Source organism: Gouania willdenowi, chromosome 24, assembly GCF_900634775.1.
Source record: "Gouania willdenowi chromosome 24, fGouWil2.1, whole genome shotgun sequence".
NCBI classification, from domain to species: domain Eukaryota; kingdom Metazoa; phylum Chordata; class Actinopteri; order Blenniiformes; family Gobiesocidae; genus Gouania; species Gouania willdenowi.
In genome coordinates this window covers 12,860,903-12,932,991 of record NC_041066.1, presented here as the reverse complement: position 1 = coordinate 12,932,991, position 72,089 = coordinate 12,860,903, and the positions used below count along the sequence as shown (strand labels likewise).

Here is a 72,089-nt window from a genome sequence, read left to right as displayed (position 1 = left end):
TTTGCAGTAGTTTTTAGGGTCTAATGATGATCCTAACTCATTTTTTTTTTTTTTGGGAATTTTTGAAAAAAAAGCCTTGTTATAGCCTTACTTTTGATTTTGGGTGATTTTAGTTTTTTGTCATTTTTTGTGCAATGCAGCTTTCTTAGCCCTGTTTAAGTATGTGCATTATATTTGCAGTAGTTTTTAGTATCTAATGATGGTCCAAACTCAATTTTTTTTTTTTTGACATTTTTGAAAAAAATATGCCTTGCTATAGCCTTACTTTTGATTTTGGGTGATTTTAGTTTTTTGTCATTTTTTGTGACCTACTGCTTTCTTAGCCCTGTTTAAGTATGTGCATTATATTTGCAGTAGTTTTTAGGGTCTAAATGATGGTCCAAACTCAATTTTTTTTTTTTTGAAATTTTTGAAAAATAATGCCTTGCTATAGCCTTACTTTTGATTTTGGGTGATTTTAGTTTTTTGTCATTTTTTGTGCCTTACTGTTTTCTTAGCCCTGTTTAAGTATATGCATTATATTTGCAGTAGTTTTTAGTATCTAATGATGGTCCAAACTCAATTAGTTTTTTGCGATTTTTTGTGACTTACTGCTTTTTTAGCCCTGTTTAAGTATGTGCATTATATTTGCAGTAGTTTTTAGGGACTAATGATGGTCCAAACTCAATTTTTATTTTTTTGAAATTTTTGAAAAATATGCCTTACTCACTTTCGATTTTAGGTGATTTTTTATTCCGTCATTTTTAGTGACTTACTGCTTTCTTAGCCTTTTTTTAGCATGTGTATTAACTATGCGGTAGATTTTAGGGTCTAATGACGGTCTTAATTCATTATAGCATTGTCTCAGAGTTTAGCTCACCCTGTGAGAACTGCATTTCTCATTCACAAGTTGTGGGTTCAAGACTCACTTTGTGAAGAGCAAACTTTTATCTACAATTCACAATTGTGAATGTCAAAGACCCCATGAGTCACTTAAAGGAACAAGACCACATAGTCTGGGGGATAAGCAGTTGATTCAATATTCGTTCATCAGTACGTATAAGGGTTCAATCCCTAATGGTGTTGTAAGCATGAAACTGATAAGAATTTTTTTTTTTTAAGGTTCATGCTCTAAGTTTAAAGTCAGATATGCTATGAGAAATGTCAACAACTGGAGGATCATCAGTGTAGTGTGTCAAGCCAGGACTTTGGCGCAGCAGGTCAGTGGTTCAAATATCAATTGGAACGTTTGTCATTTTTTGTGCCTTACTGCTTTCTTAGCCCATTTTAAAGTATGTGCATTATATTTGCAGTAGTTTTTAGGGTCTAATGAGGGTCCTAACTCAATTTTTATTTTTTTGAAGTTTTTGAAAAATATGCCTAACTAAAGCCTTACCTCCGATTTTTGGCGAAATTTTATTTTTGTCATTTTTTCTGCCTAACTGCTTTCTTAGCCCATTTTAAGTATGTGCATTATATTTCCAGTATTTTTTAGGGTCTAATCAGGGTCCTAACTGAAATTTAATTTTTTTTTTAATTTTTGAAATTTTTGAAAAAATATGCCTTGCTATAGCCTTACTTTTGATTTTGGGTGATTGTAGTTTTTTGTCATTTTTTGTGCCTTACTGCTGTCTTAGCCCTGTTTAAGTATGTGCATTATATTTGCAGTAGTTTTTAGGGTCTAATGATGGTCGTAGCTCAATTTTTTTTTTTTCGAAATATTTGAACAAAAAATGCCTTACTTTTGATTTTGGGTGATTTATGTTTTTTGTCATTTTTTGTCCCTTACTGCTGTCTTAGCCCTGTTTAAGTATGTGCATTATATTTGCAGTAGTTTTTAGGGTCTAATGATGGTCCTAACTCAATTTTTTTTTTTCGAAATATTTGAACAAAAAATGCCTTGTTATAGCCTTACTTTTGATTTTGGGTGATTGTAGTTTTTTGTCATTTTTTGTGCAATACAGCTTTCTTACCCCTGTTTAAGTATGTGCATTATATTTGCAGTAGATTTTAGGGTCTAATGATGGTCCTAACTCAAATTTTTTTTTTTTCGGAATATTTGAACAAAAAATGCCTTGTTATAGCCTTACTTTTGATTTTGGGTGATTTTAGTTTTTTGTCATTTTTTGTGCCTTACTGCTTTCTTAGCCCTGTTTAAGTATGTGCATTATATTTGCAGTAGTTTTTAGGGTCGAATGATGGTCCTAACTCAATTTTTTTTTTTTTCAAAATTTTTGAAAAAAAAATGCCTTGTTATAGCCTTACTTTTGATTTTGGGTGATTGTAGTTTTTTGTCATTTTTTGTGCCTTACTGCTGTCTTAGCCCTGTTTAAGTATGTGCATTATATTTGCAGTAGTTTTTAGGGTCTAATGATGGTCCTAACTCAATTTTTTTTTTTTTCAAAATTTTTGAAAAAAAATGCCTTGTTATAGCCTTACTTTTGATTTTGGGTGATTGTAGTTTTTTGTTATTTTTTGTGCCTTACTGCTTTCTTAGCCCTGTTTAAGTATGTGCATTATATTTGCAGTAGTTTTTAGGGTCTAATGATGGTCCTAACTCATTTTTTTTTTTTCGAAATATTTGAACAAAAAATGCCTTACTTTTGATTTTGGGTGATTTTAGTTTTTTGTCATTTTTTGTCCCTTACTGCTGTCTTAGCCCTGTTTAAGTATGTGCATTATATTTGCAGTAGTTTTTAGGGTCTAATGATGGTCCTAACTCAATTTTTTTTTTTCGAAATATTTGAACAAAAAATGCCTTGTTATAGCCTTACTTTTGATTTTGGGTGATTTTAGTTTTTTGTCATTTTTTGTGCCTTACTGCTGTCTTAGCCCTGTTTAAGTATGTGCATTATATTTGCAGTAGTTTTTAGGGTCTAATGATGGTCCTTACTCAATTTTTTTTTTTCGGAATATTTGAACAAAAAATGCCTTGTTATAGCCTTCCTTTTGATTTTGGGTGATTTTTGTTTTTTGTCATTTTTTGTGCCTTACTGCTGTCTTAGCCCTGTTTAAGTTTGTGCATTATATTTGCAGTAGTTTTTAGGGTCTAATGATGGTCCTAACTCAATTTTTTTTTTTTTCGGAATTTTTGAAAAAAAGCCTTATTATAGCCTTACTTTTGATTTTGGGTGATTTTAGTTTTTTGTCATTTTTTGTGCCTTACTGCTGTCTTAGCCCTGTTTAAGTATGTGCATTATATTTGCAGTAGTTTTTAGGGTCTAATGATGGTCCTTACTCAATTTTTTTTTTTCGGAATATTTGAACAAAAAATGCCTTGTTATAGCCTTCCTTTTGATTTTGGGTGATTTTTGTTTTTTGTCATTTTTTGTGCCTTACTGCTGTCTTAGCCCTGTTTAAGTATGTGCATTATATTTGCAGTAGTTTTTAGGGTCTAATGATGGTCCTAACTCAATTTTTTTTTTTTTTCGGAATTTTTGAAAAAAAAGCCTTGTTATAGCCTTACTTTTGATTTTGGGTGATTTTAGTTTTTTGTCTTTATTTGCCTTACTGCTGTCTTAGCCCTGTTTAAGTATGTGCATTATATTTGCAGTAGTTTTTAGGGTCGTATGATGGTCCTAACTCAATTTTTTTTTTTTTCAAAATTTTTGAAAAAAAAATGCCTTGTTATAGCCTTACTTTTGATTTTGGGTGATTTTAGTTTTTTGTCATTTCTTGTGCCTTACTGCTTTCTTAGCCCTGTTTAAGTATGTGCATTATATTTGCAGTAGTTTTTAGGGTCTAATGATGGTCCTAACTCAAATTTTTTTTTTCGGAATATTTGAACAAAAAATGCCTTGTTATAGCCTTACTTTTGATTTTGGGTGATTTTAGTTTTTTGTCATTTTTTGTGCCTTACTGCTGTCTTAGCCCTGTTTAAGTATGTGCATTATATTTGCAGTAGTTTTTAGGGTCGAATGATGGTCCTAACTCAATTTTTTTTTTTTTCAAAATTTTTGAAAAAAAAATGCCTTGTTATAGCCTTACTTTTGATTTTGGGTGATTTTAGTTTTTTGTCATTTCTTGTGCCTTACTGCTTTCTTAGCCCTGTTTAAGTATGTGCATTATATTTGCAGTAGTTTTTAGGGTCTAATGATGGTCCTAACTCAATTTTTTTTTTTTTCAAAATATTTGAAAAAAAAAATGCCTTGTGATAGCCTTACTTTTAATTTTGGGTGATTGTAGTTTTTTGTCATTTTTTGTGCCTTACTGCTGTCTTAACCCTGTTTAAGTATGTGCATTATATTTGCAGTAGTTTTTAAGGTCTAATGATGGTCCTAACTCAATTTTTTTTTTTTTTTTGAAATTTTTGAAAAATATGCTTCACTTTCGATTTTAGGTGATTTTTTATTCCGTTATTTTTAGTGACTTACTGCTTTCTTAGCCTTTTTTTAGCATGTGTATTAAATATGCGGTAGATTTTAGGGTCTAATGACGGTCTTAATTTATCATAAAATTATCTCTGAGTTTAGCTCACCCTGTGAGAACTGCATTTCTCATTATAAAGTTGTGGGTTCAAGACTCACTTTGTGAACAGCAAACTTTTATCTACAATTGTGAATGTGAAAGACCCCATGAGTCACTTAAAGGTAACAAGACCACATAGTCTGGGGGATAAGCAGTTGATTCAGTATTCGTTCATCAGTAGGTATAAGGGTTCAATCCCTCATGGTTTTGTCAGCATGAAACTGATAAGAAATTTCTTTTTTAAGATTCATGCTCTAAGTTTAAAGTCAGATAAGCTATGAGAAATGTCAACAACTGGAGGATCATCAGTGTAGTGTGTCAAGCCAGGACTTTGGCGCAGCAGGTCAGTGGTTCAAATATCAATTGGAACGTTTGTAATTTTTTGTGCCTTCCTGCTTTCTTAGCCCTGTTTAAGCATGTGCATCATATTTGCAGTAAATTTTAGTGTCTAATGAGGGTCCTAACTCAATTTTTGTTTTTTTGAAATTTTTGAAAAATATGCCTTACTAAAGCCTTACCTCCGGTTTTTGGTGAAATTTTATTTTTGTCATTTTTTGTGGCTAACTGCTTTCTTAGCCCTTTTAAAGTATGTGCATTATATTTGCAGTAGTTTTTAGGGTCTAATCAGGGTCCTAACTGAAATTTAATTTTTTTTTAATTTTTGAAATTTTTGAAAAAATATGCCTTGCTATAGCCTCACTTTTGATTTTGGGTGATTTTAGTTTTTTGTCATTTTTTGTGCCTTACTGTTTTCTTAGCCCTATTTAAGTATGTGCATTATATTTGCAGTAGTTTTTAGGGTCTAATGATGGTCCAAACAAAATTTTTTTTTTTTGAAATTTTTGAAAAAATATGCCTTGCTATAGCCTTACTTTTGATTTTGGGTGATTTTTGTTTTTTGCCATTTTTTGTGACTTACTGCTTTCTTAGCCCTGTTTAAGTATGTGCATTATATTTGCAGTAGTTTTTAGGGTCTAATGATGGTCCAAACTCAATTTTTTTTGTTTTTTTTTAATTTTTAAAAAAAATATGCCTTGCTATAACATTACTTTTGATTTTGGGTTATTTTAGTTTTTTGTCATTTTTTGTGACTTACTGCTTTTTTAGCCCTGTTTAAGTACGTGCATTATATTTGCAGTAGTTTTTAGGGTCTAATGATGGTCCAAACCAAATTTTTTTTTTTTGAAATTTTTGAAAAAATATGCCTTGCTATAGCCTTACTTTTGATTTTGGGTGATTTTTGTTTTTTGCCATTTTTTGTGACTTACTGCTTTCTTAGCCCTGTTTAAGTATGTGCATTATATTTGCAGTAGTTTTTAGGGTCTAATGATGGTCCAAACTCAATTTTTTTTTTTTGAAATTTTTGAAAAAATATGCCTTGCTATAGCCTTACTTTTGATTTTGGGTGATTTTAGTTTTTTGCCATTTTTTGTGACTTACTGCATTCTTAGCCCTGTTTAAGTATATGCATTATATTTGCAGTAGTATTTAGGGTCTAATGATGGTCCAAACTCAATTTTTTTTTTTTTGAAATTTTTGAAAAAATATGCCTTGCTTATATAGCCTTACTTTTGATTTTAGGTGATTTTAGTTTTTTGCCATTTTTTGTGACTTACTGCTTTCTTAGCCCTGTTTAAGTATATGCATTATATTTGCAGTAGTTTTTAGGGTCTAATGATGGTCCAAACTCAATTTTTTTTTTTTGAAATTTTTGAAAAAATATGCCTTGCTATATAGCTATACTTTCAATTTTGGGTGATTTTAGTTTTTTGTCATTTTTGGTGCCTTACTGCTTTCTTTGCCCTGTTTATGTATGTGCATTATATTTGCAGTAGTTTTTAGGGTCTAATGATGGTCCAAACTCAATTTTTTTTTTTTGAAATTTTTGAAAAAATATGCCTTGCTATAGCCTTACTTTTGATTTTGGGTGATTTTTGTTTTTTGCCATTTTTTGTGACTTACTGCTTTCTTAGCCCTGTTTAAGTATGTGCATTATATTTGCAGTAGTTTTTAGGGTCTAATGATGGTCCAAACTCAATTTTTTTTTTTTTGAAATTTTGGGTGATTTTAGTTTTTTGCCATTTTTTGTGACTTACTGCATTCTTAGCCCTGTTTAAGTATATGCATTATATTTGCAGTAGTATTTAGGGTCTAATGATGGTCCAAACTCAATTTTTTTTTTTTTGAAATTTTTGAAAAAATATGCCTTGCTTATATAGCCTTACTTTTGATTTTAGGTGATTTTAGTTTTTTGCCATTTTTTGTGACTTACTGCTTTCTTAGCCCTGTTTAAGTATATGCATTATATTTGCAGTAGTTTTTAGGGTCTAATGATGGTCCAAACTCAATTTTTTTTTTTTGAAATTTTTGAAAAAATATGCCTTGCTATATAGCTATACTTTCAATTTTGGGTGATTTTAGTTTTTTGTCATTTTTGGTGCCTTACTGCTTTCTTTGCCCTGTTTATGTATGTGCATTATATTTGCAGTAGTTTTTAGGGTCTAATGATGGTCCAAACTCAATTTTTTTTTTTTTTGAAATTTTTGAAAAAATTATATATTTGCAGTAGTTTTTAGGGTCTAATGATGGTCCTAACTAAATTTAAATTTTTTTTGAAATTTTTGAAAATATATGCCTTACTAAAGCCTTATCTCCGATTTTAGGTGATTATTTATTTTTTTGGTCATTTTTTGTGCCTAACTGCATTCTTAGCCCTATTTAGGTATGTGCATTATATTTGCAATAGTTTTTAGGGTCTAATGAGGGTCCTAACTCAATTTTTATTTTTTTGAAATTTTTGAAAAATAAACCTTACTAAAGCCTTACCTCCGGTTTCTGGTGAAATTTTGTTCTTGTCGTTTTTTGTGCCTTACTGCATTTTTAGCCAATTTTAAGCATGTGCAGTACATTTACAGTAGTTTTCAGGGTCAAATGAGGGTCCTAACTGAATTTAAATTTTTTTGAAATTTTTACCTCCGATTTTTGGAGATTTTTTATTTTTGTCTTTTTTTGTGCCTTACAGCATTCTTAGCCCATTTTAAGTATGTGCATTATATTTGCAGTAGTTTTAAGGGTCTAATGAGGGTCCAAACTGAATTTTTTAGGGTCTAATGAGATTCCCAACTCAATTTTTTATTTTTTTGAAAATTTTGAAACATATGCCTTACCTCCGATTTTTGGTGATTTATTCATTTATTTATTTTTGTTATTTTTTGTGCCTTACTGCATTTTTAGCCAATTTGAATCATGTGCAGTATATTTGCAGTAGTTTTTAGGGTTTAATGAGGGTCCTAACTCAATTTTTCCTTTTTTGAAATTTTTGAAAAATATGCCTTTCTAAAGCCTTACCTCTGATTTTTGGAGATTTTTTATTTTTGTCATTTTTTGTGCCTTACAGCATTCTCAGCCCATTTTAAGTATGTGCATTATATTTCCAGTAGTTTTTAGGGTCTAATGAGGGTCCTAGCTGAATTTTTATTTTTTCATTTTTTTGAAAAATGTGCCTTACCTCTGATTTTTGGAGATTTTTTATTTTTGTCATATTTTGTGCCTTACTGCATTCTTAGCCCTATTAAAGTATATGCATTATATTTGCAGTAGTTTTTAGGGTTTAATGAGGGTCCAAACTCAATTTTTATTTTTTTGAAATTTTTGAAAAATATGCTTTACTAAAGCCTTACGTCCGACTTTTGGTGATTCTTTATTTTTGTCATTTTTTGTGCCTTACAGCATTCTTAGCCCATTTTACGTATGTGCATTATATTTCCAGTAGTTTTTAGGGTCTATTGAGGGTCCTAACTGAATTTTAATTTTTTTGAAATTTTTGAAAAATATGCCTTACTAAAGCCTTACCTCCAATTTTTGGAGATTTTTTTTTTTTGTTATTTTTTGTGCCTAACTGCATTTTTAGCCAATTTTAAGCATGTAGAGTATATTTGCAGTAGTTTTCACGATTTAATGATGGTCTTAACTCAATTCTTTTTTCCTTTTTTTTTAATTTTTGAAAAATATGCCTTACTAAAGCCTTACCTTAAATTTTAAGTCATTTTTACATTTTGTCATATTTTTGTCATACTTACTGCTTTTTTAGCCAATTTTCGGAATGTGTATTATATTTTTGGAATATTTTTGAAAAATATGCCTTACTGAAGTCTTACCTCAGTTTTGAGGTGTTAGAAAAATTTTCACCGGTTTTTATGCCTTTCTAAAGCTATACCTCTGTTTTGAGGCGTTTGAATTTTTTACCAGTTTTCATACCTGTTTTTATGCCTTACTATAACCTTGCCTCAGTTTTGAAGTGGTTAAAATTTTTGCCCTTTTTTATGACTTACTATAGCCTTACTTCCATTTTGAGGCGTTTGAAATTTTTTTGCCTGTTTTTATTTTTTTCTGAAGCCTTACCTCCGTTTTTAGGCGTTTGAAAAAATTCTATTTGTTTTTATGCCTTACTATAACCTTACCTTCGTTTTGAGGCATTTCACATTTTTTCACCGTACCTCAGTTTTGAGGCGATTGACATTTTTTCACTTTTTTATGCCTTACCTTTATTTTTTGAGGTTTCAAAACTTTTCACTATTTTTTATTGTGTACTATAGCTTTGTCTTTTATTGTGTCTTACTGCATCTTTACAACAGTTTAAGTGTACTTATCAGATTTGCATCAGTTTTTAGGGTTTTGTGATAGCTTGCAAAGTTTTTTTTAATTTTGATGTCTTCCTATTGCCATACCTCGGATTTTGGGTGTTTGTTGTTTTCCCTTTGTGGTATTTTGTCTGGTAGGAGAGTCAAACCCCTGCCCACTTGTGGACAGTGACCCTGTGCCACATGGTACCACAGACTTTTTCACTACACCATTTGTTCTTCACTTTGACTTTTAAGGTTGAGTTGAAAAATGTTACCAAAACCAAGCAGTGACAATTACTGCCTTTAACGGAGGAATGGGACTTGAACCCATGTTTTGCTGTGCCAGAGACACAGCTTCATGCACTACACTAAAGGTCCTCTTCTTGCTTGCACTTCTTGTGGCTTATTTTACTTTAACTTTCAGGGAATTGAAGTTGAAAAATGTTAGCGATACAAAGTGTTCAATTAATTTGTTTATAACGGAGGAACGGGATTTGATTCCCTACTCTGCTGTGCCAGAGTCACAGCTTGACACACTACACTAAAGCTCCGCTTATTGCTGATATTTCTCGTAGCGTATTTGACTTTCAATTTTGAGCATGAAACTTGAAAACTCTGTCTAAAGGTTAGGCATCAGGGATTGAACCCTCACCCTTCCCGACAAATGAATGAATATTGTAGCCTCTGCTTATCCGCCACGCTGCTTGTTCGAACTCACTCTATTTTCAGAAGACTCATGGGGTATTTGACTTTCATATTTTTTGATATTAGCTAAAATGTCAGCGAAACCATGCTTTAGCAGTTAAAGGAACAATTGAGTGGCAAGCTGACTCAGTGTTCAGACATTTATTTAGAAAATAGAATTTTCTTTTTTTGCCTTACTGCAGTGTTACCTCTGATTATAGGTGTTTGTCTGATTTTCATAATTTTATAACCCTTAAGTAATACTCAAAATATTCTGTCCTGAAGGAACTGACTTAACTCTTTAAAAAGAAAGGTTTATCTGATTTTGATCAAAATTCACCTTCCGTTTGTGTGCCTTCTCTTGCCCTGGCTTTTTTTTTTGGCCAAATAGCTTTGAAAGAACAAGATTTCGCACTTTTTGATAAAAGCTTTGAATAAGTTTATAAAAGAATAGAAAAAGTGCTCTATTTCTTTTTTCGAGTTAAAGTTGCTTTTACCACATGAGCACAAAAAGTTCAAAAACTGTAAATGTTTCCCAAGACACTACATTAGCCTTTGTGAGAGAGTTTAAATTTCAGAAAGTAACTGAGACAATACAACTGTAAAATTGACTTCTGTGTTCTGTTGTTGAGTGGATTTGGATTTATTGAGTCACATCCTGTACTTGTGCACATGCTGGGACCAACATATTTGAGGTGTTTACTTAAAAAAAACACTTTCAAGACTTCCAAGAGTTAAAAGTGAGGTTGTTGTTCATTGCTGTAGAAGATAATTCCTTAAATAACATTCTTATACCAGTTTTCTAAAACAGACTTTTGCACATTAAATTTGCAGGAGAGAAAAAAAAAATCCACCAGGTAGCTATAGTCTTTAAATTTTTTTGCATCCATTTGCTCAATGTATTAGCATTGGCATCTAAGCTATATGGTTAAAGTAGTCACATGTCGTCAAACGTCTTAAGATACGCTCTTTCCATGCTGATTTAAACATTTATGGCATTTATTTATTCATAGAAAAATACCAAAAACAAAACCGCATTTAATTATGGGGATGATCTTCTAAAGAAAAGTCAACAGTTTATTTTAAACAGTCAGGTGATTACTGCTTATGCTCACATTACATTCCAAAAAGATCTCGTCCTTTCAATTTTACAATAGTAATTTATTTAATTAACTTCCAAAGTAATTACTTTAAGTCTGAATCACATAATTAGTGTTTCAAGGTGTGTGCAGTAAATAACCATTTTAAATTACTATGTCTATTTTGGAACTGATGATCATCGGATGTGCTTTTATAGCACTTAGGCCAAATTGTTCATCTAATTCAAGAGATACGAAAGGGACTATTGAGATAAAATAACAAAAAATTATTAAGAGCAATTTGACTTTTAGAGCAATTACGACAGAAATGAATAAATGAATGAAGGTTGAAGAAGGCGACTATGATGAGATCTATCTCTGATATCCATCCACCTTATGTGTTATTTCTGTTTTAGACTCACTGGTACCAGTGTTTAAAGTGTTCAGGTAAAAACACCTTAACTAGTATTATAGCTTTACATCATATAAACATACAGGAACTCATTCACATCAATGTGGTTTCTACGATTGAAATGTAGGTAAGGGCATGTAACATGTTTGTCATTTTTTTTCAAAATGTGCATTATTATAAATAATTTCAAAAGATGCTGTAGTTTTTTTTTTCTTTTTAAATGACTTTATCTTCGCTGCCCCCAGTGAACATAACATCTATACCAACAGACATTGGTGGGGGGCCACAAAAAAGTGATTTTCTGATCGGAGGGTCAGATGATCAACATTCTTGTCAGCATTTGCCGGAGAATTATGACCAATTATTAATAGAGTATTAATAAAGGGAAAAACAATACGTTTGTGTTGTCATTTCACGTGTTTTTGGTGTAATATATTGTTTCGTTCCATTTTTTGTGGTCATTTTGTCTCATTTTGCACTTTCTGTTGTTGACTTGTGAGTTTTTACTGTTGTTTTACATGTTTTTAAAGTCAGCTAGCGTATTTTTCTCTTATTTTGTTTGTTATGAGCCAATTTGTGTATTTTTGTCCTCATTTTGTGATTATGGGGACATTTTTTGTGTATTCGTTTTCTGTGTCTGTTGTCTTTTGTGATTTTATCATTTTTCTTTCATTAGGTATTTTTTTGCCTTTGTTTTTTGTGTGTTTATATTGTCTAGTATGTATTTATGAAACTTTGTATGTGTTTTTAGCTCATTTTGTGCATGTACTTCAGGGGCCACTCAAATTTGGAAAAAGGGCAGCATGTGGCCCCCGGGCCGCCAGCTGCCCATGCCTGGTATATATGTTTTTTTTTTTTTTTTCAGTATGGACTAATGAAGAAAACAAAATGATCAGAGGGAAAGATGGTTATATCATAGAGCAATTGCAACATTTATTGACGTGTTGGCTTCTTGTATTGATTTTTCAACACATTACAAAAATACATATATGTCCAAAACAGCCAGTGTGTACTGTTCTGAAATCACTTTTTTTCCACAACGATGCAACCCCCACCCCTACCCTCAAAAACAAAACAAAAAAAACAAAAAAACAAAAAGAAACTTGTTTGTACAAAGATTGTAAGTTAAAGTATGAAAATGTATTCAAAATTACAGCTGTGAGTGCCATCACAAGACCTTCAACCAACCATGAGAGGAGAAAAAAAAAAAAAAAAAAAAAAAAAAACATATTGAAAAATGTCTGAGGAAAAAGAAAGAAAAAAAAAAAAGCAAAAAAAATCGGAAAACATTCCAGCATAGATCATTTAATTTTCCATGCTGGAGATTCTCCTTTAACCTTTCTACTTCTTTTTTTTAAATTAGTTTTGTTTTACATCCCTAAAGGATAGCTTCACTTATTAAACAACAAAAAAAAAGAAAAGAAAATTCTTTGCATAAAGAAAACAAAATAACATGTGAAGACACCAAAGTCAAAAATGGCACCACTTTTTTCTATTGTTTTTTTTTTTTTTTTTAGAAAAAAAAAAAAATTCTAGTGAGGATTTGCAGTATTCCTTTTCAAAAAAAAACTGTCCATACAGTGAACGAGTAATCATACAGAAACATATCAATGTCCCTCCACCAGAATAATCATACAAAACTGATATGGCATTCAAATCATTTCATAGAACATTGGAGAAAACAATACTTTATAGTCAGTTTAAACACTTACACAGAGAATTTCATTATTAATGGCATACTTCAACACTGTAAACATGTGGTAAGACTGAATGTTCATGTGGTTATATTCCAATTTATTGTAATTCATAGCTGTATGTCACATTTGGACCAAGCTTGAAGCTGAGTTTTAAGGGAATGAATACGTTTACCACCTCTCATGTGTAAAGCAAGCTGAAAGTATAGCTCTTCAGTCAGTCTTGCTTTTCATGGTAATTCGCTGAAACATATTGAACTACACAGTAGCTGAGTAATTTGTGAAGAGCTCTAGCGACCTTAACAGTGTTTTCTTTCTCGAGGTGGCAAATAAAGAAAAACTTTTATCCAAGGTAGAATAAGTTTCTATCGCAAACTGCTGTAATAGCAGGTCAGGCTTTTACGAGACAATGATTTTGATGGTTGAGAATGGAAGCAGTAAAATGAGAGATGCACTCTTGGTTGTCTTTCATGTGGCTTTTGCCGTGTCTCTTCCCTCTGTCTCACCCTGATGGTCTTGCTGTAAGATGTGGCCGGTAAGATGGGTACCAAAGAAGATTTAAATAAAACACTTTTCATATGGTTTCAATTTTATTGGAATGACTACCTCTCTTGGTCAATGTCTCACTTTATCTTCCTTCTCTTGTTTCTCACACATCTTGCCCCCAACCAGGGGTGGACTGGCCATCTGGCATACCGGTGGGCCGTTGACCCGAAGTGGGCCGGTCCGCTATATTTTTGTTTAATTTTTTTTACAAGCGAGTGGAGGCAGACATGGTAACAGGTGGCCAAAAATGGCCCAAAAGTGGCAAAAACGTGGCAAGAAAAGAGTGTACAGTGACTAAAATGGGTCAAAAGCAGTCACGAGTGGTACAAAAATGCGCAAATAAAGAGGAACTATGTAATATGTAATGGCAAAGGATAGCGTTAATGAGCAAAATGTGGCAAATAATAGTGAAAAAGGGAACAAAAAGAGGCAAAATGTAGAACAAAACAGAAAGGACAAAAATTGGATTAAAGTGTCAAAAGAACTTGCAAAAATTGGATTAAAGTGTCAAAAGAACTTGCAAAAATTGACCCAAAAAAAAGAGAAAAAGGGAAATTTATTAGCGAAAGCTCGCTAAAGTCTGATAAAAGTTTCTGAGCTTTTTGAAAAGGGGAAAAAATGGGACAAAAAAAGTTGCAAAATGGCCAAAAGAAAATGGGTTAAAAGGGGTTAAAAAGGTTCCTTCTTAAGGTCTTCTGGGGGAATAATATTTAAAATTAAAACCTAAAAAGCCACATGTTGAGCATTACTGACTTACTAACGGCTTCTACATGGTGTCACTGATAATGTAGTGGACTGGTCTGGACACAAAACGCCAGGGCTGATTTTTTGTCTTAGTCCACCCCTGCCCCTAACTTTCATTTCTGTTGCACAAATATCCCCTACTCAAGGTTGCCGGGGTTCCCCCTTGGTGCAGTTCAGCTCAAAATTATCACAACCCATGTGCACCAACACTCCTAACCCCTCCCTCTTTTTTTTTTTTGGTGCACCAGATTCATTTAAGGATGAACGAAGCGTAAAATAAAAACCGTAATCCCCCAAAAGACACAAACAAGCACACTGTCTCGGTATCTGTTCCTGGGGTTTAAACCCATATCACTTTGTGTGTGGCAAATGAACAGGCTTCCTATAACAGACAGCCTGATGCATGAGACGGAGCCAGTGAACTGTGAAAACAGCTCCGTCCCGAAAGAGGCTCAGAGCTCACAGCAAGAGAGAAGAACACACACCTCACAAGTAGTGATACTAACATTTCCTTTTTATACCAAAACATGGACCCGAAAAGTTAGCCAAGGTCAGAAAAACATACCCTCAGGTAAGGCAAAGATAAAGACGGACATAGAAAATGCCACATTTGTTAAAGTAGCTGTTTTTTAATGACTTTGTGCAAGTTCACATGGGACAGGGTGGTATTAGAGGTAATAAAATGAGTCTGATAAAGCAAAAATGTATGGTTAAAACATTTAGCATATACGGTGTATGGTGCAAGCAGCTGGTCCTCTGATTGTTTAGTTTCAGGCAATCATTTATGCTCAGTTGGGGCTTTTTCTACGTAAAAAAAAAGAATATATTTACAAACCATAAACATGACTGTTTTCATTCTCATAATTACAAGTAGTCTCAACTTATTCAAGATATTAAATATGGTGGTTTAATCCTACAATAGGGAATGTAATGCATTAAGTGCAACAGTTATTTATGTCCTTACTGAAGCAAGGACAGTATCCAGTAACTGAATGTTGATAATATTCACATGCTAATGTTTTAAAAAGACAAATATCCCTGAATAAATTAATAGAAAACGTACAAGGTCTCCAAGCGAATGATGGGTTTTTAAAACCCAGCATGTTGTTTTAATGTCAAAATGACATTCAGTGCTTTAGGCCTGTATGTGGGAATGGATTGTAATCCGCTGCTGCAGGTAATATAGAAAAAATACTATTTCTACTTTTGAAAGCTTCTTCACACAACTTTATTCTCACGCAAAAATAGTCTTCCTTAAAGGAAAAGAAACAAAAGTTAGTTTCGAGGACTATATCATTTAGGGGGGGGTGTCTTTCAACACGTTTCAAAACTTACTCCATGTGAAATCCCACAAAGATGTTCCTGCACATGCCAAATATTATTACAAAAATCCAATAAATACAGAAATTATTGCACAGTAGAAAGGCTCCATGAATTCCTAACTGAAAAAAATCCTTTGACAGTTTGCAAACAAAACTAAAGAAAACAGAGAGAGAAAGAAGTACCACGTTGGGCATTACAGACAAGTTCTCATTAAAGTTTCCCTTTGTTTATATTCTCAGGTGGCAGTTTCTGTGGCAAGAAAAAAAAACATCAATTTCAAATTCTTTAAAAAGAGGGATTATCCAGCCAAGCCCCTTTGCTGAAGAAGTGGTTTTGTGGAGTGTGTGTGTGTGTGTGTGTGTGTGTGTGTGTGTGTGTGTGTGTGTGTGTGTGTGTGTGTGTGTGTGTGTGTGTGTGTGTGTGTGTGTGTGTGTGTGGAATTGTTACTGGCTTATCCTCTGTCTGCTTGCTCTAATTTGACCTCGCTGGCCATCAAATGTTCGCTGTGCCACTTCTTCATGTGTTTCTCCAGCGTACTGTAGACACTGAAGGGCATGTGGCAGATGTCACATCTGTAAACCTCCTTCCCAAACTGCCCGTGGGTCTTCATGTGACGCGTGAGCTTGGAGCTCTGAGCACATGCGTAGCTACACAGGTCACACTTGTATGGCCGTTCGCCCGTGTGACTTCGACGGTGCACCGTCAGGTTGCTGCAGTTCTTGAACACCTTGCCGCAGTATTCACAGGTGTCATTCCTCCTGTCTTTCGAGCTTGGCGGCCTACCGGGTCCAGGTCCTCGCATGAGGTGTGGGGTGCTGCTGCCACTGCGCCCTGATGCACTGCCAGCTTCCATCAGCTCACCTGGAGGAGTGGAGAATCTGAGACTTCCTGTTTCTGAGGAGGAGTGCTCAGAAGAGGTTGCGAACGGTGACTGACGGGAGTCGGTGAACCCTAAGAAAGGTTCTCTGATGAAATGGCGGGAAGCAGCATAGCCAGCCAGGAGCTGAGAGTAGACATTTTCTGGGGAGATTAATGGTAAAGTTGGAGGGAGATCCAGGTGTTCTTTCTCTATCTTGATCCTCTTGTTGTTGGAAGGGCTCAGGCTGGTGATTGGTGTTGGCCGACGCTGAAACAAGCCTGGGATGGACTCTGCTTCAGAAACACTGATCCTACCATTCATCATAGGCCGCTGGTGCTGGTGCTCCTGCTCCTCTCGCTCACTGTTGTTGTGTTCCCTCTCATTCTCTCTTCGTTCTCCTCCTCCCCTCTCTTCACCGTCTCCATTAGGTTGTCTTTCCAAGCTTCTTTTGTTAGGATTAAGCCTAAGATGATTGTCCAGATGGTTGAATGGGTGCATGATGCCCACTCCACCACTGTCATTTATTCTGTCAGTGTTTAGGCTTTTCTGCTCAGGGGACTGCCTTCGACCATTTTCCCTATCCTGGCTAAATTCTTGGGAGTCCTCACTTAAATTTGAATCTGGCCGACCTCCATTTCTAATGTCCTCTTCCTCTTCTTCTTCCTCCTCTTCTTCTTCTTCCTCTTCTTCCTCCTCCTCCTCAATGTCCAGCCCCATTCCCCTTGAGTCTCCCTCTCTGTTTTTGTCATCTCCCTCTTCACCCTCTCCTCGGTTTCCCTGATCTGAAGAGCCAGTCACAATCCCAGACTTGTTGTGCATATGTGTCTTCATGTGTCTTTTGAGCTTACTGGCCTGGGAACAGGCGTGGTCACATAAATGACACTTGTATGGCCTCTCTCCCGTGTGACTGCGTCTGTGGACAATCAGGTTGCTCTGGAACTTAAAGATTTTGCCACAGAACTCACAGGATTTGGCTTTACCTGCACCCTGGTTTTGACCCTGCGTGTCGGAAGGGCTTGAAGAACCGTGTCCGCCCTGAGAGGTTGGTGGCTGTGGGGCATATGTAAGAAAGGCAGGGGGCTTGGCACCAGGCTGGAAGAGGGTTGGACTCAGTAGGCGGTGCATAGGTGGCACTCTGTTGGGTGAGAGGGGAGGTGTGGGGCCACCATTATTGGTCGTATTGCCTGCTAACTCTCTGAGACGACGAGAAAAATCCATGGACGGAGGCTCCATTGGGGTCATTCGCATTACCCTCTCGAAGGCACTGGGATGCTGTGACAGCAGCCCCATTTCTTCTGGCCCCAGCCTTTCAAGAGGTGTCCGTGGCGGAGGTGGAGGACTGATGAAAGGTGGAGTAGCAGGCAGTCGTGTTTCCATGTACCCTGGTGGAGGTGGGTGTTCCCTGAGCAGGGGCGCAGCCATGCGAAGGAGGTGAAAAGGGTTGTTTGTGTCACCGAGAAAAGTTGGAAGGGGGGATCTAGGCAGGGCCTCCATTCCTGGAGGTGGAGGAAGAGCCATACGTGGGGTGAAGGAGCAGTTGGTGAGGTGGTTGTCCAGGTAGATGCGAATGCCATGGATATGCTGGGCATGCTGAAGCAGGAACCAGGCACTGGTGAAGGTCTGCTTGCAAGACGTACAAATGTAGCTGGATGGCTCATCCTTATCTGTGGACCAAAGGAAAAACATTGGTAAAAAGAAAAATCAAATTTTGAAAAAACAAAAGGAATACAGTTCATTTAATGCACTTTATTTTGTATGAAGGTGATAACTCTATTTTGTCATGCTTTCATGTGAAAACAACAGATATAATAGGTTGCTAGACTTTAATATACAGATCCATCATGTGGAGACACCAATAGAGGAGCAGGAGATGATATAAGGAGGAGTGGGATCTACCAATACTGAGGAAGAGAGAGAGATTTTCTCAGAAGTTCTAGTAATGCCACACAGAAAAGCTCTTTGTCACATTTCTAATAGGTACAGTAAAGTGATGTGTCTGTTGTGGCTCATCATATGTACACACAAAGTCTGTCACACACTGACAAATTGCCCCTTTAAAGGGTACGACTTAATAATCCAAAATGAAACTATCTGTCACTGTGGCAAGGCCCTATCAGTCTGCTTGTGACTTGTAAAAAAAAAAAAAAAACCTCAAGATTCTTCTAATTCAAGCCAGGCTGATACAGGGAAGGCATTTCCACAGCCTTGCGTCTGCTTGCAAGGCATCTGCATCTACTTTATCATCAGGGGCTACCGCAAGTGGAGTCAAGTTGGTACAGTTGTCCCAAAGTTTTATACCCAGAGGGGCAAAACAAAGACGGGAAAGTTACTCCAACCAAAAGTTTTCCTTAAGATGGCTGACTGCCTCAAAGCCTTCCTTTGTTTTGGAATGTAAAACACACCAGCAGACACTGATATATACCCAGGAATATTTCCTCTTCTCTTCGATGCATCAAACGTTCTCCTCGGGGCTTGTTCACACGCACCCACAAATTCAGACATACAGATTCCAAGAGGGGATGAGTAAAAACTGATGTTGGATCAGTGTCTCCTACAGGAAGCTGATTTGGCCGTGTGATTGGTTTGGCTTGCCCCAGGGAGAGAAAGGGGGTCAGAGAAGTTAATGAGGCCCTCATTTAGTGATTTGGACTGTTTTTCTCTGCTATTAGCAGGGCTCTGGTGCAGCCATCACACTCACTACTTATGACCTGACTCCTTCCATTGGAAGTGTGTAGTCGTGTATTTTTTTCATACTTATATGGGAATGTTGTGTGTGTGTGTAAGTGTGTGTGCGGGGCGAGTAGCAGGCTGCCTGCCCGTGTTTAGTTTGGCTGAGCTTCACACGACCGCTTGGCAGCAGAGAGCTGGACAGCTTAACAGCTTGGATTGGGAGAAGAGAGAGAAGAGGGAAGGAAAGAGGAGGAGGAGCAGCAGAGGGGGGGGTAAAGAAAAGAGGTGGAGGGAGTTTAAGGGCCGAACGTGCTTGGGTACACACGCATCCATTTACACTTACACCAATACACACACCCACACAAAGACAGAGAAGCGATCTGCATTGCCCCCCCCCCCCCCCCCCCCCCCCCCCCCCCCCCCTAGGGACCACGACATGTCTATAGACGTGATAACTGCATAATCTCATCAACACAAGAATCAATAATATGTGAAGAAAAGAAATTGAGAAAGGGTTTGATGACTACAAGTCAATATCTCAAAATGACTTTTTTTTTGTTTTACCACTTTATCTACACTTTGGTCTCCAAAACAAGGCCTCATCAATACAAGCTATCAAATAAAGCACCCCCCCTCCCCTTGACCACTAATGCTACAGCAGCACATTTGCATCTTGTCATATCTTCCACAGACATGCCATATGCTGTTAAAGGAAGCGTGGCAGCTAATAGAGAAGCAGCTGATGGCTGCTGCCTAATGACATCCAAAGACAAATTTCATCAACTTTCTAAACAAGCAAACAAAAGGGTGTGTACAAGTATTTCTCAAATGGGGGTACGCGATGGCACAACAGGGGGTACTTGGGATTGAGAGAGAGGTCCCACCCCAGGCGTGATGTGACCGGAAATTATAAAAACTATAGAAATAAATCTATTCACTACATCACTGTTTTTCAACATTGGGGTCGGGACCCCATGTGGGGTCGCCTGGAGTTTAAATGGGTTCGCCTGACTTTTACATTTTTATACATTATTATTTTTTATTGTTTAATTAAAACCACAAAAAAAGGTATAGAGGAGGATTTTCCTGAAGTTTAGAAAAGAAACGACCACACGCGCAACACTCTCCCAAGAGGGAGCGCCTAATACGTGTGCGAGAGAGCGTGCACGAGCCCAGTTATTCTCGCACACAGCTCTGTTTACAACTTGGTGTCGGCATCGCTCATACAAGCTTGTTTTCCAAAAGAAGATTTGCAATAACCCAGTGAGAACAGTCAGCTTCAATGAATGGCTGAAACCGTGGCTCACGAGACACATAAACACTTGAAAGTGCGCATGAGCAGCAAGAGAAAACTAGCTAGGGACGAGCACGTACGACGGCCTTAAGTAAACATATCACCACAATGATTGACAATTAGGAGGACCAATAGTCTTGATGACCCACCTGGAATTTGAAGCCAAAATAACATCCTCCACAATACCTTTAAATCAACTGTATTTCTATACTTTCACTTTGTGAAATATAAATTTAGTTCAACCAAAATACAGTAAAAACAAATATATATATATTTAATATATAAATCTGAGCTGAAGAATGATCAAAAACTAATTCTAGAAAAAAATGTCTTTGGGGTCGCCAGATTTTCTTCACATCAAAATGGGGTCACGATCCAAAAAAGGTTGGGAACCACTGCACTAAATACTGTTTCTTTCCACTTGTTTACAACATTAGATTCTTTAAAATGTGTGTTATCTCTCGTTCATTCCATCATTATGCTCTATAGTTGTTTTTATATAGTTTTCTAAGCAAAATGATGTGGTCGGACAAAGGGGTTTAAGAACCGCTGCAATAGATGGTAATGATAGAAGGACAGACGCATTCAAATATTGATATATCTATGCGTTGTTGTTTTTGTTGACTGGATTTGATAATTTCAGCTCAGTTGCAAAACTTTCTATTTGAATGCATCACAAACACAATTCCATGCTGTTCTTAGGCTGTTAAGTGTTCACAAATGCAAACACTCACATTAAGTTGCAAACGTCCCCCTTCATTCATTTTCCCTTTCACACACACTTACACACACATGCAGTGTTGCTTCTCAGCACTCCAGCCCAGGAAAAGCCTTCATTAAAGCATCACGGCGGGCCGTGTTATGCTTCAGTTTGTGGTAATTACACTCATCGGCCTGACACGCAAACAGGGACCCCTCCGCTGCTGACCGCCAAGGTCAAGCAGCAGTTAGAACAGTTCTATCCTCCCTTTCCTACGCAGTCACCGATGATGGACCTAATCTCATGTACTCTGACACGCACACCCTGTGTGTGTCAGAGTACATAGATCTTAACTAAATGCACTCCCTGGGTGACACGATTCTGTACTCCTTTAGTCAGCCTTCTTTCAGAGTTACAGTGTAAACGGACCACCTTAAAAAAGACATAACTCGTGCACTTCATTGAAAAATACAGAACTGAAACCAGTTTAGAAAGGCTGCTCTCTGTCCTGTGAAACAAAACAAGGGCCAGGAGGCCTGGAGGAAGTTATTAAAACATTGGCACATGCATCGAGCTGAGGTGGGCCAGTAATAATGCTCTCCTCTTCTTTTTTTTTTGTTTCCCTTCGTTTTTTTACTAAACCACTGTTCCAATTAAGCCACTCTTCAGGGACTAAGATCTGAGCTTTACATCAGATTTTATTCTTTCCAGATTGCCTTTTATAGCCATAAAAGCCTTAAAAAGAACAAACAAAATGCCAGTGGATAAAGGAGTGCCATGGCATTGAATGCTTGCATATGGCCAGCGCAGGAAAATTGGTGTGAGGTGGATAACACACGTATTGTACAGACATGTGGGTTTGTGTTCCATTGAGGGAATTCATAGCGTTCATCCGCCCCTGAGTCTGAATTATGAAGCACAACATGACACTGCGCTTACTTTGAAGGCCTTTATCAGATGTGCTAAAACGCTGACTAATGATAAAACATCAATTCTGTGAAAACAAGACAAGCAACCTGGAAGTCCTCTGCTCACTGTGTACAGAGTGGTCCAAAAAAGCCACACTCGCTAAGAGGCTAGGGTGACCAGACGTCCCGATTCACCCGGGACTGTCACGGTTTTCAGAGTTACGTCACGTGTCCTGGTCGATTTCCCCCAAAACCATTGATTAATCTCAGTTTTTCCCAAGCTCAGTCCAGTTTGTCCCATTTATTAATAAATGGCCTGAAAGCAGCAGCGCATTTTGCTTAAAAACGTGATCTCTGGACTGTGAGCTGTCAATCACAACAGTTGTCATAGTAGCGCTTTCAAAATAAGCCAATTAAAAGCTCAAAAGTCTTCCACATGTTTGCAACTTGTTGCTGATTGGTCACTGGTATTGACAATATTACTCTTTTGCTTCATCTCATGCGTTCTCCTTCAACATGCCAAAAAGAAAAAAAAAAATTGTTTTTTTTAAATTCAATTTTATGTTTTTTTTTTTTGACTGATGGCCACTTTAAATATCTTTCAACCTTTGCAATAATGTATTTCATCCAAAAAGAAGAAATAAGAAATGTAATTTATGAGAACTTTTTTATTACAAATCAAAGCATATGGAAATAGTTTCTTTGGTTAAATTATTGTCCCTATAAGACAGTGGTTTCCAACCTTTCTTGTCTTGTTTAGCCCTTTTTGTCAAACCATAAGTACCCCCTCACTCATACGTGTTCACGATTCTCCAAAAACTGAAAATTCAACGCAAGTCATGTTATTTCATCTTCTTAAATTAGTATTCAGACATTATCTTCTTATTTATCTCAAATTAAACATAAAACTATGTTGCCTTCAAGGCAATAAATATGATAAATATAAAAAATAATATTATAGTAAACGATTGTAGTATTAATACTAATATATTATGATTATATTGTTATTAACGTAAAATAATAATGTTGAAATTAGAAAAAAATAACAATAGATAAAAAATAATTAGTAATATATATAAATAAATACAAAACAAATAATTAACCTGCCTGTGTTATATATAACTTTTATGACATTTACCACAAAAGGAGCTTATTTGAATACATCCCCTTTAAACAGGCATTTAAACTTTAAAAACAAGTCATTGCGCACACGTACCATTTTATTGACGGACTTGTGAAATGACTGAGAATATTTTTTTATTATCTTGGAAACAAATTCGTAATTTTTCCACGTACCCCTAGGGGTACGCGTACCCCTGGTTGGGAAACGTTGCTATAAGAGACAAAATCTAAGACTGGCCCACTAACATAACAACGTGTTATTATCAGTGAACAGCCTCAGCTCTGAAGTTCAAAGCTGGGAGAATGTGAGGCGTTCGCTGCACAAACGGAGGAGGCAGCACAGGACACTGCAGGTGCTGGTTGTTAACAAGGTGGATGACAAAAGGCAGCAGAGGATGCAGCGCAGTAAGAACGCTAGTGCATGCCTGTGTGTACCTGTGTGTGCGTGTGTGTGTGTGTGTGTTGCGTGTGCACTGCTGCATTCCTGGAGTTCAGGTTGACTGTACTGCTCCGACATTCCATCAAGGGCAACAGAACGCCCAAGCGACAGATTTGCATTCAGAACAAAGCCGCCCGCAGGCTAGGCCACTGGGACACGGTCCTTCCCAGCAGCCCTTCTTCTCCTCTACCCCTGTGTACACACACACACGCACGCACACACACAGAGCACTCTGTGCACCTGTCAGGGGTTAGCTGACACCTCTGCTGCTGGCAAAGCAGCTCCTCATTAGCATGGCTGTGATCTAGGGGTCCCCAGGGGTCCCAGCCTCCTCACCTCACCCCCGTGCCCCCCACTCGCCCCGATACACCTCTGCTCCTCTCTGCTCTTCCCTACTCCTCCCTTTCCTACTTCACCAACTTTCCTTCAACACCCCCCTCCTCCTCCTCCTCTGCTGTGATGGCTTGTTTGTTACAATGAAGGGGGGGGGGGGGGGGGGGGGGGGTAATCAGGAGACTCTGAGGCACACCCAGGTCACAGTAGGACCTGGAGTCCGGATAATAAACTGCAGCCTCAGCAGGGTGTATCACACTTGAAGTGAACAATAGAAAGACATTAGCAGCGTTGTAAAAAGAACTGATATATTCAAGTAGAAGTACTGTTACTTGATTGAAAATGTACTCAAGTACAAGTAAGTCATACATAAAATATTCAAGTACAAGTAAAAAAGTAGCTACATTAAATAGTACTGAAAGTAACAGTTACTAGTTACTTTTATCCCTCTTACTTTCATTATTTTTAGTAATAAATCTTGCCACGGTTCCCTTGTATACAGTAAACATCTCATGTATAAACTTGAAAAGGGGACGAAATATTGCACAATTGGAATTGAATTTATCTTCCACAAAAGGCATCTGTAAAAAATAAAAGGTTTGTCAAAATGTACAATTCTCATCAATGAATTATGAATTTTTTTTGCTGACTTTAAATGTTTTTATTGATTTTTAAGCTGTTGAATGTTTTCTGTTGCACTTTTTCGTCATGTCAAGCACATTGAATTGCCTTGTGTATGAAATGCGCTACACAAGTGTTTCCCAAATTGTATAGCCCCATGTACCGATAGCCTTTATTTCTTATTGCAAGTAACCCTTAGCTCATGTTACACATTATTTATTTGTGTCTGCAGGCTCGTCCAAACTCGTTCCTGTGTCTCGTCCAACATTAACCTCGAATTTCGGCCTTTTTATTCATTTAGTTTTGGTGTTTCGCTCGTTTTAGAATTTGATCCTCACCTTCTATAGGTGCATGTAAAAAAAAAAAAAATTTATTATGTTAAAACATAAACTGGCAATTGTTTGTGTGTCTCCTGAGAGGTGTTCAAGTACCTCTATGGGTACACGTACCCCAGTTTAGGAACCACCGCGCTCTACAAATAAATTTGCTTTGGCTTAAGCCTGAGAAAATAACCTCCATTCCATGCTGCTTTTGTGCCGTGCTGTACGTTTTAATCTGATTGGTCAACTATGATGTGATGCATTTGATTATTGTGTGGTCATTTCATTTTTTTTTGTAGTTTCACAGTGTATGTTGATCATTTTAAAACAAAAAAATAATAATTTACTCAGTTATGGTTGGGTGTAGAAATGTAACAAATGACTTTACTTCTTTTAAAACGTACTTAAGCACAAGTGAAATTACTGATTTAGAAATATACTCAAAAAAGTACAAGTACTCTGCATAAAAGCAGCTCAGTTACAGTAATGTGAGTACTTGTAATCCATTACCTTCACCTCTGGACATTAGCAACAAGAGTGGCAATGGTGGTTGTATAGCGGGGGGTTCTCAGGCTCTCACAGTGTGGCTGGCTCCATGTAAACTCAAACCAGCTTTAGCCTGCTAACCATGTACATCTGCGTGTGTGTGCGTGCATGTGCGTGTGTGTGTGTGTGTGCAACCAATATGACCAGGACGTTAAAAAAAAAAAGAGGACTTCTCCAACCACCATGGACAAAATAATTCATTTTCTTTCTTTCTTTTTTTCCATTTCTTTGTCTGTTTCTCCCTCTTTCTTCTTCTTCACAAACAGTCATCACCTATACAAGGTATCTGGGTGCTCCACCCTCAACCTCATGCCTCCTGGGACGAGGGGGGGTCAAATGAACAATAAAAGAGATCAAGTGTCTCTGACAGGTTGACACACACACACACACACACACACACACACACACACACACACACACACACACAGTACCGCACTGCACTGCACAGCATAGCAGTGCATGATGGGAAGAGGCTCTTCTCTTCATAGAGCAACGACAAATGGAGCGCTATGTAAGAGCACTGAGGACACTCTGAGGATGAAAAAAAAATGAAAATAAAATCTGGCAAAGATTTTTTTGTCAGTGAAGAGCCATAACTCTTAGCCCGAGTTATTGGTCAAAGTGGGAGTAATATAGGCATAAAAGATTTAAGAGGAATAAAAAGAAAAAGGGAGCTTCATAAAGTGCATTAGCTAAGCTCTCTGTGGCATCTCTCTAAATTTGACTCATTGCATTCGGCTCTTAAATGATTACAGCGCCCAACGTGTGTTGTATGTGCATGCGCATGTGTGTGTGTGTGTGTGCGTGTGTGTGTGTGTGTGTGTGTGTGTGAGAGAGGGAGAGACGCTGACAAGTAGAAAACACTCAATCGTGCTTGTGGTGGAAAGATCTATCGGAGAAGAGCAAGATGAAGAAATGGGTAAAAAAATATAAAAAACGAAGGGTAAAAGCAGAATTAAAGAAAAGAAGGAAAATATTTGAATAAATTAAAAAAGAAAAACAAGTGTGTGACGCAAAGAATGGCATGTTGTGGGGGGGGGGGGACTGAATTATGTGTTTTCATTTTTGGAAAATGACTTTATTTCATATTTGTTGAAATAAAAGTGACCATTAATTCTGCAAACAATAAATAGTGGGAAGGAAAAAAAAAGAAGAAGATATAATGAAATGCATTAAGTAACAGGATCTCAAATGGCTTTGGAATTGAAACAAAGGTTGAATTTGTGGACGCGCACAATGTTTGTTAAATGTTTTACATTCAAATGAGCTTCAGTTATAACCTGCAGGGATTCTCACTTTGTCCACAAAAGTCAATTTTCTTTTCACTGCCACTGAATAGGAAATTGACTTTGACATGTGAGTGACATGTGAGTTCTGTTTGGAGACTTGATTACATTTCACTAAATCCTCCATTTTTTTTTTTTTAAATAGTGTATAAAAATGTGTTGTGTGTGTGTTTTAATGAGCCCAAAGTGAAAATGTGTTTTTATTGTTTAAGCTTCAATAAATTAAATCAAACAAAGACAAGCCCCTTTCATGAAGACGTGCACGGTTCTTTTATGCAACGCTTGTCATCAAAGATTCTCCATGTGTGATTATTAATGTGACACAATAGAGCTTTTGTGCCATCGGTTTGAGGTGTACATGTGTTTGCTGCCTGTGCCACTGCTCGCTGTGTGTCTCTGCGACTACCATTCGGTGTCAGATGCTCTTAAAGCGATTCTCTAATGGTTCCCAGCTGGTTTCTAACCATTGGAGCCAAGCAGCCAGTCCCACTTACCCAGCAGCCCACAGAAAGATACCACCACAGCCTTGTAAGGAACACACACTCCCGTTCATGCCTAATCAACTCACTGTAAAAACCAGCTTTGTGCATATGTTCACATACTCTCAACTACCTGTGATCTGATTCTGTGATTAATATTCACTGTTTATTCTACTTTGACACTAAATTACTGTCTCGCTAACTGTGATAACTCAAAATTAAGACATTCATGATATCTATTCAGCTCAAATAATGGCTGTGGGTTAAAATTTTCAAACCCAAACAGAGCAAATGACAAGGTTGTTACATTTTTACACCAATTGATGATAATAGGCCCATATATCTGTCCTTTATCCTTTATATTTATTATTATTATTATTATTATTATTATTATTATTATTATTATTATTATTATCATCTTTATCATAGCGTATAAAACATTTTCTGAATCTGATTCTGATTCAGTGTGAAAAAGAACAAAGAAGTAAATCAATACATGAAAGATTGTCATTATCATTCACACTATAGTTTGTTTGGTATACAAATGTATGGATTTTTTTTTAATTGTTCACATGTATTTGAATTACGTCAGCATTTATTATTGAGCTGTCACATTATTTAAAAAAAAAAGGAACTTAAGGGATTGTTATGGTAAGATCAGATCACGTCATCTTAACACAGCGGTTCCCAACCTTTTTTTGACCGTGACCCCATTTTGTGACACTGTTTTCTTCTAGAATTAGTTTGTTGTAAGTGGCACCAGTTCACATATTTTTATAGTACATTTTATTTTAAATATATTTAAATTTGAGAACATGAAAGTTCAAGATTGTGTTTTTTTTTTTTTTTTTTTTTTAATTCAATATATGTATATATATATATATATATTTAATCAATTAGCCCACTAGACATTTCAGGCGACCCCTTTTGAATTCTAAGCGACCCGACATGGGGCCACAACCCCAAGGTTGAAAAACAGTGGCCTAAGATATGCTTTGTAATTTGTAGATTACAGTTGATCTGGGCAGAACATTTTTGGCTTGAGTGAGAATAAAAAAAAACAATTAAATACTGTTACACATGGAGTGTGACATGTAATACTACTGGCTCAGCAGGAAATGGGCTTTTTTTATTTTAGGAAAACACTGTATTTGTTCCTCAAGCCTTTTCTATTTTGAATTTTTTAAACTTTCCATACTTTCATGAATACGAAACAAGGGAGAATTGAGACACATGTGTTACTTGTGTTCTGCAGCTAGCTGCTAAACATCAACACAGTACTCATGTTACTGTAACTGAATTGCTTTTGTGGGTACTTGTACTTATTTGAGTATATTTCTAATTCCAAAGTGAAGTAATTTGTTACATTTCTACACCCAACCTTTACTGAGTAAATTATAATATTTGGTTTTAAAATGATCAACGGACATTGGTTATTTCATTTTTTTTTTTTTTTTTTTGTAGTTTCACAGACAACAATCAAATGCAGATTAAACATAAAACAACATTGAATAGAGGTTATCATTTTCTCAGTTTTAGAGTTCAGAAATTTAGCTCTACTTTAATTTTGAATTGAATTCATTGGTGTTATTTTATTTTTTAAAAAGAATTGTACATTTTGACAAACGTTTTATTTTATACAGATGCCTTCGTGGGAAAAAAATTAGGTTCCAATTGTGCAATCTTTAAGTTTATACATCAGATGTTTACTGTATGTGAGGGACGAGTAACTTTTACTTTGAGTACTATTTAATTGAGCTACTTTTTACTTGTACTTGAGTACAATTTCAATCAAGTAACAGCACTTCTACTTGAGTAGGAACATTTGCCGCCGTGTACGTGTTTTCTTCATCCAAACAGGTATATCTGCGCTGTATTTAAGGTCATGGTGTGATCCGGTTCAGGCCAGCGGCAGCGCAGCAGCATTGCTGACGTTACAACGGTCATGTCTCCAGGGGAATTCTGTTCTTTCCCTCTGTGTGCCCTGAAACGTACTGAGGTGCGTCAAACGGTCTCAAACACAGAGCCTCTGATTCTCCCGTACGCACACAGACGCAGGCAGGAGGACAGATACGTCTTTCAACAGCCAACGCATATTTATTAAGTGACATGATGGGACCGAGTTTGGCCTCGGGGGGCCTCTGCCTGTGGGCCCAGTGTGGCCTCTCCAACTCTCTCTCTCTCTTTGGTTTTCTTTCTGTCTCTGGCTGTTATCACGCTGATACATTTCCTGCTCCTGGCACAGCTCCTGCATAGCTTATGGTTAAAGAAAGCTTTCATCTATCCAGTGCCTTTAGGACACACACACACACACACACACACACAAACACACACATAAACGCACTCACACCCACAGTCCCACACATACTTATACATATACAAGAACTGGTACAGGCTAGTGCTGCCCCGCCAGACCACAGGCCCAGACAAGCTCCGCTGGCACCAATCACTCTGATAACATCTTAGGCTTTATTTCATTTTGGCTTTGCTTCATTCTGCTCTGGGAAAGACCAGCACACAGAGGCAGGATTTCTGAAAAAAAGTATGAATTACACCAGCGTACAGGCAGACTGTATAGCCCCCTTAACCTTAAGCAGTTCACCCCCATGTCTATAGTCCCATCCATGGCTATGACAAACCCTGCTTTGGTCCAATAAGCGCAGCAGAATCAATGCGTCGGTCTTTCCCTCTCTTTAAGGTAGACCATGTGATTTATTTTTAAGATAAGACCAATGCAGGAAATCCACCTTTTTCTTTTTTTTCCTCTTTTTTTTTTGGCAAAACAAGCTGAAAGGCATGCAAAAAAAAGTTTGCATGTAAAAAATAAAATAAAATAAAAGTACCAATTTAATTGTTTACTAGTGCACATGTGTCAAACTCAAGGCCCGGGGGCCAAATCCGGTCCATTAGGGCATCCTATTCGGTTCACGGAAGAAAGTAAAACTGACGGAAAAAACATGATTTATTATATAAATGACCAAATAATCCAGTGGTAGGTATCTCATTCACCAACTCCACAATATTTTCCAAGGCTTGCATTTTTCCTTTGTATATATTCCATAAATGCAGTCATGTTTAATTGCAAAATGTGGAAAAATCTCTCAACTTTTCTGCAAATCTTCCAATTTCTCACAAACAATTCCGCAAAATTCCTCTAAATTACACAAAAATTGGTAACAAAATCAGTAATTTTTTAAAATGATTTGAACTGATATTAAAAAAACTAGGGCACAATAATGTTAAAGTCGTTTTTTTTTTTTTTCCCCCACTTAAAATCTATGGCCCACTTGAGGTCAAACTGGTCCATATTTGGCCCAGGAACTAAATAGAGTTTGACACCTCTGTTTACTGTATACATTTAACGCATGTGTGCAGATTCCCAGGATTTACTTATTGCTTCTTTTATCTTTGAACATTTTTTTGCGATGCAGGCTGAAAAATATCTAAACTTGTCATTTCACACCTGATTAAATAAGAAAAATAGAAAGAAAGAAAGAAAGAAAGAAAGCAGGATATATAAACAAATATAGTTGCCTCTAAAAGTTGCATTGTTTGCCATACAATGCTATTTTTGAGGTATGTATAATTTGCTTAAAAGCCCCAACAATACAATGTTTTTTTTATACTCTAGATATTCATCTTGACATACAGCGAGTGGCTTCTATTTTAGCGTTAACCCACAATAAAGCAGCTTGTGTTTGTCATGTGTAATTGCTCAAGAAAAAATAAGTGGATAAAATGAGGGAAATTGTAGCATGGAAGGCTTTCAAGATCTGTTGCAGCGAAACAGCTGATAAAAGGCTAAAAAAACTACAGTATAAATGCTGTCTCCTTATTTTCCCTCCCCTGCTATCCCACCCAATCAAAGTGGGACGCTAATAAGATAAGGGTAAAGGAACAACAACACTGCAGCAGGCAGGAATTGGCTCTGACTGGTTAACAAGCCCCATCTCCCTGTTTCTTTTCACACATACTAATGGCCATACTTTTTCTTTTTCTTCTTCACTTTTTTTTCCTCCTTAACACATGCTGCTGCTTTTCATTTGAGACATAAGAGTAAGTGCCCTGTTCAGAAAATCTCCCAGTTTGATCAAAATGGGGAAATTTGCTGTGTTTTTTCCACTGCTATCTTCCTAGTCTAAGAGTGAACACACACACACACACACACACTGAAACTGTGTGTCCACACCATGTGTCAAACTCAAGGCCCGGGGGCCAAAGCCGGTCTCTTTAAACATCCAATCAGACCCGCAGTGTAAAGTAAAAATGGATATATCAGTAGAAGTGAGAGCAAAGAAGTGTAAAATATCTGGGAAATCTATTGAAATGAACCCAAAATTGGGAGTCATTTTAAAACACTATCATATCCAAACATAAAAATTGGCATCAATACGCAAAAAAACAACAAAAAAAAAAACATAATATGTCAACAGATTTACTTGGAAGTAGAACTTTACAATTATTTCAAGTTGAGATTCAATGAATTAGTCACAAATTCAATGAAACTCAATAATAATTGCAGGGATTTTCAGTTTTCAAGTGCTTGTATAACACGATGGAAGTCATTTTTACAATTTTTTCCAAAATCCTGCTCATTCCGCAAATTGAAAAAAATATTGCCACTACCTTTCATCTATTGCTTTGATATTGTCTGTGCCGTGTACTTCACATCAGGGGTTCTCAACTGGTCTCACCCTGGGACCCACGTTTTGCCGCTTGCATTAAATCGTGACCCCCTTTTTATTTGTTTTTTTTTTTTAGAATTCAACCAACCAAATTTAGGTTTTCAAAAATAGCTGTTGAAAACACACACAAATACTCTTAAAAAAAAAAAAAGTTTCTTTCAAATTAAAAGACAAGTCCAGCATGAGAGACATTGTGCAGTTATTTATTTATTTTTTTATTTTTGACCAGCTGTCCGCGACCCACCCAGTACAGGTCCACGACCCACTTTTGGGTACCGACCCACCAGTTGAGAATCACTGCTCTACGCTTTTATATCATTAATACATGGAAATGCAAAGTAGCACTAATGATGAAATTGTATGATTCCCCACCTCTGTGGCCCACTTGAATTCAAACTCTTTTACACCCCTGGTGTCACATTAACTCCAATTTAATTCTGGTTTAGAGTTTTGTAAACTCACCTAAACATATATACTGGTATGCATTAAAACACGTGTCAAACTCAAGGCCCAGGGGCCTCATCCTTTATATTTAACATTATTATTATTATTATTATTGTTGCTGGGTTGTTCTTTGTTTTTTTTCTTTATTTTTATTTTTATTTATTTTTATTTATTTTTTTTGTTTGTTTTGTGCACCAACTACCAAGACAAATTCCTTGTACTGTCCTTAAAACTGTACATGGCCATTAAAAACATTTCTGATTCTGATTCTGATTCTGATAATCCGCTCAAGAAGGTAAAAATGATAGAAAAAGCATGACGTGCTTTGTAAATTACCAACTAATTCAGTTGGTAAAATCTGGCAACTTTTCCTCAATTTATTCCACCAAAATTTCCCCAAATTCCCAAAATCAGGGAAGATCCTGCAGGGACTGATATACTCATACTTTATCCTTTATATATCATTTATACATGAAAGTGCAAACCAAGGCACATTCATATTGAATTTGCTCTTTTTCCCACCTAATCTGTGGCCCACTTAAACTCAAACTGGTCCATATTTGGCCCTTGAAATGAGTTTGACACCCCATGAAAAGATTCAGAATAATAATGCTGCAGTTACTTTTTTGTTGTTTTTTTTTAAACCACAAGTTGCTGTCTTGGGTATAAACTCCTTGTCAACATAACCTGATTATGGGCATTTACACGATGAGCATAAACACATTTACAGCGTCCCTTTGAAACAACACCACTTGTGTCGCACAGCAGCGAGACTGTGAAGTTCCCCTGAACGCATCACTTAAAATCTCCACTCTGAACACAGTGTTTTGGGTTGAACACCATCATCACTTCGCCATGCGTAGCAGGGACAGGCAGCGGGGCTTTCTAATGCCTCTTCACTATAACACTATCAAGGAGCAAAGAGTCCACACATCTGGAAGACACAGTCAGTCAGCACATGCTGAAAGTTAGCGGTGGCGCTCGCAGTCCAAATTAGTGGCGAGTTTTATTCCCCTGCTGTGGTAGGAAAATATCAAATCTGCTGCCATATGAGCGCTATAAAGCTGGCTGTGGAGTGTTTGATGCCTTTATGTGGGAGCCTTTAAGCCCTGTGTGTATGTGTGTGTGCACGAGTGTGTTTGGTGGGAGACGTAAGGCCCTTAATGGGAGATGAGAGTCATTGTACGCATTCCTGCGTGCATGTGTTTTCAGTGTGTGTGGCTCGTAGCATTCATGACAACATCGCTGTGCATTTTTGCACGTATGAAGAACACAATTTTGCATATTTTTGAGTTGACGTGCGTGCGCGCGCGTAAGTGTGTGTGAGCGTAATGGCTGTGCAGCTGTGCCACTTTTAGCAGCTCCAGCTTTTAGACCTAGCTGACCCCGTCGCACCAAGTAGGCAGACAGACACAGGCAGTCAGACGGCCCCTCGGGTGGTCCATGTCTGAGGCGCAGTGTTACGGGCCAACAGCACTGGGGGCCCATATACAGGCCAGGGCACGTATACTGTAATTGTACACAGTCTCATGCAGATGTGTGAGCGAAGGCATATTTTAAAGAGAAGACTTGAGGAAATGTAAAAAAATAATAATAATAATAATAAAAGTTCTATGTTTTTGAGATTTTATGACCAACTTTATGATTATGATTACTTTTATAAATGTTTATAGAGTGAGTGTAACAATCTAATAGTCATTATTGTCATTTGTCATTAACTTTAGCAAGTGCAATTTAAAGTGCTTTGCGGGACATATTGTGGCTTATTCAAGTTTTTCACGCCAATTTTTCTCTTTTTGTTTTTTTTTTTTAAAACTTGTTCAAATCTATAAAACAATGCGAATAACATCACTTTTGAATCTCAAACTTTTTTGGCTGAAGTACCTCCTTTCTTTTATTTCTGAATCCAAGTACCCTCGACAACAACATTTTGCTCAGAATACTGTCAAAAAAAACCAACAACTACAGCGCAAATGATGGAATGAATGAGTGATAACACAATAACACACATTTTAAATCGTCTCATTTTGTAAATAGGTGACATGAAACCTTATTTAGTGCCTCCTCTCTAAAGTTTTGGTCGTTTTTAGTTCACGTTCTTAATGAAGATCATTTCCATCATCATTATTATGATGATCACTTTTCACAAAGTCTCGAAAAACTTCTTCTTGTGTGTGTGATAAAATGAAGCCCGCAGCCATATTTTCTCTCATTGAGGAAAAAGTCTGGAAATTTCTCAATCACACACACACACACACACACACACACACACACACAAATAAAAAAGAAAGAAAATCGACCCACATGCCTACGAGCAGACACAAGATAAATTCCCTGGCACACATTCAACACACTGATGTAGAAAGAGAAAAAAATATGTAGCGACTGCAGAGGATACATTTAGCTCACATGCTGCTACCTTTACATCGACCACCGTGTGACCCCGAATCGTAACCCCGGAGCTTGGACATCAAATGATGCAAGTTTAGAAAAAAAAAAAAAAATCATCAGGAGTAATTAACGCATTTTCATATGCAAATGTGATTAATGCAAAACTACAAAGTCATTATGCAAATCGACTTTTCCTTGAGCCTCTGTACAAATATTCACAGCTCAAATCAGGGATCAGTCTCGCCATCTTTCCTTTTTTTCTTTTCTTTTTTTTTTATCTCCTACCCCTCGTTTCTCTCTCTCTCTATCTCTCCCTCCCTCTCTCTTGGAGTGGAGATAATACGTAAGTAGCATGTGAAGTTATTTCGAACTCATGTGGTGCGTGTGCGTGTGTGTGTGTGTGTGTGTGTGTGTGTTTTCATGCGATGGGCCGGGGCTATGGCATTACGCCGCATGCCTACTGATTACTGGCTGCTTGGCACTGGAGCGAGACAGGGAAGCCGGCATACAGGGGAAGGTATGAATATGCAAGAGCCTGATTGCTTTTCATGATTAAAGCCTATTTAATATGGAAATGAGAGCAAGCCAGGTGATTAAAGGAGCATTGGGTGGTGGGGCTAAAAAAGGAGGGGGAGGGGGGGTGGGGGGGGGGGGAGAGGGGGAGGGACACCTTCAAAGCCGCATCAGTGGAAACGGGAGTGTCGTATATTTGCACAACTGTCGGAAAGTGACCTTTTTGACCTCCGCGAGTAAAGGTTAGGGACGGTTTCCAGAAGAAAACCAAGTTGGTTTATTTAAGGTGAAGACATCGTCACTTGTTCCCTAATAGCTCATTAACTGAAAAGCGAAGAAGAAGAGAGAGAAGAAAGAAAAAAAAGATGTTAAACCATTAAAACGCTCGTTTAACACCTGCAGACATTTTGCTGAATACATGTATGACGGTCTAAAAATGGCGAAAAAAAAAATAGCTCATTCTGGCTCTTTGATCATGAACACAGCGGTGTCACTTTGGTTCAATAGAGAACACCAGCCTCCAGCCCGTATCCCCCAAAACAACAAAAGGGCAACACAGCTCTGCCCACTAACGTGACAACAGGGAGATCAGAGGTGGACGGAGGGAGAGATACCAGGAGAAAACATTTTCCGTTGTCGCCGTCTTTCACAGCGTCTCATGAAATATTTACCATGTGTGAGCTGCACATGCTGCGTTTGTGAAGCGATGTTGTCATGACGCGATTCCGCCTGCATGGAGTGAATGTCTTAAAACGCTCCGTTGGGGCCTGACAGTCGCCCTGGGAGGAGTTCAAAGCAGGGCCGGGGTCGTCGTATAGCAGCAGTGTCAAACTCATTTTAGTTCACGGGCCAAATACGGAGCAGCACAGATTTTAGGCGGGAAAATGAGTAGATTCATCATTATTGTGCCCTAGTTTGCACTTCCATGTGTAAATAATATCAAAGAATAAGTGACAGATATCTGTCCCTGCAGGATCGTCACTGTCAATTTATAAGATTTTGTGACCAATTTCTTTGTAATTTATGGACATTTCCTGAATTAATTTGAATAAAATTGCAGGATTTTGGAAAAAAAATGAGAGTTCCTTTAACAATTTGAGATGAAAAATGAAAATATGAGCCCTGCTAATATTGTGGAGTTTCACTGAATTGCGTATTAATTTGGAGATTTACACAAAGATCGATGGTTCTCTCTGACTGTTTTGCTTTCTGTTGTGGGCCAAATTGGATGCTCTAAAGGGCCGAATTTGGGTCCCCGGGCCTCGAGTTTGACACGTGTCTTCCCATAGCAACAACTTATGCTTTCCTGATGACATGCATCATTCTTTGCGAGCGTCACACATCACACACACACACACACACACACTAACGTATTCTGACAAAGCACACACATTTACACACATAGTGCATGCATCAGCACGAGAAACTCAGAGAGAGAGAGAAGAAAAAAAAAGCAGGGCACGGAGGGGCCATTTTTCATCCACTCCGCTGTGTGTACAAAAAGAGCATGTTTGTGCTTGCATGCATCTGTGTGTGTGTGTGAGAGAGAGAGAGAGAGAGAGAGAGAGAGAGAGAGAGAGAGAGGGTAGGTGTATAGTAGGGTTGAATCTGCTAGCCTTGCAGCATGTTTGCACTTTTAGAAAGCCGGCTGACAGACAAAAAGTCCAGACAGGATGTTATAAAACACCGCCAGGTAAAAAAAAAAAAAAAAAAACATCCAAGGGAAGAAAAGGTTAAACATATGCTACACATGCTGCTAGGGCTTCATCATTAGTGCGTGAAAATGTTGTGTGTTTTGGGCAACTAACACACTTTTATCTTATTGCATTTTCCGTATAGTTGTGTAATATTTTGAGCACGCCAAACGTGTGTGCACGAGTGAGTGCGCGCGAGCTCGTGAGTGCGTCTGTGAGTGGTTCTAACACTTTGAACTTAATTAGACCTAACAATGTAATTTAATTTGGCTGAAACTTGAGACTGCCTTGAGTGAGGATGTAATGTGTTACACACAGCGCTCCTCCTCTCTTTCATTTGGAGCTTGGAGTGCTTTCATGTCCTGCTCAGTTAGTGATAAACAGAGTCAGTGACACACTCACACGCTGACCAGCTATCATTGATTTTCCCCACAAAAGCTGTTTATGAGGACAGTTTGTTTCAAAATAAGATCCTTAATCCATGAAGAAATAAACCTGAACTCCTCGGTTACTTTTTTTTTTTGCTCGTTTTCTTGAACTTTGTAAATTAATCTCCTGAGAAATCGTCTTTCTCCAGTCACAGCTTGATCCCAATTTGAATGTCTTAATGCTCCTTTTGTTTTTCCTCGCTGTGCTGATCTTTTTTTGTTTTGTTTTTTTTTTTTTGTCTGAAATTATCAACACTAGAGATAACATGGAGATTGAAAAGAAAACTTGTCTGGCTTATAAATGAGGCTTCAGCTCATCGGAGTTTTCGCTCGGCGATCAAATTCAAATCTATGAACAATGCTACAAGTGCATTTTAATGGCAGTCGATCAGATGCAGCACTCGGCCTGCTGGCGGAGCTAATCGTGGAGTTATTGGCACGTCTATAGGGAAGCGTTTGTGTGGAATGAAAGTTGGAAAAGCAATTTTGTTGCTCACCAGTAGGTTGTGTTACAATCCAATGTTTGTTGTTCATCATTTCTTTTAATTTGCACAAATTGTTTTTGGCTTCCAACTAAAATATATGTAAGTTATGAGAAACATAAGATCAAAATATAGTACAGCACAATAAGGACTCTTCAAAATGTATGGCAGACTGGATAAAAAAAAACACAAGAAACAAAAGAAAGTATAATTCAAATACATGTAAATGAAAATGATAAAAAGATAAAAACAGTTTTTTTCAGTTTTTGAAAGGCTTGACCCACAATTTGGTCTCTCAGCATCTTATTTTCAAGGATAACAGGTAAAAAGGAGTGACTGTGAGTTTACTTTGAAGTAGGTCTTTAAATGCTCAGGAGTATTATGTTAAGATGAAAGTATATTGGAAATAAATACATATGTTTGTAAGTTATCAATGTCAGAATTAGTAACAATTTTGAATTTGTGAAATATTGGAGTGGATAATGCACGGGACAAAACACTTTTGGAAAACAAAGGTTTTATGTAGAGTAGTTTTCCAAATTAAACTGTAATAAAGAGTTGAGATGACCAAAGGACAAGTTCTCCTGAATAAAACTGTAGTTTTTTTTTTTTTTTTTTCTTCTGTCAATAAGAATCTTGTTTTTTGACACTTAAAGCATCTCAGCTCACTCAAAAATGCTCTATTGTGTTTTTTTTTTCTACTATTAAAAATGGTGAAGTTACATGTTTTCATGTTTGAAGAGAGTTAATTCAAGCTGAACCAGTTCAACCGACATTAGCATTCTTAATAAACGAGCTAACATTTGAATCATAAAGTTGTATCATGGGCAAACGTGATCAGAAAAACAACATGAGAAGCATCAGACAAATCATTAATTAAGAATGATAAAGGTCAGAGTACGGAGCCCTGTTGAACACCACAGTGTAATCTCACTTTGTTGCAATAGCAACTCTTAACATAAACAAACTAATTTCCGTTTGAAAAGATTTTTTTTTGATTTTTTTTGAAAGCATTATTTTATGATGCATTATAAAAAAACAAATTTGTGCAGCTTTTCCAATTAAATATGATGATTAACTGTATCAAAAGCTTTTGAAAGGTCCAAGAAAGAGCTGCGCGCAAATATATCATCAAATGCAAAGGTAACTGTCAATCAGATAAAACTGAGCCACAAAAGCAAAGAGTTTTGGGGGTTTTTTTCTTCACAAAAACCATGTTGATGTTTGTAAAGAAATGAACCAGAATCAAAATGAAAAAGAAGTAACTATTTATCATGAAGTAACCTTGTGTGTGTAATTGTATTCAATGCAAACGCCTTGGTTTCTGGCTCCATTCTCTGAAAAGCTTTTATAACTGTCAGAAACATTTTTTAGATTGTACTGTTGTTGTGTACAGTCTATTGATTATCCTTTTTTTTTTATGAAACAAAATGCCGATTCTTGAAGGTGCATCGACAAAAGAAGAAGGTGTTTAAACAAAACGTATTGCCTACCCTCAACTCTAAAAGTGGCTCTACTAATATTCAATTCATTTGAATTCCTTTTATTGAGTTGGCTGATTGATTATTAGTTCTTAATGTGTGTTGTTGCTTTGTGTGTGTGAGGTTTTATCCCTTTGTGGGCTTTTTTTTTTAGCTAATAAAATGCCCAGGAAAACACTTTGCCCTTTTGCAGGTATGAAGACCGGTTGTAATTTTCCACTTTGATTCTCAGCCATTAGACGTGACATTTAAAGCCGGCATGGTGGCCACACACAGAACCAGTGCACCAGTTATTGATCTTTATTGTAAAGACGTCGACACAAAATTCAAGCACGGTAGTTCTGTCACTTAAACTTTGAGAGTTACGCAACGATTGATTGAGACCCATTCGTATGATCAGCCGCATTCTGCTTTGAGAAGTGATCCCATAATACTTAGTTTAGATTTGAGGTTTTGTTTTAGTTTAACAGGCTTAAAGCACTAAAATTGTAAGGAGGGACAAATATGGTGTTTTACAGCCAACTAACGCTTACATTCACCTTTCCTGTTACAAACGAGTGTCACCACTAAGCTTTGGATGGAGTGCTGATATCACCACTCTAATTTACTTAACTGGTGTAGCCAAGCCTGTTGGATTGTGTACATAAAAGCTTATCCTTCAAGTCTAACCCCGGCGTAGCGACGCACAACTCTGTGATGATGACCAGGTTGTGGGCTGTAATCTTGCGTGTAATTCTGGCAGGTAACATTCACAAAGCAGCCATGCTCTCTCTCTCCTCCAACCCTGTCCCTGTCTGCAGGAGTCTGTGTAATCCTGGATAGCCTTCCAAGCTCCTGGGTGCCCACGGTGACTGTCTCCACTGATAACTTTGAATTGGTTTCCCTGCAGCTTTGGCAGTGGGTCTACAGGCCTTGTACACCCGCCTCTCCCCTCCCCTCCCTCCCCTTCCCCGCACAGCCAGATGAGCGGCCTTGCCGCTTTATTAATCCCCTTCTCCTCACCACGCACACAGATGAATTTTAATCAGCTTTCTTAACCTCTTCATATGCTGCTGGATTTCCTTACAAATGCTCAGACACATCATGTGCACACACGTTGGCAAAAAATAAATAAATAGGAATTTGAAACACAAAAAACACGCACACACACACACGCACACACATATTCTGGGGGCGGCACAATTGGTTTCAGCTGAAAAAGACCTTCAGGCCTGCCAGTGTGTGTGAGAGAATGTGTGTATGCTTTTTTTTTTTCTTACTTGGCGTATGTGATATTTTACTCAGAAAGCAGCCAAACAGACACACGGTGTCGCACTCACTCTAATAAAATCATCCCAGGGTACATTAATCCCTCCTGAAGGCCACTGTCAAAATAACAAACAGCTGGGGTTCTTTAAAGAGAGCTATCTGTCTTGGACAGGTGAGAGATGGATACAAGCGTGTGTGTGTGTGTGTGTGTGTGTGTGTGTGTGTGTGTGTGTGTGTGTGTGTCTGTATTAGGGTGTCTTCAAAGTCTAGATTTTTGTGAGAGCTACTTTCCTGCATGTCTATTAAGATGAGCCACTGCTCCAAGACAATTGAGTGAAATGAATAGTCTGTTATCAAGCTTCCACAGAGCCCGATGACGTCTCAAAAAACAGAATGTGGCGCGTTGGCGTAGGAAAGCATCTAAAATATGTTTTGAGAATAACACTGGGACTCAAGAACTTTCCCCAAACCTGAGATAGTTATTGGTGAGTCTTTGTACCTCTTCTCTCCTGTTTAGGGCAGATCCCCTTGGCCGGCGTCAGCCTCCTCTGCTCGTCGTCTTCCCCTCCTGGGGTCACCTGGATGCCCACCTCCACCGGAAGTGCCCCTCTCCCCAGTTCCAGCGACCTGGCCCTGGGAGAGATGGGTACCCCAATGACTCCTCCGGCCTCCCCTGGCTTAGAGAATGACCCAGGTCTGCCGCCGGGCCCCCTGCAGATGCGACGCTTGTGCTCGATGAAAACGAGTATATCGCCCAGAGGAAAGTTGGTTTGGCATTGGCCACAGGTCAGCATGTCATGCTCTCCAGATCGGGGGCTTGGGGTGGATGACTCCGGAGATGGAGATCCCACCCTTGAATCATGATTGGCTTCAGCTGCAGAGAAAGAAAAAAAACAACAGACAACAATCAGTTAATTATCTTACAGATAGTTGAGCGAAAAACACAGCAGAAGGTTTGGTTCCTCCAGAAACAATGACCTGATTCATGAACCCGTTTCCTTCCAGACTTGACAATCATGACGTTCACAAATTTGTCACTTCCATTGGCACAAAACCCCAACAAGCTTCTTTACTTCCACAAACACCTGTATGGCTTATCTGTGACAGATCTGCGTGGGTGGGACCACAGCACCTACGCTACGTGTGTGTGTGTGTGTGTCAGTCTGTGCCTCTGAACGTTTGTGTGGCCAGGAAGCTATTCATCTCAGAGTGCAGGCTGGGTTTCCGGTGCGAGCCTGTGCTGCACGGAGCTGTCAGAGCTACACGGCTGCCTTCACCACGTGGGAGCCCCGGCTTGTGCAGAACAAAGTGTAGCGTAACGGAGGCCACATCCCGCAGCATGTGTGTGTCAGTGTATGTGTGTCAGAATAAGGCACGGAAGAGAGAAACAAAAAGAGGGGATTTGGATGTGTGTTATACATGCGTATGTGTAAATGGATCAAGACTCAGGTGAACACTGTATTCTCCACAGACAGAAAATCTATAAAAGCTAAACTGGGGGTCCTGTTAAGAGAGTAAACCTCATTCTTCACACATCTGACACCGTCATTAATAACCACACACATTCTTCTTCCCTTCCTCCCCTATGGCGAAGAGTCTGTCCCACAGCTTACTGTAAATCCCTCATGGACAAAACCTCAATTTCTCTTCCTTTAAACACTACCCCGATGTGCCGATATGAAAATGTATCGTCTTCTAAAGGAGCCCAGAGGAAACCTGAAGCTCCAGAGACTGTAGGGGTGTCTGAGCGCGCGGGTACCCAGGGAGAGGTGCTGAAGCCTGGGAGAAAAACATGGTCGTCTGCTTCATCTGCATCTCCACCACCTCTTCTCTTATATTCCACGATGACGCCCTAATATTCGCAGAGATTAGACAAAGAGAGTTTGTGTCCTGGCAGTTGTCGGTGCAGACGATCCTAAAACTCTCTTGTCTTAAATATATCTTTTGACATATTTCTTAGCCATAAACTCATCCCCCACACCCGATCACCCATCCACCCACACACTAACACACATTAACACGCACACACTACAGTCATTCCACCCCTCTCCCTTTGCCCCGGAGTGATGATCTGATGCCAAATATCTTTTCTCTAAATGGCGATGGGTTCCTGGAGAGCTGCCAAATAATTTCCATCTCATAATCTTCGGCGGCAAAGAAAGAACACAAACACATATTTACCGACAGTTCACAGCTTGTAACCATAATTCACATGAAAGCAATGTTCCAACCAGTTCACTGTATGTGCAATGCATATAAACTGCAAAATGTATGCCGTGCTTGGACTTTTGAAAGCAAGACAGGTGGCAAGAGACATGGTTCCCTGTGTTGCGGGGGAAAAAAAACCGTCGACACTGAGTCAAAGGCTTGACAGACACCTGGGCATTTGAACTTGATTCCCTCGCTCATTGAAAGACAGGCAGTGAAAGGCCTGTTTGTTAACCTACAGTTGAGTAACACCGCCCGAGGGCAGAAGGCTGTAAATTAGCTGAAGTTGGCACGGAAATGCCACTAGAATATCAGTCGGACATCTTCACAAACACACCGCGCTCCTCCTTGAAACCAACGACACCCTCACCTGTGTGGGAAAAAAAGCTGTGATGTGAATGAACTCAACAACATGAGGGATGGAGATGGCGAGGTGGAAAAGAGAAGGTACACAAAAAAGGCCATCATGGTGACAGACAGTGTCTAATTCCTCTGTGTAAACTCCTGTGCGAGAGGAACATGCTTGATGGGTGAAGGAGCAAAGCCGACGCTCTGTCAAACACGCCGTCGCACGGAAAGCGTGATGATAGGACTGAAAACCGGCTGTCTTAGCATGATACCTGCACACGTGCTTTATTTGTGTGTGCAGAGCATGGTTCTCTACGTCTTACACACACACATACTCGAGCTATGATCACCCAATGACACTCCTGCTTTGCTACTTATCAAGTGAGACTTAAGTGAGGCAGCCTTAGAGCGCCCCCTATCAGTTCAATGAGGAGAATCAGTCACTCACTGGTACACTGCACAATATATACCAGATGGGAGACACAGCTGAAGACAATAGGCTTCTTTTACTAATATTTCTATTCATGTAAAAGAAAGAAAAAATAGTTTAATGCCTTGCCAGAAAGCACTTAATAAAAACAAATAATGTCTCTGGAAGGGGATTGTTTTTAATTGCTAAATATTAAAATCCTTTCCCGAGTGACTATAGTGGAATTGTAATTATTGTGTCATAATTGTGACACAGTGTTCCCACAAATGAAGCGAAGCATGACAAAGAGCATATATATAAGCACGCTGACCTGCTGTCATGTACCGATGCCTAATTGAATTGTGTGTCCTTACACACACTGGAATTCTAGAGCGTCTTTTGACATTCTGTTGTGCCTGAGGTGTGATGTGTGGATTGAAAAAATAAAAATCCACAGCGGTTTAACAAGTTTCGATATCTCTCAAAGCTGAATAACAAACGATGAAAATGTCATTCGTGAATGTGAACTGTTCCTTTTCATTTTGATCTTAATAACTTTACTGCTTGAAAGAGAGCCTGAAGCCATTTTCTTTTATATAGGCGTTTAAATTCCTGACCTCACACAACATTTTCGGACCGCCTGTACATTCTGTTCAGAGCCAGAGTTATGCCACTCGTATGACAGTCGACCACAATCTATGGGTTCAGACCTGTTTCCCTCTCTTTGTTCCCCCCTTTTTCTTTTTTGCCTGAACAAAAAAAAAAGGCACGCACACACACACACACACATACACACACACAAGCCTAAAAGCCCCACAGGGGAAAGTCAGGGAAGATTCATGCTGTCATTGAAAATAAATGACACCAGCAACGTTGCAGATGGTTGCAATCAAAAATTCAAACAACAAGCAGCTTCGATTAGCTTATCCCTTCTTCTCAGCAGCGATTGCCAGGGAGAGCTGCAGCAGTGTGTGTGTGTGTGTGTGTGTGGGCCTGTGTGTTGCATTGTCTTATCATCATTTCATCTTTAGCAATCTCATTCCTTATCATAAATCTTAGATTATCAGCAAGAAAGTGAAAAAAAATATGGCTTCACGGCCGAGTGTGACTTCTCGCTAAATCGCTATGAATGGCTTATTGCAACCTGGCATGACGTTTAAAATTATAAATCCAATTTGTCAAATTATTCTACATAAAATTGTTTAAAATGATGCTTTATGGTGTTGCAAAAAAGATTGAATGTTTTGGTAAAATATTAAAATAATTTTTAAAAAAAATAATCCGACAATGGCTGTAAATCGTAAATCGCTGACATGCTTTCTTGCGTGTGATTATTATTCGGTTACAACTTGTGTGAATATTTACTTGTGGTGCTGCCGTGCATACATTTGCGTTTCTTGTCATCGTTTAACAGCCATATGGTGTGAATAAAGGAAAAAAAACATCATGCCAATATACTGAGAGTGAACACTCGTCACGAGGCGTGTCCATGGCTGGATCCACAGAGGAGTCCTCCGCAATGATTCGGATATTAGATATGATGATGAATATGTATCAGCCACCGATCGAGGCAAACCTGAGACGTATAAAGCACCAGTTCATCCACATTACTCCTAACATGTTCACCATGACTGTGTTTGTGCGTTTTCTTTGTCATGGATGAGACGCTAAGCTGAATTATTGAACCTGAGAAGCTAGTAGCGATGTTTTCTTAATAAGAAGTGTTATAAAAACAAAAAATGGACACTGGAATAATAGCGAGAAAAATGAAAAATCTTGTGATTTGTTTGCGTGAATGTTCACAGTTTGTGCTTGTGGTTATTTTTTGATGATTTTGGCAGTTTTGCGTGCATGTAAAACCTTCTGTCTGTGCATGTGCGTGTGTTTCTTGGTGCATTCTTGGACACTGGGTGTATTCATTGAAAATACAGTCACTTGTATAGTCCCTGTGTGATGTCTGGCCAGGCAAGTATATTTCCAGTATTGCCTTTCCACTTACAGCCCGTACAGAAATATGCTGATATTCAGGTTCCTAACTAGTACATGACCTATAGGGCTTTAGCTGCAGGGCTCACGGCTGTGTTCAGACAGTTACACAGAATAACCCATGATCTGATCCGATCTGTGGTTTGATGCATGTTGACACCCAGCAGAGAAGCTTCACATTACGACTTGTTTAAAGAGATTTGTCGTGACCGGTTTTGACAGCTGGTTCTCGAGTGTACATTTAAGAAAGTAACCAATAACCAAGTAACCAGGTCCCATATTAAGATTTAACATCACTTTTCTTTGTATGATACACATACTTCCTGTATGGGACCTTCCACCTGCCACATCAACCAATTTAAAAGATCATCAGTAGTTGCTTTGAGTAAATAGATGTGCAACTGTGCACACATGCACTCTCACAGCACTCATGTGCAACGTCCTATAAGAGGAAGCATGACTTGCTTGCTTGCTTGTTGCTCACTTCTGTAAAAATCTCATTTGTATATTGCGAGTGATTACAAAACGTGTTCGAAAAATATTTGCGAAGAACTTGACTCTTTACGTGAGGCCTTTAAGGTTGAGCTGTTGCTGGAGGGCACTGTTTAACAGGCAATAGGAGACATAGTGTACCCTGAAAAAAACAGGTAGGACCAGATTCAAAGCACTGCCCAGCTTGAGTGCATCCCACTGTACTACTACTACACCCACTTCTGACAGATTCCACTGAACATCAAACATCGCCAACATTTACTGATAAGTAGTGTGGCACTTTCAAGCCTCTATAGCAACTGAGGTATGATTTTAATAATAATAATAAAAAAAAGCTTCAGGCAAGAATTAACGGATCCTGTAGACATCTGCGTGTAACCCCAAAGTTATTACGAGATTAAAAAGTTGTTTTTTAATATTTAATCTATTTGTAACCGTTTAATTGTCTGCACAAAGGCTGGGATTAAAGAACATTTGATGCCTAGTGTTTGTGCAACTGTCATGAACAAAGATGTCATAGCAAGTGACCCAAGCCTGGAGGGAGCACAAACAAATATTTAACACTTGGTTCATATTTGTACAAGTTGAGGGAATTAGGAGTTGCAACAATTTGCAACACACACACACACACACACACACACACACACACACACACACACACACACACACACACACACACACACACACACACACACACACACACACACACACACACACACACACACACACACACACACACACAACCCCTGAGGTCTAACTGTAATCGTTGGAAACTTAAGTTCTGTTTAAAATTTCCAATTAAGAGGTCAACTTGCCTGTGGGTTAATTAACTGTCAAACAGCGGCTTAGACAAAAGGAGAAAACTGGTTTTCTGTCAATATTCACAGCAGGTCATGGTGCTTCATCTGCCAAAAAACTGTAGAAGATGATCTGGTAGAGCTTGATTAATAACAGTAATAACAGTAGCATCATTTGGGTTCAGGTGGCACTTAAAATGTATAACTGGAGTTATTGTTCATGAAGTGATTCAGAGAAGAAGAAAAAAAGGTAAAACATTTGGATGTATGATTAATATACAGTATATGCTACAGGTGTAAGTTTAAAACAGTAAATGGATCATGTAACTTGTGCAAAGATAAGGCCTTTATGAGACTGTGTTAAGTCACAAAACAGCACTGGGAGATGAAAGCATAGATTAATATAATTGATTTGAAATTGGATTCAATGTGTTTTTAATTGCGTGCATGTTTTTGCCCTAAAAATAATGTCCTTAATTTATTTTGAAATGTTTCCTCAATTAGTGCAACTATTTAAAAAAAAAACAAAAACAAAACAAAACACACACACAAATATCTGTCGAGTATTATTAAATATTTTTTATTACCATGCATTTTTAACTTGTGTGTTAATTAAAATATCTTATTTACCATATAATTATTTATTTTTTTTAAATGTAAAAATCTTTGTATTTTTCTGAGGGCTTCTTTTGTTGTAGATTCTTTTTGTTGTTTTTTGAGTTCATGGGATTCAGCAAGCGGAGGAAAAAAATATATAAAAATCTTGAAACAAATAAAAAAGTAACTGTGCAAAAGATGAAACCCGTAAAAGTAATAAGAATGGTATAGATCTGTTGTTAAATGTGATATACAAATTAAAAAAAAAAAAAAAGCTAAAGGTGTAATAAAGGTTATGCCTTAAAAGCACGTGTACCTTCTACTTAAAAAACACACAAACACACTCATCCACTGACACGCGACACACACCGAGGAGGCCGTTTATAAAGTTAAATTCCTATTTTTAAACCGTTTTTAAAAGACTAAAACAAGATGGAAGAGTGAGGTTATGTGTTGTGTTTAAGAGCAAAACATGATGCTATATTCAATTGGAGTTGAAATCTATTAGTAGAACATTTCATGCGCTTTTTTTTTTTTTGGTTTTGCGCAGATAACAAATATTAGTAACAAAATGTACACTCATCTGATTACATTAGTTTTTGTTTTTTTAAACCACAGCAAAGTTTAAAAGACAGATTCTCAAATATTGAGGCGTCATTAGAGAATAACACCCACCTTGTGTTGTCTCCCTGTGCGTCAACGAGAAGTGCTGCGGGTTCACCTGCTTGCGGCGGGACATCGCCCCGGCATTTACTCTGGCATCGCCCGGTGAACTGCACTTGGAGTCGGCTCGGACCGTGGTGTCGGTCTTCTCTGAAGCTGCAGGTGACCAACTTCTGCTCCCCGCCCTCCTTTTCTCACGCTGTTTCTCAGTCAACTTCTGAAGCGCGTTCAAGAGCAGGAGCGACTGGAGCGGCGCGTGAAGGGCAGAAGACCAGTTTGTCCACAAATGTCCCTGTGGCGCGTTTGGAGCTGAGCGACACCTGGATCGAGGAAGCCAAAGTGTAGCTTTCTTTTTTCGTGTTTTTTTTTTTTGAGGCTGCGAGCGTTGAAGAGTTGATGTGTGCAGGTGAGTGAGAGGATGAAGAAGATCCTCGAGTGCCCACCTCTGCCTCTGCCTCTGCAGCGGCCGCGGACACGGATGGAGTAAATACGGAGCGCTCCGGTTAGGGGGGGCGGGGGGCAACTTAGATCCCTTCTCACACTTTAACCAGGCTGTTTTTAGCAAAATGAAAATTGCACAATTTAAGGTCAAGCGGTAGCTATTTACTATAGGATTCCCTACAGTGTCTTAGTTGGAGCTGTTGTGCGCTAAAATGACCCTTTGGCACTGGCTCCTCCTGCGCGCTTTGGCACCGGTGCGCACAAACAGCAACTCTTGGCTCTGGTGGCAGAAGCCTCATTGAGAGAGAGAGAGAGAGAGAGAGAGAGAGAGAGAGAGAGAGAGAGAGAGAGAGAGAGAGAGAGAGAGAGGAAACCTCCTCCGTCTCTCCATCCAACGAGCTGTGGTCCAATGTTTGACTAAGGCGAGGAAAGATGCTCTGTCTGGGTCATCCTCAGTGTGTGTGTGTGTGTGTGTGTGTGTGTGTGTGTGAGAGAGGCGTTGGACACACGCACGCTCATCAGCGGAGACCATGCAGACAGCGGTCATGTCTGACTTTGTGAAGCTTTGTCAAATTACAAAGTCATCACTCACAATTGGTATTATTGATCAATCCACTAATGCAGTAATATTTTTCTTTCATTTTTCACATTTACTTTCTTTGTTTTTGTTGTTTTTTTTTTTTTGTTTTTTGTTTTACAGTGATAAGCTCTATTATTTCAACTCTCTTAGCTTGTTTAGTGACTTAAAATAAACTCTTAAATCTGGTTAAAGGTGTCTATGTCTGTGTGTGTGTGTGTGTGTGTGTGTGTGTGTGTTGCACGCGCCCCTGCGCCGTTTACCATCAAATCAGCAAATAATCATATAAAGCAGACACAGTTCCTCACTTCGAGGGGTGCCGTGCGCGCGCGCATGTGCACGTGCACGTACAGCCCCCTTTGTTATTGGGATGTGAGGCAACACTACCCTCTGTTGGCGTACTGAGGAGACTTTACAAACCTGCAGGGAGTGATAGATGGCACCAGCGAAACATGCAGCATTTCACTCGTTTGTAGCCACGTTGGATCACATTCCTTAAGATTGCTATTATTTACACAAATCAGAATTTAAGATTCCCTAAAAAGAAGATCAGGTTAACTTAAGCTGCTACACACAGATCAATGAATCAAACATCATTTAATCTAAAAAGAATAGAAAAAGTTTTGTTTTAATCTCCACCGTAAACACTCTGTTGACATTTTCGCGCATTGCATTGTGGGATGTGGAGTTCTGTAAACAAGATGCTGGGATGTGTTTTTGCTTCATTCCTTACTGTGATCTATTGTGTTTTTTGACAGACAAGTGATTCGATTGACTCCTTTTTTTGTTCGAGTTCATTCCCAGTGTTTCCTGTGAAAAACACATTGGTGCATCTGCCAAATCCCACAAAACAATGCGCAAAAATGTCAACAAACCGACGCTGTGTTTGAAATGACACTCTGTTATTATATTTTACAAACTCAAGGAGTATATTCGTAGTATGATAAAGATGGCTCTTCCAACTGAAGTATACTTTCACGTTTCCAATGACAAAACCCGCCACTTTCGAAAGTTCTGAAATCATTTTAAGTGAGAAAGTGAGCAAGTAGAATATCAACATGTGGTCATTTATTTGATCTAAAAAACTTGCGTATGCACACTTCATGCCGACATTTCGGACGATTTTCAGAGACCCACCATTGTAATACATGACAAAATTTCCGGTTAACTTCAAAACAAGAGCCCTTATCACAAAAGCTTTTAAAAAACTAATGGAAGATCAAAGAATGCTTTTGTTTTGAAAAGATGTTGTTTTATTTTTAGTTTAAAGCCGGTTCCAGGACGATTTTACATAATCATGGGGCGGTTGAGTATGACTAGTGTGCCCACAGTGCACGCTTAAAAAAATGTCCCGATGTTGTTCTACATCCAGATATTTCTCACATACTCAATATTGTTCATACTATCTAATGTGAACGCACTACATACTCATTTTGACGTCAGACTTAGAATGTGTTTGAAATTGCATAGTAACGTACTACTCATACTGAGTGTTTATGATGGAGATAAAAAAAAAAAAACTAACTTTTAACCTTTCATTTCTTTTTTTTTTTTGGAGCAAATTATCTTCATTTTATTGATCAACGAGGTCTACACTATCTGGTAATAAAAAAATAAAAAATTAATGTCAATAATGAACAATCAGTCATTGTTTTGTGTAAAAAATAAAAAAAAAAAGTGCATTCTACAAACTGGAGCAAACGTTTTAATCTCACCACTCGCTTTTTACTTGTGACTTGGTTTGGTTGAAAATCATTGTTAAATAAAATATAAAGCTTCCTATGGCTCTTTACAGTTGATTCTGTTTCCTGGTGGATCAGTTGAAGAAGTAAGCAGCTATTGCCATACATTTTACAGCTCGCCATTAATAAAACATGATTGGCAATTTTAAGAGCATTAGAAGTTTGATTGCTGCAGGGCAGGCCACTGGGACTTTCAGGGCAGTAATTATTTATATAAATGAAATGTCATCTCAGCTCTGGCTCAAGTAGACATAACCTCAGCAGACGCCACATGGAAACTCAACAGCACAACACGGAGAGGCCGGGCGGGCATGTTGTTGCTCCTTTTGTGACACTACATGAAATGTGTCTTCTTTTCCTTGCATCAGGACAAAAGGACACCAACAGAAGCCATAGACATGTTGGATGCTGAGAGGAAAACATTTCTCTCAAGTTCTCACACACACACACACACAGCCTCATTTTGCAGTCCTTGCTGGCTGCGGGAGTCTCCTTGATCTTCACCCATGGGTTTTTCAATAATACATCAATGTCTCCATTATAGCTTGTAACTGCAGGCTCTGGGCAAAGGCAGTTTAAGCTGGGTTGCACGGGGCCAACTAACCACAAATATGCGGTTTGTGGACACAGGAATGGTTTTAAGTCCAAAGTGTTGCCTCTGAGGAGACATGCATCTGAAGTGGTAAGTGGCATCTCTGAGAGGGAGATACATCACACACCGCAGGCCAAACAGCCAGGGAGAGGCTGCATGGGAATGTAGATGTTTTGTCTAAATAACAGGAAACACTTTGTGGATGTATGGCTTTGTTTTGTCCAAAATATTCAGGATGTAACGCTAAAGCCTTTTCTACCAATCCCAAATCATAAGCCCTCGTTTTGAGGGATTAGGGATTGTGAATCAGCCAAAATAAAACAAACCTTTTTAAAAATCTGAAAATAATTATTGATTACATTTTGCTTATATAGGCACCGACAGACCCCCGCAACCCTGAAATATGACAAAGCGGTTCAGAAAATGAATGGGTGGATGAATATTGCTTGAATTTTATTTTTTGTACACACAAAACGTGATTTTAGAAGGTTTTATAAGGTTAGCATCCATCCATTCATCCATGCAACCATTCCATCCATCCACCCGTTCATCATCTGTCTATCCATACATACAACCATTTATCCATCCATCTATGCATCCATCCATCCAACCATTCCATCCATCCTCCAACCATTCCTCCATCCCCCCTTCATCATCCGTCCATCCATCCATCTTTCCATTAATCCAACTATTCATCATCCATCCATCTATCTTTTAGACTGCACACCTTCACTTTTACACACACTATATCTGACTCCATTTAAACTAAGAAGATATATTTGTCTATAAAAACCCAATAGGCACACACACACACACACAAATGGAGAAGATGCAAACACCTATCAAACAGATGAAACTGTTAAAGTGTATCAACATGTGTTCATTATTAATTTAACTAATTTCTGCACTTGTTTTGTTTTTGGATACCCTGAAGGGATGGTAGATAATTACAGAAGTAATAAATAGACAGTTTTGCTCTGCAGAAGGAAAGGAAAGCACAGGGAGAACATTCAAACGCCACACTAAAATGTCCAAGATCCATCCTTTGTAGAGAACAGGAGGGTTTTCTTGTTGCAACGCAAAAGTGCTGACTACACACTTTTCACATTACGTAAAGAAATGAGACCTTTAACTCCACGTCACATTACTCTCTTTCCCTTTAACTTTTCACATTCCTATCATCTATTTACACTTAGACGATTATAAAACCGCAACCCAGTTTAAGATTAACACAGTTTATGATGGAAACAACCCATGATGTATTTTTTAGGAGGTAAAAAGCTTTTGTTTTGAAGAGAGGTTAAACGTTCAAGCCTCTCAAAGCAGCCTGGTTGATGTATCTAACCGCAATGTGGCACGACTGACATAAACAATGAGAAGTCCACTGCTGAAAGGCTCCTGGTAATATGAATATTGCTCTGGGATTTGCTTATGGTCGGTGCTTCATTATGCAATGTTTAATATTAATAAAGTAAGTATAAGTATATATTATTCATTATCTGATTTACTGGTGTGTGTGTGTGTGTGTGTGTGTGTGTGTGTGTGTGTGTGTGTGTGTGTGTGTGTGTGTGTGTGTGTGTGACAGATTGAGATCCTCCCTTGCTTAGGGCTCTACAACCAGACAAGACTCATCTTTTTCTACAGGACACATCTCGACAAATTTCCTCCAACGTTAAGAGGGTTTGTCCGAGCAGGGCTGAATCCATAATGCATGCAGATCCCAAATTTTAATTCGGGTGAAGTAAATGATTCAATGCTGCCTTTTTTTCCCCAAGCAGTGACAGTAGAAAGAGAATGGAGAAGCTGCAGTTGCTGTTAGTGGTCTGTTTTTGTAGCGTTACATCCAAAGGGAGCACAGATGGTAGTGATCATTGCACATTTTATTAATATATATCTTTGTCTGTTTTATTGATTTTCTTGGTTCAATAAAACTCAATAAAAGCACTCATCGACTTTCGATTATCAACTTTATTGTTGCAAGAAAACTGATTTTAGCATTGTGGAGGCACATTATATGTTTAAATTTGTGTATATAGTTCAACAACAGATCAGTTCAATGCATTTATCCATCCATCCTAGCTGATGCACCGACAGCAGCCCTCCCCAGGACGACAGCCATACCCCAGGCCGCCTTGGACACCAGGGCTATGGTTGGTGTCCAAGGCGCCCCCCCATACCCTCAGCCAACCAAGGGTTCGATCTGTAAATGTAGTGCAAGTGAAAGTGTTGGACAGACCAATTGGGAGTGAGGTGAAGTGAAAAAGTAGGAGACCCTTCCAGTGTGAGCCTGGCCCATCCATACAGCGGGCCACTGGAGAGGATAGATGGTGCAGATGGGAAGGCAGCGCCCTAGGCCCCGGTGACGCGTTGAGATGCACAGCCGGAAACCCACAGCCGCGGCACACCCTGAACCACAGGGGGGCGCACATTGGCACCCCCCAAGCATAACAGGAAGCAAACTACCCCCACCCCCCGCTGTCCCAGGGGCGACCACCACCGGAGAGTGGCACAGAGAGTCCCGCCCCACAACCACAAAAAGCAATACTACAATGGCGATACAGATGCCCGCACCAATACCAACACTGGCCTGCCCGCAGGGAGGCCACGCCTGTCCCCGAGAGAGAGCAGTACCAACAGCCACAGACTGCTAAGCAACACCCCACGCCAACACCCACATTGCCAGTACACCCCCTGACCCCCCATGAAGGCTCCCAGCGATTAAATAATCTATACAAAGATCTATAAAGACATCAAAGGCACCTCTATCAATGTGGGCGGAGCTTAATTCTAACGCATGTGAAATTTGGAATTCTAAAGTTCTAAAATGTTCCTTTGGTTATAATCAGTGGTTGTCACAGTATACAGTAGTGTTGCTCAGTGGTCACTAGCTGGTTTTACACACACTGATATCATAAAAAGAAGAGGTATAATTATGGATCAAAACACACATCGAAGTGTGGAGGGTCTCACTCAGTCAATCCGAGATCACCAAACCACCATCGTCAAACTCCAAAAGCAGATTATGAACATGGACAACCAGTATAAGCAGAAGCAGGATGAGATTCACACACTCCAAGGACACCTGGATTGTCAAGTGTTTCGTTTTCAAACAGACATTGGAATTACAACTAAAATCTGGGAGGAAAAGGTGGCCTCAAAGGAAGAGGAATTGAGTTGGAAGATTCAGCTCTCTGAGACCAAGAGCGCCCAGATCAACAACCTGCAAATGAACATCAGCAAGATGATGGAGGCTGTCAATGAGATGGAGATGGAGGAAAGCCTGTGGAATGACTACCTCACAGTTATGGAAAAGAAACCCCAAAAGGATGAGACAAAGAAAATGTTGGAGGAAAAATACAAACTCCTGTTGGAGAAGCGGGAGAAGAGAAACCAGGACAGAAAACCTAAGAAAAAGAAGAAGAAGCAACACTGGGTTTGAAAAGGAGGAAAGACAGGACTAAATATCGATTATTAGAAAGTGACCATTTTGTCACAATCAAACCTTTTCTAAATGATCTAAATTCCTAATCCCCTTCGCTAATCCTCTTCCTACTTCTTAAAGAAGCATAGGGCAGGATTTGTGAAAAAATAATTAATCCTAATGGGTGATGAAGCGCTATAAACCAAAGAAAATGAGCCTACACGAATTTCTGCCTATTGCCTTAAAAAAGATTGTGTGATACATTTTGTACTGCTGTTCTGGGCGTGAATTTCCCGTGCAGTTCTGTGGATATGAAATCAAAATAAGCTGATGGTGACGTCAAATGACGATGGTGTGCATTCCCGACGACTTGGAGAGGCAGCCCATTACTGGATATAAAAAAAGAATGAGAAGAAGACGGCTTGGAGACTGAAAGAAGACATGCACAGTAGACTAAACTACTGTTTGGCTCCACAGATGCATGTGCACAGATCTTGCGGTAACCAGTCACATGAGCAGCGAGTAAATGAATAACCGTGTCACAGTAAGTGTGCGCGTCGAGTTGCATTTTCTTGTCAGAGTCCAACCCAACAGTGAAAAGCTGTGAAAAGCTTTTTTCCTCAAAGAAATAACATATTTATGTTTGTTTAAAGGGCCCACGTTACACTAAATCAACTTTTCAGTGCTTTAAACATAATAAAAGTTCTATTAAGGCTTCCTACACATGCCCAAAGTGATTTTTTTCATTGATTCCCTCAATCGTTAGTTAGAGAGTGATTTGCTCATTTCTTAATGCAGGGCGAGCCCAAACACTTCGCTCCAATTTGATGACGTGTTCCCACTTTGATGACGAATTTGACGCGGCACTGAGTTGGAGAAGCCATGTCTCCAGGAAGCTCTCTGCCATGATACACATGTAAACAGACACGCCCACGAAAGTGAGCATTTCAGCATACTTCGCGCATTTCTATGTATGTGTTTTCTACAGTCTATGTATGTACCGGCAAACGCCCCGCCCCCACACTCTGTCTCGTGTTTATAAAGCAGCATGAGCTCGGCTACGGAGTGGGTGGGAGGAGGAACTGCATAATAGTTCTTTTTCTTTTTAAAAGCGCAACTGAAAATGTATTTTGTGCCTTAACAATTGGACTTGCACTGTATTTACGTCAGATATTTGTTTGGACCAGTGGTCGGTTGGCATGCAGTTATTCTAGCAGTGAAGAAGAGATGCTATGAGCTAGCAGACAGAGCTAGCAAACAGTTGATGCGCACACCCGCGGCAGCTTGGCTGATGGCTGCAGCTACACTAACCACTATGGTGTCACTATTGAGTCTGATTTCTAGATCCTGCCCTATGCTCCTTTAACTCTTTACTTCTTTAAATCCCTTTCCCCCTCTTCATTCTACTTCCTCCCAGAGGTGTGGACTTGAGTTTCATGACTTGGACTTGAGTCACAAATTTGGACTCGACTTGACAAAATCACAAAGGACTTGCAACTCGACGTAGACCTGAAGGCAAATGACTCGTGACTGCTGCAGTAAGCTTTTTCTGTTTTTTTTTGGTCAAAAATCCATAATCACCTTTGAGCATATTGTAATCCAATGTGTTCTGAAAGGACAGTGCACTTTTACACCTTCTCTTTGCTCTATTTGAGACGTGTTCTCCCATGAGCTGAAGTCATGGCAGCGGCGCTGTTTTTGGCTACTCGCTATTCTGCCCCTGTACTTAAGTGCGAGCTTTTATCCAAGTTACGCACTCTGGATGAAGCGACCCTGAAATGTGGGCGTTCCCAGTCAAATCTGGCCTTTCGCACATTCTCCCGGTGGCTTAAGTTCTCTTACGTGCTTCTGAACCTGGAATAAGTGTCGCACCCCGAAAAGGTGAAACATTGTATTGCACTAGAAGCTTGGACTCAGTTACAGTTTACGCAACATGGAAGAATCTATCCAAACTGACACGGTCACACTCACATTTACCAGTTCTAGACGGAACGAAAAAAGAACATCATAGCCCAGTCCGCCTCCCTGGCTTCAGACCGCCTTCAATTATGTGCTTTTGGTCGATTTACGTGTGGTGGGTGTGTCAGGAACCTGGACAGGAGATAGGCACGTATAACTGCAGGCGTGTAAAAAAGCACTCATGTCCAGACACTACATTTGACTTAGACTTGAATTGCCTTGACTCAAAACTTGACTTGGTAGTTGACACAGGACTTTAGTGACATGACTTGAGACTGGTTCCCACCTCTGCTTCCTCCTCTTCTCACCCCTTACCTCCATTTTTTTTTAAAAAAAAAGACATTTGTGGGTTTTCTCCAGGTGCTCTGTGTGTCCCCACCATTCCAAAAGCTTCTAAAAGTCAATAAAAAAATATGTTAAAAAATAATTAAATTATTCTTTCTTTCTTTTCTGAATATCCTGTTACGCTTCAAAGAAGTGTGTGTGTTAGGTTCTATGGAACAGGTCAGTTTTACACTAATGGAACAACAATGTTCCTCTGTAATCTTTGTTGGATGTGATGCTGAAATGCTTTCAGAGGTTGAAACTTTCTGGGTTAAAGCTGCCATTTCATTTTTAGGTTAAAATCTCTTTTTTAAGTATATTTTAAGTATCTTATTCAAATCATCAGATGGATGCATGTGAAAAGGAATCAAGTCAATACAATTCAACTTTATTCGTAAAGTGCCAATTAGTAGTACTAGTGCAGGGATCTGCAACCTTTACTCTCAAAGGAGCCATTTTGCCTCATCTCACCTGGATTAAAGTCCTCCTGGAGCCAGAAAAAAAACCTTCTCAATGAAGACAATACAGTGAATGAAATTCTATACAATTAAAATGACATAGAATAATGTTTGATTTCATGATTTGATTCATGTTGATCATGTAAATGGCAACTAAAAAACAGATTAAAATAAAATGAAATAAATTAACATCAAGAAATAACAACTAAACAGTATCTTGCATCTTCAAATTCTTACACATCTCAGTTTACATGAACACAATGTTATATAAAGAAGATTATTTTTAGTTAATGTATTTAAAGGGCCACAAAAAGTAACTTGAAGTTTGATAACACATGATCATGTGATCAACACATGCTAATTTCTCATTTCTTACCACACATAAAACATGCATATTTAACCTGCACATTGGTGGTTAAATGAATCCGTCCCCACACTATTAAAATCTCTATTTTCTTCCAGAATAGTGTTTTTGTTGGTTTAGTTATTTACCAGGGATTTAAAACTTAAGGTTAGCCACAGGTGGAGGAAAGTTGATGGTCTGTAGATGTTGCAGGAAGTGAAGTAGGAAGGTGCTGAGTCATTGTATAATGTGATTTATTTTGTTATATCTTGATTTTATTTGTCATTAATCAATAATAGCCTCTGTTGGAAAATAACAACTCTTTATTTCAATAGGTTTTTTTTTAAAGCATAGGGAGCCATTGCAAAAGAGTCAAAGAGCCACATGAGGCTCCAGAGCCGCAGGTTGCAGACCCCTGTACTAGTGAGTGACACTTTTTGCTTCATGAGCAAAAGTCTACTCGTGCTTTAGTAAACCAAAATTGACAACACATACTCCAAAACTGAGCACTATAGTACAGCAACTATTGTAGATATCATCAAATACAGAAGACAGATATAGTTAGTGCCTTAGTAGAGTTAAATAACTGCTGCACTTGATCAATTTTTGTATAAAATTAACCAACTATAAATGTTTATTTTCACTGAAATTTCGGGACAAATGTTTTTAAGTGTTGCAGATTTGGCTAAAGAAGCTGCAATTGTAATGTTTGCATTGTGATGTGTTTAAAAAAAAATTATTTTTTGTTGGAAAAAATTACAAAATTGTTAAAATGTAAGAAGATTTTACAAGTTTTTATGATTAGTTAAAAGTTGTTAGTTAGTGGCTAGAAAAAATGGAGTGTGAAGATTCCATATGAAATGTAATGAAAATGAAACAATTGCATGAATTAATAAAAAATAGTGTTGCATGGATAAAACAGGGAGAACATGCAGACTTCACACAGAATTGACCCAAGTGTCTACTACAGGGCTTTAACCCAGACCTCTTTGCAGTGAGACAGATGTGCTAACCACTACACCACAATGCACTTATCAGGGAAATCATCAAAAATCTTTAATTCTTCATCATATAACATCTAATAAGAATAGGTAAAAAATAAAATAAAATAAAATAAATTCCATCCTTCTGCACTTATCCATGAGTAGAGCTTTGTCTCCCTCCAGTGGACATAATGGGAAGTAACGTGTCCGTTTCATTATTGTAAAACAAACTATAATTTTATAAATTAGCAAAACATAAATAAAGCATAAATTTTAATAGTAAATGTAAAATAATAAAGAAAAAGAAAAATACTGAAGAGTAGCAGTCGTGGAAATAGTTTGCATCTATTTCAAAACAGCCGGCGGGTGCGCAGGCGTTTGATGTGAGTTTTTTGGCATTAACTAAGAAGTTAAAAAGTAAAGTAGGAGAAATTGAAATGGCGAAGTTTGTGAGGGATGGTAGTTTGCTGATTGTTTGTAAGACAAAGAGACAGAAAGATAAAGCAACGGAAATGAAGAGTGTGTGTGGAAGGAACGGCTGTGATAGGTTTGTGATTGGAAAAAATAAAGTAACAATAAGAGTGATATCTGGAATTGCAAATGAGGAGAAACTGGAAAAAGAGATTAGAATGAAGAGATTATACAGAAATGAGGAAGGAATGAGGGTAGAAGGTTTTTCGATAATGATAGGGTATATGAATTACCCAGTGAGGGTCCACTCAAGTGCTACAGGCGCCACAGGTTTGGACACGTGGCAGTGGTGTGTAGAGGGTAAACAGAGGTGTCCAAAGTGCAGTGAGGAACATATGTTGGAGGCATGCAGTGAAGACGTGCGGCTAAAATGCAGCAACTGTGGAGGAGAGCACCGAGCAGGGCCGGCCTTCCAGGCAGGCAACACAGGCGGCCTGCTGGTGGGGCGCCAAATTGCACCGCCCAATTTTATTTTTCCTCATAATATCTTAAAAAGTTATAATAAACATGAAACACACCCTGTACAAGCACTATACATGTTTTTTTCTTAATTGAATATTAATATTAAAAATGTGTAACTATACCTGCTAATATTCTGCACATATTTATTTTAATTCTTGTTCTATTCTATATAATTCTATTGTGTTCAGATTTGTGGTCCATGGACAGAACATGTGAGATGAGGAAGAAAGCAGAGGAAGTGGAGAAAGTTAAAAGGTTTAATGACATCAGCTATGCTGAAGCAGTGAAAAGAGTAGAAAAGGGGAAAAAAAAGATTGAGATAATGGGAGAGATTGTGACAGAAGAAAAGCAAACAGTACAGGAGCAAAGAGAGGAGAGGGGAAAAATGAACAATGGTGATCATTCAGAGAAAGGAGGACACCAGTGGAACATTCCTTTGGATAGGTTCATACTATTTGTTGCATAAGTGATCAATTGCACAGAAACAGAAAAGATTAAAATAATAGTGACAAAAGGAGAGACATGTTTGAATATGAGGGAGCTGTCATGGGAGGAAGTTAAAATAATGTTAAGAGAGTGACAGCAAAGCTAGAGGAGGGAAGGTGTAGAGCCCAGTTGGGGGGGGGGGATTATTTTATTTTAGGTATTTTTTTATTTTATAATTTCAGGTTAGATTGGTTTTCTTAGATTAGGCCTGCTCATGAGCCGGTGGGTGGCGGTAATGCACCAAATGAATGCCAACCGCCATAACAAAGCCACAAAGAAGAAGAAGAAGAAGAAGAAGAAGAAGACCATTTCAAAATGGCGCTGCTGTTGTTACAATGGGGACTAATGTTGCCATAGTGAACTAATTGAACTTCAGTCTGTGCGGATGAATCCGATACCTCGCCGTGTTAATAGATTCACACAGACGCCTACATGTCAAAGGTAAGGAATGGGTTTGTTGTGAACTAGTGTAGGACAGGAAGGCGGAAGTGCACAGTCCTCCACTATGACTGTCAGCTAAGCTAGAATGCTAGCTGATGCTAAGCTAACGTCTGAGCAGCGACACATGCCGCTTTATCGCTTATTTTGTAACTTTACCTCTCCGGGGCTTTTATTGACATTTTCTTTGTATAGTGCTGCAATTAAGCAAAATAAAAATTAAAAAAAAAAAAACACTACTAGCAGCATAACACTACTCACTTAACGTCATCGTGATAAACAGCTAGCAGTGAAGATTATCATAAACCTACTTTCTTCTGTTTTAAAACTTCTATAGCAGTCTTTATTTGTAACAATTTTAACCATTCTTTAGTGTCTTCCGGTCATGTTAAGTTAGCATAGATGGGTTGGGAAATGTAAAGTTTTATAAACACAACTGACACCACTTTGTTTTACAATTAGACTGTACTTAAAAACTCATTGGCCAGTTTAGGTCACGTGATAGGTGCACCACGTTACTTAAGTTCCGTCAGTTTTATTTTAGCTCTTATTTATTTTTTTGCTACCTTGCTAACCCTTTTATTTTAGCCCTAACCCAGGAAATACCCTAAATGTTACTTTTTTTCAACATGCATTTCACATATGCCTGTCATAAGAAAAGTTTCTTTCAAAAATGAAAGACAAGTTCAACACGAGAGACATTATTTATTTTTGACCAGCTGTCCACGACCCACTTTTGGGTCCTGACCCACCAGTTGTGAATCGCTGGTTTAGATTGTTTATTTATTAGGATCCCCATTAGCCACAGCTAAAGCTGCTGCTATTCTTCCTGGGATCCGTAGCACAGCATTTATACTGGACGGTGATTATGGGTTACAAAGTGGAGGATGCACACAGGCAACATCGGGGGCAGCTAAGTGGCTGCAGGGGTTCTCAAGTGAAGACAGGAGCATCCGAGTAAATGGCCTGTATTAAATAATAGACGGTGTGGCTGATGGCACGCCTGGAAGTTCCCTTTTCTATCCAAGTGTGCCAAAATTATTACGACGGTACCGGATGAAAAAGGAAAACACCACAGAAAAGCCCCCTACGCTGGTTGAAACATAGCATAGGGGGGCTTTTCGGTTGTGTTTTCACAGCGTCGTGGGGGCCACTACGCTCAACAGCGCTGGTGAAAACCTTGGACATTGTTAATTAGCATCTAATGCTAGTCTGTCGCTGTCATTGCAGTTCAGTGCTGGGCCCTCCACCGCCTCACCTCAATACATGAAGGAACTCAGCTTTTCAGTGACGGGCCAGGCCATGCTGGACCACACCAAACCTTGCTGGTATTGGGACAAGAAAGATCTAGTCCACACCCCCTCCCAGTCTGAAGGGCTGGATCCTGGAACGGAGGTGCGCTATCGAAGGGAGGGCGCCCGCTTCATCTTTGACGTGGGGACTCGGCTCGGCCTGTATCCTCCATTGATCAGCTGGTTTGAAAACGATAGGAATGTTCTATTTATTGTTGTAACATTGTTAAACATTTTAAAGATGCAATTAGTGTGTCATCATCAGCTCACCTTTATGGCCCTTGACTTGTCCGCAGACACTATGACACACTGGCAACTGGCATCATTTATTTCCACCGTTTCTATATGTTTCACTCCTTCAAGCAGTTTCCCAGATATGTAAGTAAAACGCATTTAAAACATTGTTAAGGATGCAAGAAAAAATAGATTTGGCGATGTATCGCAATATTTCACTGCGCGATTATTGTATTGATCCAGAAAAATCTCAATTGATTTTTAAAATACATTTTTTAACAAAAAAAAAAAAAAAAAAAAAAAACATTCAATTGCGTCGCACTAGGTGTCAATGAACCACAAAGACATTGTTAAAACTCCTCAATGCATTTTAGCTTGGAAGTAATTATATTTTTTCATAAAACATACTGGACACACCTTTATAGTAGGGATGGGAACGACACGGGATTTGGGAAATCGATTGTCGAGGCCCATGTGTCGACTTTTTGTCGAATTGTCGGCCTTTTTTTTTTTTTCTTTTTTTTAAAGAGCAGCAGCAATGCGGAGGGTGGAAAATAATCTATACTGTTGTACTAGTTAATTTTAGTCTAAAAAACATGGCTCTAGTGTCCAATATTGACCATTAAAGCAGTAATAATAAAAACGAGAGAGAGAAATTTAAGATGTTTATTCAACAGCCTTACAAACACATAAGACGTACTTTTTGCCGTTTGGAATTTACAGAAATAAAACAGCCAGTTCATTTATTATTTAGTTTTGTAGGCTACATGTAGCCTAAACAAGTTATTTTTACAAATAAAAAAAAACAAACTAAATGAACATGTTTATCACTCGTGAAAATAAGCAACAATTAAAATCGAAAAACAGCGTGCCCATTTTTTTTTTAAACCACAGAAAAGGACGGAGCCTAACACCAACAACTCAGATCTCAGTGAAAATAAAATATATATAGGTATCTTACCATTTCGGCCTAATTTTTGTTTAAGAACAGAAGCATGTCTACATGTTTGGGTAGAAGGCGACTGCGGAGTCTATTCACGACCAGTCCTGCGGCTGAAAACACTCTTTCCGCCGGCACAGATGTGGCGGGGATGCAGAGGTAGGCTTTTGCCAGACGGCTCAGGTTTTTAAATCTGGACTCATTGAGAGACCACCAGAGCGCAGGATCCTGACTGGGTGATATTCCTTCTTCGTTTGTGTAACGTTCTATTTCAGAATGGTCAGATGTGACCGTGTCCCCCTTGAAATAGTCCTCTCCGAAGAATGAAACCATTGCATCCACCTGTTTAGCCCTTTTAGCGGGCCCGGACTCGTCATCAACGCGCGCACTATCACCTGAGACCGCACGGAGGCCGGACAACAGATCTCTAACCTTTTCTTGCACAGCTTCCTTAACCTCCTTGGTCGTGAACTTTAGGTGTTTGTGACGTGGATCCAAAAAGGATGCGATGAAAGCTGCCTTCTTCGCGGTGCCGGTGTTTTCAGGTTCCATTCGAGAGGTGAAAAAATAAAAATGCAATCTGGAAATCCCACAAGCCCCGCCCCCTCGACATGTCGACACTCTATTTTTTTTGTCGAGGGGAGCATGTGTCGAATGTCGGTCGTTTTGTCGACAAAAAGTCCCATCCCTACTTTATAGATGTGGTTACTTTAAAAAATAATAATAATAATAATAACAACAGAAACAGAATCTGTTGTAGAAGCAAAAGTTTAACTTTTTTGAAAAATGTAATTGGACAGTTTGATAAACATACCACTTGTTTTTGATATTCGTACTTGAATTACAGTTTACCATTTACTACATCTCGCAAAATGAAATAACTTATATTTCATACCATTTTGTACTTGCAATTATTAATATTGCGATGTATATTGTAGTGTTTAGTAGGGCTGAAAGGTTTTGGAAAATAACTGCGATTTTTTTTTTTTTTTTCCCCTCAATATTGGGATTACGATTTAATGTGACTATTTTTTCAAGGGCCTCTTATCAATCTTTCATAATAAACAATTTCAGATTTATTTAAATTTTAAATAAATATGAATTTTAAAGCACAGTTTACAACAATAAAGCAAACAAATCTGTGGCTTTACCTCTTCAACTTATCTAACTAACTTCACGTTTCATGAAACATGTAAACATGTGGATTGCACTTCCTAAACACACTGATCTTAACAGGATAGTTTATAAATAAAATAAGCAGATCTACAAATAAAGCTCACTAATATCCAGTCAGTAACAAAGGAGAACTAATTTCTGCTTTAACCAGTTGGGTGTTTTTCAGGTAAATCAAACTCCCAACAACCTTTGACAGCATGTGTAGGCAAAGAAAAAATAAAATTTAAAAAATCATAGCATTTGCGATTAGAAAAATTGCGTTTTGATATCTTGACAATATCACGATTGCAATTAATTGTTCAGCCTTAACGTTTAGTATCCGGGTATATGCGAATCGTGAAACATCATCAGATTTGTGGCAATGAACGCCCCTTAAGTTGAATTTATTTGTTTCAAGCAGTTACTTGGAGACTTTCTGCAAAAACAAACTTTAGCTGAATTGATTATTTTCACATTCGATAGACAGAAGTGGAATTATTTGTGTAGTTTAAACAAAAAAATTAGTGCTAACTGAAGCTAATTTTGGAGTGAAAATGAGTTGGTACTGAAGTATTTTTCATATAAGCACTTGTTTTTTTTTTTTCTTGCCACTGTCTTTAAAACAACCAGACAAACATTACTTTCAGCTAAGTGGACCTGATGTGAGTGTTGTGTTGTTGTCTAATCAGGTTACAGGAGGCTGCTGTCTGTTCCTGGCTGGTAAAGTGGAAGAAACTCCCAAGAAATGCAAAGATATCATTAAAACAGCCCGCAGCCTACTGAACGACGTGCAGTTTGCTCAGTTCGGAGATGACCCAAAGGTGCTTTTCTTTAGCAATGACAAGCCTTAAGTTGACCTAGAGGTGGAGTTTCAGTTGCATTTGTCTGAAATGTCTTGTTTGAACAGGAGGAGGTGATGGTGCTGGAGAGGATCTTGCTTCAAACCATCAAGTTTGACCTTCAGGTGGAGCATCCCTACATGTTCCTGCTGCGTTACGTGAAGCAGCTCAAAGGTCAGCCATCGTTAATAGGGATGCACTGAAATGAAAAACCGAAAATGAGTAAATCACGGCCAAAACACCGAAATAAATTATGCACATTTTTAGTCCCATTGCATTTCTGGCTCTGAATGTGTAATAACTTTACTAACATTAAAACACTGCAATCGTATACATTAATATTAATGCTTCAAAGAATAAAATTATTTAGCACCGACATTCCAACAATGCTCAATATAAAATGTTTAACCTGACCCCACTCATACATTAAATAATATTGTACAGGCTTATAACTGACTGAGCTGTTAAAAGAATCAAACACTAAGTGCATTAAAGTTCTTGATGAAAATCAGCTTCTTAGCTTTATTTATTATCCAAGTATGTGGATCATGTCTCATGTGTGCTGGTTTAATTTGAATCTCATCCAAGTCAGGGTGGGAGATATGGGGAAAGAAACTATCACAATTTTTTCTTTGTAAAAATCACGATTTTATCACAATTTTTTTTTTCATTCGGATAATTTAGATTTTGAAGCTATTTACTAATAAAACAAACCAATTCACCCATTTAATTTCATCGTCCTAAATATAAAAAAAAAAAAAGGGGGATAATGTACATAAGCACTTTAACATGCAAAACGTCAAATTCTTTTAGTCAGTCTTTTTACGTTATTTAACAATAGGGGTGGATAAAATGTGCACTACAGTCAGTTCTACGATCTGTGATTTGGGAGATCGTCATGTTTTAATCCTTAGCTATCTGATATCATCCACTTGCGTGCTCCATCAAATCTGCCTCAGATGTATTGAAATAACCGCAGCATTTAATCGCGTCTTTAAAACATCCTGTTTCGGTGAGAAAAGTGTTTTCCGTGGCTGGAATTTTGGTCCATCACTAATCGTAACCGTTTGTCAGATTGAGTCGCGCACGAGGAACATGTGAAACCAAATTTGTCTTCATTCACAGGCGATAAAAGCAAAGTGTGCAAAGTTCTCCAAATGGCCTGGACCTTCGTCAACGACAGGTAACGTGTTGGTCCGAGTTGTGAATGATCAGCGTGTGTCCTTTGTCTGACCAGTGTGCTGCTCTATGCTCTGCAGCCTGTGCACCATGCTGTCCCTGCAGTGGGAGCCTGAGATCATCGCCGTGGCCGTCATGTACCTCGCAGGTCGCCTCTGCAAGTTCGACATCCAGGAGTGGACGAGCAAGCAGTCGTCTCGCCGCTGGTGGGAGCAGTTTGTGCAGGACGTCCCAGTGGAGCTACTGGAAGGTACCCAGCTCAGCCCGTGGCTGCTCACACGGGTTCCACCGACCCAAGTCTAACCCAAACACACTTTTCTCAGACATTTGCCACCAGATCCTGGACCTGTACTCACAGGGGAACAAGCCCATCCCTCAGCAGATACAAGAGAAGGAGCGGGCAGCCGCGCTCCCTATCCCACCTCCACCCGCTCCACAGGGCCAGCCCCCGCCGACCAACCCTCCGCCCCCGCCTCCGAAGAAGACGTCTCCACAGAGTGGCAGCCCAGCACGCATGCTCAAACGCACACACGTAAGGAAACGCTTAAACTGCCTCAGTGCTGCAAAAAGAACACTTATGAATTAATACCTCACGTTGTCTATTACAGTTTAGTCACAGCTTTCTGTCTCTGTCTGTTCTGTGTATGAGTATTTGTTCCTTAAAGCAGAACTAAGTAACTTTTTCACCTTAATAAATCCTTCTCGTAGTCCCTGTGATGGTAATACAAGTGTTTATAGGGGGTCTTTCCCAGCGCTCCATCAGGCAGCACACACACAAATATTCATCCATCTATCTATTCATTTTCAGAGCGGTTCAGGCGACGGGTGTGCAGAGTTTTTACGACAGTGGCATAACCAAAAGGGACCTTTAGGAGGAGCGCTAAGCGCAAGTTACTTAGTTCTGCTTTAAGACTCCAAAATATTATCCAGACACACCTTTAACTCTCAATTTGGTTTTTTTTTGCACTCCAGGCATCTCCAAAAGAAGATGTAAAGGCTCAAGGTAAAACATGTTGATACGCTGCATGCCATACACCAGGGGGCGGCAAACTCATTTTAGTTCAAGGGCCAAATACGGAGCAGTTTGATTTCAAGTGGGCCACAGATTTTATGCGTGAAAACAAGTGATTTCAACATTATTGTGCCCTAGTTTACATTTCTACATATACATAAAATACAAAATATGTAAAACTGACAATATCCAAGCAATAAGTGACAGATATCAGGCCCAACAGGGTCTTCACTTTATATTTCTTAGATTTTGTGACCAATTTCTATTTAGTTAAGCGATTTATTCTGCAATAATTTGAGGAAAACTGAATGATTGGGTAAGAATTTTGCAGTTCTTTGTAAACAGTTTAACTTTAGAAATGACTGCAATCATGTGATTTAAGCACCTGGAAAACTGTGAGCTCCTACAAATATTGCTGAGTTTCATTTACACAAAGATACATGTTTTCACTCTCATTTTCACTTACTTCTGCAGAGATGGTGAACTCCAGTCTTCGAGGCCCGGATTCCTGAGACTTTAGATATCTCTGCTCCAACACACCTGAATCAAATGACCAGTTCATTATAATGCTTCCACAGAGCTTGATGACAACACATTAGTTTCAACCAGGTGTGTTAGAGCAGGGACATATCTAAAAGTCTCAGGAATCCGTTCCCTTGAGGACTGGAGTGCTCCACTCCTGCTCTAAAGGACTGGATTGGGCCACCGGGCCTTGAGTTTGACTCATATGCTATACACCGACATCCCATTGTTTTTGAAGTTCAAAGTAGAACATCAATAGTCTTAGAATGAGATTAAAGCTTTTAATTCAGTTTTGTGTTCACAGAAGTTAGAGTTTGAAGTCAGTTTTTATTTTCATCGTCTGCTTGATTTTTAATTTCAGAACAAGTTGGATTGAAGATTCCCAGACTGGAGAGTTCCATGCCTCCACTCCCAACATCACAGCCTCCTCCTGGTAAGAGAGCCCCCCATCATGGTTAGATTTATAATCCTGAGTCATGTGGACGTCCTGACATTGTAGATCAAACTCAGATTAGTGATTTGTGCTGGATCTGAGAGTGACACTAATGTTACCCTCTGTTCTGTCTCCATCCCTGCAGCTCCTCCAGCAGAGGCAGAGCCTGGATCCGAGACGGCCCCTCCTCCTCCGCACGCTCCGCCCCCACACCAGCCCCCGCCGCTGCCCCACCGCCCACCTCCCCCTCCACCATCCAACTACCTCATGTCCACCTCCAGCTCCTACATGTCAGGCGAGGGTTACCAGAGCTTGCAGTCCTTGATGAAGACCGAAGGCCCCTCCTACGCCCCCATGCCACCCAGCTACGCCCCCCCAATGCCTGCGTACCATCCACATGTCTACCCACCGCCCGCAGCGCCCCCTCCCCCACCACCTACCTCCTACCCACCACCCAGCTTGGCGCCGACGTACCCGCCCCCAGGCTACAACAGCTACCCTCCCCCCCATCCACGCTTGCCCCCAGGTCACGTGCCGCCCCCTGGCATTGGTCTGCCGCCAGGCGGGTACCCTCCACCCCCGGGACAGTCACAAGTGCCTCTACCGCCTCCCCCTGGTATGCAGATGAACCGCAGTGGCTGGATGAGATGAGAGTGGACCTTGGTAGCTGTAAAGGGGCGGAGCTTCCTCAGAGACAGGAAATGAGAAACAGCTGGACGTGTTTGGTAGAAGTGGCCAGTTCCCTGATCATTGCTTCTGTTGTAAGAAAGTACCAGGAATGATAAGGATTTTCTTATTTTGGTTTGTGTTGACATGCTCTACCCAGAATCGTGGGACAGATTTCAGGATCTCTCCAGCAATTTTTAAATTAACATTTTCTTTAAAAGATTTTTTATTTTCACCTAAAATCTGAACAGATCAAATGTGACCCAGATGTGCTCAGTGTTAAACTAAGTTTGCAGACTGAGAAACACGTTAGAATATATTTTAGTTTCAGTTTACTTTGTTTTTCTTATCATTTGTCCATTAAATGCTTTTTTTCCCCCAGTTGTTTTCACTGAATCTGCTCTGCAAACACTAGTAGTTTTCATTCAACACAAATGTGAATAAAAAACTAGACAGTCCAACACATCTTTTTCTGTTCTGTCTCATAATACATTAAAAACCTGCTTTTATTACTTTAAGTTGAGTTGTGTATTCACCTTGGAGACCATGGGGCTTGAATTGGTTAAATTAATGTATACAAATTATTGACTTACTATAGTAAATAGGACTATAACCTAAATGATGTAATATGATGTAGATAACATTTAGTTTGCCTGTAAAGGCCTCAAACACTAATAAAAAGCTTAGTCATATTTCTGTCTACTACCAGCAGGGGGCAGTGCAACTCTTTTAAAGCCTGAAATACAGTAACAAGAGGGGAACAAAAGACACCCTTCAACGTAATATTTGAACAACTTGTTTATTTCTTTCACCCAATTTTCTCTAAAAGTGGCTTATTTCAGCTTTTTTATCGTTGAAACTTTGGAGAGGAGGTTACAGCCATGGTACGACAGAAATAGTAGAGGATTGTGTACGCTCTCTTAAAACAAAATGTTTTCTTTACAAAACAAAAAAAAAAAACAGGTTCCAAATCTAAGAAAAATGCGGCCCGTCATCAAATGCCATCTATATATATATATATATATATATATTTATATATGCATATCTATAGAGTATTCAAAATTGTATCATGGCTTCAAATAAGTTCCTAGAAAAAAGGTCACTTAAAAAAAAATAAAATCTAACAGATACAGCTTTTTGCTAATTTTAGAGGACGGAGGTTCCTCACTAATGTTCTAACTTGGACCAAATGGCTGCAGAGATGGAAGGAATGATTTCACAGGCTACAGAGAGCACTTCCATCTTGATCCCTGGTAATAAATACATCGACAAACAGTGTTTGTTCATATTGCCATCAAGGAAAATCTTTTTTTTTTTGTTATTATTTTTTTTTAACGTTAGTATTTCACGGTATGGTGACATCAAAAAGGGAAGACTTACTTTTTATTAAATTCTAGGAAAACAAAAGATAACTTTAAGAAACATGCCATGCAAAAACACACCTGCTGAAACCAATCGTGGAGTTTATTTCTCACAAAGTTTAAGGAGTGTAAATCAATACATTAAGGAAGCAGAATAGGGCCAATTTTGATAAGAGAAAATCATTTTGAGCATATCAAGAGTAAAGTCGAGATTTAAGTTGATATTTCGGAAATTAACTAAAAATAAAATATCGTAATAAAAGTCCAAGGTGTGCTAATGAAGTCAATTTTACGGAAGCTGACGAGGGCCAATTCACCATATGACAAAAAACACAGCAGATCGTGGTCATGTGTCGATTAAGGCGTTAAACTATACTTCAAAGTTGGATTTATGGTGAATTGGCCATAGTCCGCGTTGTTCTTGGTTAATGGCGCGTTGCAACCAACTTAAATAGGTGCACATCGCCACCTACTGTACTGGAGTGTGTAAGCCTTGGTGAAAACTAGTTCAGGCTACTAAAAAATGAAAAAAGCAAAGTACTAATGGATATTAAAGATAATACACTCATTGTGCTTATATATACGCCTGGCCTTAGTCCTCTTCAGTAAATTTAACTTTACTACCAAACTTTTATCATAATATTGTATTTTGAAGTTGTTCTCAAAATTTCGACTTTAATCTCGTGTTTTCGACTCTAATCTCGACATTTTATTTAAACTTTATTTGGGAAATTTCAACTTTAATCCTGACATTTTGACTTCATTCTTGATTTGGCCAAAATTATTTTCTCCATCAAAATTGTCCCTAATACGCTCCCGTAGCACATGAATCTTAAAAGTTCTAATAATTTTTGCTTGGATTCAGAAAATGTCTTTAGCAGTTTTCAAACCGTAATCTAACTCGGGTTTGACAGCAAAGAAAGAAAAGAAGAAGAAAAAAGAAAAACACTCTTAAGCAGATGCAACTGCTGCAAGAGGAACAGTTCAGCCTCCTTCCACACACACATACGCACGCACACACACACACACACTCAGTCAAACACGGGCGAAGGTAAAGCTGTAGCCCTCCCGACCTGAGGAAGTGATTGTCGAGCATGCACAGCATTGGAATTAGTAAGAAAACGATCTTTCTAGTAAACGCAGGAGATCGGAGGTTCAGTGTGGCCTAGATGCATTATTATTATTTTTTACAAAGATTACAAACAAACTGAATATTAGCATTTCATTAGAAATAAAGGTTAAAAGCAGAAAAAACAAAGCCTATTTGTTTTTTACCAAAAGGAAAACCCTGTTTAAGGTGTGGTTGATGTGTGCTTTTAAAACTAAATAATTGATCACATGGCCACTGGAATACAAAATAAATCAAAGCCAAATCAACAACAACAATAATAATAATAATAATAATAATGAAGCAAAGCTATGGATTTATACAGAATATACACAAGTTAACAGTGATCTCTAGGCTTTATTATCCATAGACTTTTAACACGAGCAAAAGGCGCTAAGTCACAGTGGGTTTCACTTAGTTAACAGTTTAGATTGCTAATGCTAGTTATACTCATGGACCACTGGCGGTGTGGGGGGGTGGGGGGGTGGTGGTTACATGTGTGAGGAGCTACAATATCTATCAGAATGTATCATTACAAAGTCTAATCTGACGATGCTGCCTCCGTATTCCCTTCATATCGACAGCGTGAGCTTTATTGGGTCTGTGCTTAAAACCGTTATCGCTAGCTTAGTGCAGTGGTTCTCAAACTTTTTAACCC

General features: G+C 38.7%; 2 protein-coding genes across 2 annotated transcripts; one reads left to right on the top strand and one right to left on the bottom strand.

The window, feature by feature from the left end:
• Positions 1-14,338: 14,338 nt before the first annotated feature.
• bcl11bb (BCL11 transcription factor B b) lies at positions 14,339-48,742 on the bottom strand. The gene is made up of 3 exons (XM_028439361.1): positions 48,006-48,742; positions 40,993-41,367; positions 14,339-18,073 (listed from the first exon to the last, which is right to left on the bottom strand). Exons 1-3 carry the CDS (start codon positions 48,067-48,069, stop codon positions 16,002-16,004), a joined length of 2,511 nt encoding a protein of 836 aa, XP_028295162.1. The 5' UTR covers positions 48,070-48,742; the 3' UTR covers positions 14,339-16,001.
• Positions 48,743-60,519: 11,777 nt separating this feature from the next.
• Positions 60,520-69,078, top strand: ccnk (cyclin K). Its single transcript, XM_028440270.1, has 11 exons — positions 60,520-60,693; positions 61,921-62,144; positions 62,279-62,360; positions 65,001-65,132; positions 65,219-65,324; positions 66,276-66,333; positions 66,410-66,579; positions 66,653-66,861; positions 67,302-67,332; positions 68,225-68,296; positions 68,442-69,078. The coding sequence occupies exons 1-11, from the start codon at positions 60,685-60,687 to the stop codon at positions 68,945-68,947; spliced, it is 1,599 nt and encodes a 532-aa protein (XP_028296071.1). The 5' UTR covers positions 60,520-60,684; the 3' UTR covers positions 68,948-69,078.
• The last annotated feature ends 3,011 nt before the right edge of the window (positions 69,079-72,089 follow it).

What these genes read in the sequence shown, in the direction of transcription:
- ccnk (XM_028440270.1), top strand. An exon ending in GTGGGGACTCGGCTCGGCCT is followed by an intron (nt 62,145 to 62,278) that starts GTATCCTCCATT and finishes ACTTGTCCGCAG; the next exon opens with ACACTATGACACACTGGCAA. An exon ending in CCCAGTGGAGCTACTGGAAG is followed by an intron (nt 66,580 to 66,652) that starts GTACCCAGCTCA and finishes CACTTTTCTCAG; the next exon opens with ACATTTGCCACCAGATCCTG.
- bcl11bb (XM_028439361.1), bottom strand. Translation starts at nt 48,069, where the DNA reads ATGTCCCGCCGCAAGCAGGTGAACCCGCAGCACTTCTCGTTGACGCAC. An exon ending in GCACAGGGAGACAACACAAG is followed by an intron (nt 41,368 to 48,005) that starts GTGGGTGTTATT and finishes CTTTCTCTGCAG; the next exon opens with CTGAAGCCAATCATGATTCA. An exon ending in CCCTAAACAGGAGAGAAGAG is followed by an intron (nt 18,074 to 40,992) that starts GTACAAAGACTC and finishes TTTGGTCCACAG; the next exon opens with ATAAGGATGAGCCATCCAGC.